The 72,089-nt window shown below is 42.5% G+C and overlaps 1 protein-coding gene across 1 annotated transcript; it reads left to right on the top strand.

The window, feature by feature from the left end:
* The first annotated feature begins 34,471 nt into the window (after positions 1-34,471).
* On the top strand, positions 34,472-58,786 carry LOC115131503 (ras/Rap GTPase-activating protein SynGAP-like). Its single transcript, XM_065020447.1, has 18 exons — positions 34,472-34,560; positions 35,904-36,025; positions 36,264-36,417; positions 36,605-36,703; positions 36,837-37,076; positions 37,189-37,524; positions 37,660-37,804; positions 37,938-38,082; positions 38,242-38,478; positions 40,690-40,891; positions 43,825-44,015; positions 44,326-44,530; positions 44,740-45,357; positions 49,964-50,494; positions 51,025-51,192; positions 55,483-55,694; positions 55,925-56,018; positions 58,475-58,786. The coding sequence occupies exons 1-18, from the start codon at positions 34,516-34,518 to the stop codon at positions 58,781-58,783; spliced, it is 4,053 nt and encodes a 1,350-aa protein (XP_064876519.1). The 5' UTR covers positions 34,472-34,515; the 3' UTR covers positions 58,784-58,786.
* The last annotated feature ends 13,303 nt before the right edge of the window (positions 58,787-72,089 follow it).

Below are 72,089 nucleotides of genomic sequence, written 5' to 3'. Positions count from 1 at the left end.
AAAGTGGCTGTTCCACTGGATGTCATAAGGTGAAAGCACCCATTTGTAAGTCGCTCTGGATAAGAGCGTCTGCTAAATGACTTAAATGTAAATGTAAATGTAGCTGACTCTATAACCACTCCTATCTGTCATATCTTTAATCTGAGAATAGAGGAAAGTCTTTGCCCTCAGGACTGGAGGGAAGCCAAAGAAAATTCCACTTCCTGAGAGTGGTAAAGCGGCCTTTACTGGTTCTAACAGTAGGCTTGCTGCCAACTCTTAGCAAACTGCTGGAAAAAATTGTGTTTGACCAAATACAATGCTATTACTCTGTGAACAAATTAACAACAGACTTTCAGCATGCTTATAGAGAAGGGCACTCAACATGTACTGCACTGACACAAATGACTGATGATTGGTTGAAAGAAATTGATAATAAGAAGATAAGAAGTGTTTGATATTATTGGCCATAACCTGTTGTTGAAGAATCATATGTGTTATGGCTTTTCAACCTGAGTTGAAAAGCCTCTGAATCCACAATATGGCTGTAACGGTATTCCTGTGGTGAAGTAGAGGTGGACCAAAACGCAGCGTGGTTATATTGATTCATGTTTAATAAAAAAAGATAAACACGAACACTACAAAACAATAAACGTGGAAAACCAAAAACAGCCCTACCTGGTGCAAAACACAGAGACAGGAACAATCACCCACAAACACACAGTGAAACCCAGGCTACCTAAGTATGATTCTCAATCAGAGACAACTAATTACACCTGCCTCTGATTGAGAACCATACTAGGCCGAAACATAGAAATACCCCAAAACATGGAAAAACAAACAGACTGCCCACCCAACTCACGCCCTGACCATACTAAAATAAATACAAAACAAAGGAAATAAAGGTCAGAACGTGACAATGGCAATCTATCTAATGGAACTCAAAGGGTTTTCTTTAATGGAAGCTTCTCTAATGTCAAACATGTAAAGCGTGGTCTACAGCAGGGCAGCTCTCTAGGCCCTCTACTCTTTTCTATTTTTACCAATGACCTGCCACTGGCATTAAACAAAGCATGTGTGTCCATGTATGCTGATGATTCAAACATATACGCATCAGCAACCACAGCTAATGAAGTCACTGAAACTCTTAACAAATAGTTGTAGTCTGTTTTGGAATGGGTGGCCAGTAATAAACTGGTGCTGAACATCTCTAAAACTAAGAGCATTGTATTTGGTACAAATCATTCCTTAAGTTCTAGACTTCAGCTGAATCTGGTAATGAATGGTCTGGCTGTTGAACAAGTTGAGGAGACTAAATTACTTGGCGTTACTTTAGACTGTAAACTATCATGGTCAAAACTTATAGATACAATGGTTGTAAAGATGGGGAGAGGTCTGACCGTAATAAAGAGATGCTCTGCTTTTTTGACACTACACTCCAAAAAGCAAGTTCTGAGGCTAGTTTTCTCTAATCTTGATTATTGTCCAGTCGTGTGGTCCAGTGCTGCAAGGAAAGACCTAGTTAAGCTGCAGCTGGCCCGAAAGAGAGCGGCACGTTTTGCTCTTAATTATAATCAGAGCGCTGATATAAATACTATGCATTCCAGTCTCTCTTGGCTAAGAATTGAGGAAAGACTGACTGCATAACTTCTTCTTTTTATAAGAAACATTAATGTGTTGAAAATACCAAATTGTTTACATAGTCAACAAACACACAGCTCGGGCACACACACTTATCCCTCCAGACATGCCACCAGGGGTCTTTTCACAGTCCCCAAATCCAGAACAAGTTCAAGAAAGCGTACAGAATTATATGGAGCCCTAATTGCATGGAACTTCCTTCCATCTCATATTGCTAAAATAAACAGCAAACCTCGTTAAAAAAAAACAGATAATGCAACACCTCACGGCACAACGCCTCTCCCCAATTTTACCTAGATAGTTTGTGTTTATGCATTGATATGTAAGCTACGTGTGCATTTAAAAAAAATGTATGTAGTTCTGTCTTTGAGCTGTTCTTGTCTATTGATGTTCTGTAATATGTAATTCTGTATTATGTTTCATGTTTTGTGTGGATCCCAGGAAGAGTAGCTGCTGCTTTTGCATCAGCTAATGGGGATCCTAATAAAATACCAAGGACCAAACTGTTCAGATGTATTTTTTTACACCAAGATCGCTCACTCTCTCCATTTTCCTCTATATTTTCCTCCTCTTCAAGTAAAAATCTCATTTTGTGCTGCCTGCAGATAAAAGGGAAATAATCAATGGCATACAGTATGGTTGTCATGGAAACTGGGAATACTGATTTATCCCCCCATGGCTGGCTTGGTTGGATCCAGGAACCATGATTGGCTAGTACAGTCTCATCTTTAATAAACTGCTGTAGAACACGGAACAGGTGGTCAGAATACAAATGGTGTAGTTATTTGTTCATTCAAAGATGCATGGAATAAGAATCCTTCAGTTTAGTGAGTATTTTGTTTAACAAAACGCCATCTGCATCAGTGGTTGAATGAAGAGCTGTACATTTAGACTTACTCTACCCATTGTTGATAGAAATGTAAGGCACGGAGTTTGCTTTCAATTCATTCACCATTCCAACTCCATACTTCATCGTATCAGCCTTTAGGAAAATTTTATCTCTGAAAATGCTTAGCATTTATATTCTCATGGTGTGGCACCATGTGGGGTGAAGTGCTGCTGCTACAGAGCTACTAGGTTCAGAGAGGTAACATTTGTGTGGCAGTGGTTTTCAATCCTGGTCCTTGAGACCCTCCAGCAACTGATCAAGCCTTTGATTGGTTAAATCAGGTTTGTTATTATTGGTCTTCAACAAATGGCTGCAAATCCAGTTGATCTCCAGGCCTGGGGTTGAACAACACACGTCTGTGGGTAATAAATAAAGTACACATTCTGCAGCTGGAGGAGTGTCTTCTGAACAGATAGAGATTTCCTATGTATTCAGATATGATTTATCAACACGGTTAGTTGGTGTCCTAAGCCAATGCCTCAATGCAAATGTCTAACTGTCAGTCTTCTTTAAGAGGACGTAATACATATAAATGACTGAGGAGTAAAAAAATAAAATGAAGGTCAACTGACGGTATGCCATAGCTGCCAAACGATCACCGTATAGGCATATGTGGGTTCCCAGGGTCCCAGAATGCTCCCAATGTTCCCAGATGTTGGGCACATGCACATCATTTGAAACACACTTGAATGCTTTAGTCTTGGGAGAGCTGTTTTACTCTGCTAAAAATGAATGTGTAGTTGGTAGGCTGTTGTCTGGTTCGTTTGTGACCATTTAGGCTACCACCGTTTACCGTGCATCCTGTAAGCCTATAGCGCATTTGCGCCCATGCTTCCCACACACTTCCCCCTCTCTCGTAACCTCTTCTTGTTGTGCTTCGTGTGTGTGCGCGCGGTCCCGGTCGTCGTTGCAAGCGATAGAGGGAGAGAGAGCGCGCGCGCCAAAGAGAGAATAAACGAGAAAAAACGATTTCACCAATCACCTGCGCCTCTTTTTGACAATTTGCATCTCCATCTTCTCGTTGCAAGTGACAGAGCTAGATGAAGCGCGAGAAAACAGATTGGCGACAATGTACACAACATAACCTATGCGGACACCATCGATCAATCCATCTCCTCCAAGATACAAAGAAAGTATGATGCAGCACCATAGAGAAATAGATTTGACGGAAGAACGGAGGGAGCATCAAAGCTGCAACTCCTTTGAATGAACCAGATCATTTGGAATGTGATGCACTTACATTTCGGTTTATTGGACTTCAGTGAGGGGGTGACAGACTACGGACGTGTCCTCAACCCTTCCCCGCTGCTATCAGCAAACAATGTGTAGCCTACGAATTGGAAAAGATTCCATGTTTTACGCATTTTCTGGATGTGGGGCATATACGCGCATTGGAAAGGTATAATACCTCTATAGGCTATATTTTCTTTATTGCTGGACTGACGTGGTGTGTAAACGCGCATAGCCTGAGCACGATGATGCATTCGTAGTCTAGTTGTTGGCATACACCCTAAATTTCTACACACGTTTCTGCTTGTATGATAACTCTGGCCTTGTCATATCGATGAAAGTAGGGGTGATCATCGTTCTGTGAATTTCAATCACATGTGTGATGGCATGCAATAATCTTCAGTGTCTTTCACAGAAATACTGGATGCATTTGACAAACAATTGACAGGTGAACCTACCTAATCATTGATCATTAGATTGATAATTAGGCTATCAGAGAGTACAACTAGGCCTATGTTTAAATAGAACGCCAGTTATGGTATTAAAGAGTAATAGGCTGCAAACATAATCACAACAAAAAGATGAAAAAAATCAGCCTCAGAAGAGATTCTGTAGGTTACCGAGGAAACTGCAAAGGGATCGCATTTCAGCTTTGGGGTTGTAAGACAGTCGGAAGAGAAGGAGCCGGGGGAAAAGACCAAGGAGAGGCCGTGGCCAAGGAGCATTCTGTGGGACTGCACGACAAGGAGCTACCGCTGCCAGCACTGGAAAGCGTGGCTTGGGGTTGGTGGAAGAAAGAATCGAATAATCGTGAGACGTCATAACAATCATTATAACAAAACACATCACGATATCGTTTGAATAATACCATATTTTTGATTGTGTTAAGAGGTGTGGCAAGCAGCCATTTCTAAATTAACATATTTTAACAAAGGCTATTTATAATATGTATGTTGTATAACTAATATTTATCATTTAAAGACTGTGTGCAGGTATATTTGAATAATCCAGTCTGTAACAATCGACTTGTATTCTCAGTTGCACTGACGATATAGCATTGTAATAATGGGACGTTTAGAAATACATTACTACAGACACAAGCTAAATCCATGTCACAAGCAACACAAACACACTTAAAACAGTATCCTGTTAATGTTATTCTCTAACATCTGCACACTGATACGAACTGCCAGAAAGATGATCAGCCTTATGACTCCTTGTCCTCAACAACATGTTGGCAAAAGACATATGCTTTCTTCACAGAGAGCTATCAGAATTGATTCAAAGTATATTATCATAAATGCAATTGCACACACATCTACAGAAAAGGTGAACATTTTCAAATGCATACTAATTTGGCTTAAAACGATGAGATGCACACACTCCTTTTCCTGTCCAATGTGATGTGAAGAGTACCACTTTGGTAGTGATAAAGGAGTAGGGATATCAGGCACCTTTTTAAGTGTCTCAAATGTGGTCACATAGATTGCTGTAAAGCACAAGCTAACTTAAAAAGGAGAGGACCCTATACCCTATTACTGGACACATCTCAGCCCACACCCTCAACCTGTGTTGTGGACCAACAAAACTTGGAACCTCTTTAATATAGTCAACCTTAGCCGGAAGCGACCTGGAAAACTAACCCCCCTGCCTAAGCAACTTGGAAACCAACCTTAACTCTGCTGACTCCAACTCACCCAGTTATCGAGCTGCAGTACTTGGAAATCAACGACTCGCAACCTGACGTTTGGGTAAGGCCTGTAAATCTATCAGCGTCTTTGATCATTTTGTCTTTGTAATCCTCTCCAATGTTGAACGTCAGAAGTGTCATGTCCATTCTAACTGAGACTGACTTGTAACTTTAAACTGTAACAACACTGAAGTTCCAATTGCTCGACAAGTGCCCTGTCCAGAAACAACACCTAGCTCCTACCCCTGTGGCCATGTTGATCTGAATTAAGTTAATAGGTATACATTATATGGTAGTAGCTCCTTCACCCTCTGGTATGCTAGATGGAGCTACTACCAAATGGTTTTACCTGTCCAATTCCTTCAGATCTACATGAAGTACCCAGGGATTGTTTCTGGACCGGGCCGTGAGCTGTTGTGAAATGGTGAGGATAGAGAACAGAAATCTGGATTAATACAAGCTAATAAGGGGCCAGTGATGGGGCTGGTCCCCTTGGAAATTTGGACGTGGAATGTATGTTACTGATTGCTCTAAAGATTTATTGTAACAATAGTTTTGGCCTTGGCCATGCATGCCATGTTGTACCGTTCAGAGGCTACCTGAACAGTCACATCACATTTAACATTACATTTAAGTCATTTAGCAAACGCTCTTATCCAGAGCGACTTACAAATTGGTGCATTCACCTTATGACATCCAGTGGAACAGTAGTGCATCTAAATCTTTTAAGGGGGGTGAGAGGGATTACTTTATCCTATCCTAGGTATTCCTTAAAGAGGTGGGGTTTCAGGTGTCTCCGGAAGGTGGTGATTGACTCCGCTGTCCTGGCGTCGTGAGGGAGTTTGTTCCACCATTGGGGGGCCAGAGCAGCGAACAGTTTTGACTGGGCTGAGCGGGAACTGTACTTCCTCAGTGGTAGGGAGGCGAGCAGGCCAGAGGTGGATGAATGCAGTGCCCTTGTTTGGGTGTAGGGCCTGATCAGAGCCTGGAGGTACTGAGGTGCCGTTCCCCTCACAGCTCCGTAGGCAAGCACCATGGTCTTGTAGCGGATGCGAGCTTCAACTGGAAGCCAGTGGAGAGAGCGGAGGAGCGGGGTGACGTGAGAGAACTTGGGAAGGTTGAACACCAGACGGGCTGCGGCGTTCTGGATGAGTTGTAGGGGTTTAATGGCACAGGCAGGGAGCCCAGCCAACAGCGAGTTGCAGTAATCCAGACGGGAGATGACAAGTGCCTGGATTAGGACCTGCGCCGCTTCCTGTGTGAGGCAGGGTCGTACTCTGCGGATGTTGTAGAGCATGAACCTACAGGAACGGGCCACCGCCTTGATGTTAGTTGAGAACGACAGGGTGTTGTCCAGGATCACGCCAAGGTTCTTAGCGCTCTGGGAGGAGGACACAATGGAGTTGTCAACCGTGATGGCGAGATCATGGAACGGGCAGTCCTTCCCCGGGAGGAAGAGCAGCTCCGTCTTGCCGAGGTTCAGCTTGAGGTGGTGATCCGTCATCCACACTGATATGTCTGCCAGACATGCAGAGATGCGATTCGCCACCTGGTCATCAGAAGGGGGAAAGGAGAAGATTAATTGTGTGTCGTCTGCATAGCAATGATAGGAGAGACCATGTGAGGTTATGACAGAGCCAAGTGACTTGATGTATAGCGAGAATAGGAGAGGGCCTAGAACAGAGCCCTGGGGGACACCAGTGGTGAGAGCACGTGGTGTGGAGACGGATTCTCGTCACGCCACCTGGTAGGAGCGACCTGTCAGGTAGGACGCAATCCAAGCGTGGGCCGCGCCGGAGATGCCCAACTCGGAGAGGGTGGAGAGGAGGATCTGATGGTTCACAGTATCGAAGGCAGCCGATAGGTCTAGAAGGATGAGAGCAGAGGAGAGAGAGTTAGCTTTAGCAGTGCGGAGCGCCTCCGTGATACAGAGAAGAGCAGTCTCAGTTGAATGACTAGTCTTGAAACCTGACTGATTTGGATCAAGAAAGTCATTCTGAGAGAGATAGCGGGAGAGCTGGCCAAGGACGGCACGTTCAAGAGTTTTGGAGAGAAAAGAAAGAAGGGATACTGGTCTGTAGTTGTTGACATCGGAGGGATCGAGTGTAGGTTTTTTCAGAAGGGGTGCAACTCTCGCTCTCTTGAAGACGGAAGGGACGTAGCCAGCGGCCAGGGATGAGTTGATGAGCGAGGTGAGGTAAGGGAGAAGGTCTCCGGAAATGGTCTGGAGAAGAGAGGAGGGGATAGGGTCAAGCGGGCAGGTTGTTGGGCGGCCGGCCGTCACAAGACGCGAGATTTCATCTGGAGAGAGAGGGGAGAAAGAGGTCAGAGCACAGGGTAGGGCAGTGTGAGCAGAACCAGCGGTGTCGTTAGACTTAGCAAACGAGGATCGGATGTCGTCGACCTTCTTTTCAAAATGGTTGAAGAAGTCATCTGCAGAGAGGGAGGAGGGGGGGAGGAGGATTCAGGAGGGAGGAGAAGGTGGCAAAGAGCTTCCTAGGGTTAGAGGCAGATGCTTGGAATTTAGAGTGGTAGAAAGTGGCTTTAGCAGCAGAGAGAGAAGAGGAAAATGTAGAGAGGAGGGAGTGAAAGGATGCCAGGTCCGCAGGGAGGCGAGTTTTCCTCCATTTCCGCTCGGCTGCCCGGAGCCCTGTTCTGTGAGCTCGCAATAAGTCGCCGAGCCACGGAGCGGGAGGGGAGGACCGAGCCGGCCTGGAGGATAGGGGACATAGAGAGTCAAAGGATGCAGAAAGGGAGGAGAGGAGGGTTGAGGAGTCAGAATCAGGAGATAGGTTGGAGAAGGTTTGAGCAGAGGGAAGAGATGATAGGATGGAAGAGGAGAGAGTAGCGGGGGAGAGAGAGCGAAGGTTGGGACGGCGCGATACCATCCGAGTAGGGGCATCACATCTTGAGTTGTTGTTGGAGGACCTGAGGCCCACAATGTTGTTATTACCAGTATCTCTTCCCGGTTAATGTATTGTAACCAATGATGTAGTGGAATCTTTTTATTCATTTGGTGAATAGCCTTATGCACTTATTATGCTAAATTAGCATTGTTAGTGTTAGCCTTTGTTTCTCAGCCACCTTTATATACCCACCTTTTTACCTCTACATCCCTGCTTGTAACGCTACACACATACAGTATACTTAGGTCCTTAGTTTGTTCCTATTAAAACGCTAGCCTTACCGTTTCCACATTTTTGGCCAGAATTAAATAATTACAGATGGTGGATTTTCCACAACTCGTTTTCAGAAGTGTTTGACTTGCACAACAGTGTGTCCTGATTGGAGGGAGTTGACACTTGATTTAGCAATAAGCAGTCCCATTCCGTCAGCCGGATGACTTTCCAGCCAGGTTTGCCATCCGCACTGAATAGGTCACAACATGGGACAGACAATTTCTAAGCTCACTAGGTCTGGGATGTGCTGCTGCTGTGCAAATCAAAGGCACTCCTGATAGCATAGTTGTGGAAAGTCCTCCATACTCAATGATAGCGTTCCAGCCTTTGTTCTGTACTCAGTCTACCTGGCAAATACATGAGTTCCACATCTTATTGGCTGCTAGTCAAAGAATTGCTTTGAACTTTTGGCATCAAGATGTCTATTGATGCCGTGTTTCCAAATGTAAAGCTCCTCTTATCTGACTCAGTTTACTCCCTCATATAGCATTGGCTTTGTACTGTACCTAACAGATTGGACACCGAAGTTAGTGTGTGCTGTGAAAACTTCAAATGGACAGTTGTCATGGTAACAATAGAAAAGCGAATGCATAGGGAACAACATTGAAGCAGATAGAAACCTACCGTAGATGCTGTGGCAAACTCCTGCAGTATCATTTTTGTTTTTCACACACATCAAATTGTTCATTAAACTCTAATCAAGAATGTTTGAGTGTAGTCAGCTACAGATGATGCTAATTAACCCCAGAGTCTAAGCCTCTGGCAATATCAACTAAGCTACTAACATTTGAACTTTTTTTAAGATGCTCATAAGATGGATCATTCAGCTATTTGATTTAGAATTGTAGGACTCCTGTAGATAAAAGAAATATAAAACAATGATTTGATGAAACATTGAATTTGGTATAACTGCTGTTATTTAAAAAAATATTTTACCTTTATTTAACTAGGCAAGTCAGTTAAGAACAAATTCTTATTTTCAATGACAGCCTAGGAACAGTGGGTTAACTGCCTGTTCAGGAACAGAACGACAGATTTGTACCTTGTCAGCTCGAGGGTTTGAACTTGCAACCTTCCCGTTACTAGTCCAACGCTCTAACCACTAGGCTACCCTGCCGCCCCCTGTTAGCCCGTATTAGCATTGAATAGCACATTCGTACAGGGAAAAAAATGTAGTCCAAAAATTAATCAACAGGAAGTACGATTTTAAGTGTCTGAAATGCATCTGAGAGATATGGGAAAGCATCAGAGATGGGGGAAAAAGGTTACATGTGCAACCCTGGTTCCAAAAAAAGCCTATTCAGCGCCATTCATTTTTACCGCACAGTCACAGATGAGCTGTGAAGCTTGTGAGCATTGTATAGCAAAACGGACGACATGTTCGTTCCAAATCCTGGGCTCAAACCATTCAGACTTTACAGACGTTTTTTTGTGAGAAGATTTGTGCAGAGTTGGCACCTCGACGGGACCGACTTTAGATAAGTCCTTTGAAGCTTGTGGGCGTCGTAGAGCAGAATGGACTACATGTTTCTATTTGTGAGTCTCGGCTTTTCAGAACAGGTTATAGTTATATAATAGTTTCATGCTCAAATCCTTCTGACTTTACAGAGATTTTCGTGAAAGATCTGTTTTGTGGATATCTTCTGGTCTTACAAACACCGATGTAGCTTCCTTCATCCATTGTTTCTTGCACAACAGCCAGAAAATCATATTTCCTGGTGTCACAAAACATCCGTGGGTAAATCTATCAAGCAAAATAAATGGGACCGCTGTCACAGAACAATAGCATGTTTTAGCCTTATATATACATATACTGGCCCAAAGCTGGTCAGCAAAAGCCGTAAATATTTTTGATGGCCATGCATTCCGATTACTTCTTAAAAATAAAGATTTAGTCTCGGTACACTTTACTTGAAACCCAGTGTCATAATATGTCATAACAGCTGACATAACGTGCCATAACCTGTCATAATATGGTCATAACACTGTCATGACCCATATATATTTACACCTGTTGTGACATATATTGCGTTTATTTATGGCTGGTTATGACACCTACTTAGGAGTGTCAAAACCCACATTTATTCAAATGAGTAATTTTCCCTGCCAAGAAATGGCTTTTCATTCGTAGGCTTGTTCCTTAAATCCTTTGTTGTTGTTGGGTCTATCATGTACATGCCCTTATGTCAGTCATCAGTCAAAAAGAGAATGTTTTGTCCTGCTCCTGAAATCTGCTCCTGCATTCAGCCCAGTCTTCAGCAACAGAGCATTGGGGTAGATAGGTGCATGTGTGACATGAATGTGTGCAATTTACAATGATAATTTGAGATGGTCAATTTCATAAAATGTTATATAACATAAACATACTATTGAAACGTAGGCTATGGGGTAATGGAATGTTTGGCCTTGTGCGGAAGGTTTTGAGAGTTTATGACATGGTTATGACTGTGTCATCAGGTGTAATGATGCTGGGTGTCAGGTAAAAGTGTTACCAATATCTCAAACTCATGCACAGAGAAACACATGCGAAAGGGCTATTGTGTACTTCCCAAACACCCACTCTCAATCTTCCTTGCTCTCCCCCTATCTCTCTTTTTATCTCTGTCCCTTTCTCGCTCTCTCTCTCTCTCGCTCTCTCTTTCTCTGTGTATCAGTTGGCTGGAAGCTGTTACCACCCACACACACTCCGGCCTGACATAAAATATACATTCAGAATATAAGCACACACACACGCGTGCACACACACACACAGACACAGATGTTCACAACGATGCAATCACACACAGACAAAGTTATTTCAGCGTTTGAATATTTTGTTGTGTGATATGTAATAATGCCACAGCAGAGTCATAAGGCATGTGTTTTCACTAGGATACCAGTTGTGTGTTTTATTACTGTTCTATGCCTCTGGTACAAGGCCCTGTGCAAAGGTATTTGATTTGTTCCTCACACATGAGTGTGAGAAATGCACTCTCATTTGCACATTTTGTGTCCGCATGTGTGTGTGTGTGTGTGTGGTATGTTGGTGCGAATTTACTGTTGTTTTGTCCTGGAAAATGAACATGTTTGTAACTCTCAAGTCTCTTGCTCCAAATGTATTAGTTGTGCCAATGTCTTGTGGTTCAAGTGGAATTTATTAGTGTTGTTACCATGGATACCAAACAATGAGCTGGGATCTAGAATAGAATATATATATATATATATATAGAGAGAGTTGAATATTGCAAAATGTTGAACCAAATGGACAAGTGCCAAATATACAGGATACAACCTATATTTTCTCTTTCTTTGATGTACATGTCAGGCCACGTTATAAGCCCATATTTGGGCTTATAATGTTACAATTAGGGTTGCAAAGGGTTGGAAACTTTCTGGTAAATTTCCAGAATTTTTCTGGATATTTTCCATGGGAAATTAAGTTTGGGAATTTTGCTTTTAACAGTGAACCTTTTTTGGTGGGATACACAAGGCAATTCTAGGTCTTGTGACATATTCTGGTTAAACTATCCCCAATTCAATGGAATTACAACCCTCTGCATGCACAGTGCATTCTTCCATCACATGTACATGTACATGTACAGCTGATTCTCAAGATCTTGCACACTAATGAGATGCTATTGAGCCCACACTACTAGACTGTCTGAGCCAAGGACTACATACTTTCTGGTAAGTTTTGATTACAATACTGGGTGGGGTGAATATATTTTATATGATATACATGATTTTCTTGTTAACTAGTAAATGATCTGTTTCACCTGTCTTTGTGCTTGTCTCCACCCCCCTCCAGGTGTCGCCCATTTTCCCCATTATCCCCTGTGTTTGTCTGTTGCCAGGTCATCTGGTTTGTCAAGCTTACCAGTGTTCGTCCTGTCAGCTCCTGTCTTTTTCCCTGCCTCTTTTTCTCGTCCTCCTGGTTTTTGACTCTTGCCTGTGTCACGTTCTGACCTTAGTTCTGTTATTATATTTTTGTTTTAGTATGGTCAGGGCGTGAGTTGGGTGGGCAGTCTATGTTTGTTTTTCTATGTTGGTTTTTGAGTTCGGCCTAGTATGGTTTTCAATCAGAGGCAGCTGTCAATTGTTGTCCCTGATTGAGAATCATACTTAGCCTGGTTTCACTTTTGAGTTGTGGGTGTTTATTTTCCATGTTAGTGTCTGTGCCACACCGGACTGTTTCGGTTTGATTTACTTCACGTTTATTGTTTTGTGCAGTGTTCGTTATTTCATTAAAAAAACATGAACACTTACGCTTCGTTTCGGTCCTCTGATCCTTCATACTACTCCTCTTCGTCAGGGTCAGGGACAGCCTGTCCCTGACCCTGAGACTGCCTGCTGTCCTGCACCTTTGCTCCACCTCTGGGTTACTGAACTCTGCCTGTCCCTGACCCTGAGCCTGCCTGCCGTCCTGCACCTTTTCTCGACCTCTGGGTTACTGAACTCTGCCTGTCCCTGACCCTGAGTCTGCCTGCTGTCCTGCACCTTTGCTCCACCTCTGGGTTACTAAACTCTGCCTGTCCCTGAGCCTGCCTGCCTTGACCTGTAATTTGCCTGCCCCTGGTGTTACAATAAACATTGTTACTTCGACACGGTCTGCATCTGAGTCTTACCTTATCCTAATAGTGCAAACTGGCCATGACTGACCCAGCAGACCCGGGCCAGCCGAGTGACGCCATGTCCTCCCAAGGAGCCCCATCGGGAGTCACAAGGAACTGCTTCGTGGCCTTAAAGAGGGGGTAAACGTTGGCTAACCGCCATGGCTGGGCATTGAACAGTTTGCTGGAGCAATTCCGCGGGTTTTCTGGGAGGCAGCCTACCAAGGTGGTAACAGTGCAGCTCTATAGCAGCGCCATCCCATCAGCCACTCCACCTTCTTGGGAGCCCCGTTTACCCCCTGGAACGCTTCAATGGAGAGTTGAGGACCTGTCGGGCGTTTCTTGCGCAGTGTGTTCTCATTTTCGAGCTTCAGCCCTCCTCCTTCCCCTCGTTGAAGTCCGGGAGGACTCTCACCTGTACTACTGCTGTATGGTAACAACAGCCGGCCGTATGCGTTAGTCTGGAGGGGTTCGTGGAAGGTTTTTTCACCAGCTTCTCCAGGAGAGAAGCTGCCTGGGAGCTAATCCAGTTTCGGTGGGACTCCTGCAGTGTGGCTGACTATGCGGTGGTTTTCGGCACATTTCCAGCGTAGAGTGCTTGGAACCAAGAAGCACTGTTCGATATGTTCCAGCACAGCGTCTTGGAGGAAGTCAAGGACGAACTTGATGCTCGGGAGTTACCTACGGATCTCGATTCCCTCATCGCTTTGACCATCCGTATCGATGGGTGACTACGGGATTTTTAATTTTTTTTTATTTCACCTTTATTTAACCAGGTAGGCAAGTTGAGAACAAGTTCTCATTTACAATTGCGACCTGACGAATGACAGAGGGAGAGGAAATTCAACTTTGCTCACAAGTCCAAGGATTCCACTGTGGCTTTGAGTCATCCCGGAAGTCCCCAATGATCCCGTTGCCAAGAGAACCCGAGGCCTCCCGACCTGCCCCGAGAGTCGCCGGAGTCGGCTGAGTCACCACTTCCCGAGCCTATGCAAATAGGTAAAGCTGGGCTATTGGTTAGAGAGCTGGACGGGCGCCCTATAGGCCAGGTCATTCATATTACCACTCCCATCAACCTACGGGTGTCAGGGAATCACAGCGAGACTATTCAATTCCTGCTCATCAAGTCTCTTCAGATTTCCGTGGTATTGGGATTCTACTGGCTCCATCAAGACAAACCCCTATATCGACTGGGCTACTGGTGCCATCGTGGGCTGGAGTAGGTCCTGCCACACTCATTGCCTGAAGTCAGTTCTGCCTGCCCTGGAACGTCTTCCTGGGGGCTTGGAAATTTCCCTGAACCTCTCCGCCATTCGCGCAGAGTACCAGGACCTCCGGGAGGAGTTCAGTAAGGCCCGGTGTCCAAGAAGGTCAAGTCTGAGGTGCTGGCACGCCGCTATAGTGCCGCGGCTACACCCCCGGAAGCCGAGATCTTTCCCCCCGCTCCCAGATCAGGTGTCGCCCATCTTCCCTATTATCCCCTGTGTACATATACCTGTGTGTTCTGTTTGTCTGTTGCCAGTTCGTCTTGTTTGTCAAGCTTACCAGCATTCATCCTGTCAGCTCTTGTCTTTTTCCCTGCTTCACTTTTACTCATCCTCCTGGTTTTTGACCCTTGCCTGTCCTGACCTTGTACCCGCCCGCCTGACCACTCTGTACCTTTGCTCCACCTCTGGATTACTGAAATGGGTTACTGAATTCGCCTGTCCCTGAGCCTGCCTGCCTTGTCCTGTCGTTTGCATGCCCCTGGTGTTACAATAAACATTGTTACTTCGACACGGTCTGCATCTGGGTCTTACCTTATCCTGATAAAGCCTGCTAACTGAGGAGTGTTAATTCACCTATTTCCATACATGTTTTATTTTAAACATTTATTTTACAAATGAGTTATTTAATCTAACTGCTTTACTATTTATTATTTGTTTGTTTTTTTTACTCATTTTTTTCTAATCTTTACAGGAAAATGTAATGGCACTCTGATGTGTGGAGACATTTCACTGCAGCTAATGTAGAAGGAAAAGCTGCGTACATTTGCAAATACAATGGAGGAACGTAGTCAGAGAAATGTTGATGAATGTCTTGCTCGAGCTGTGTATGCAACTGGTTTACCTCTGATGCTCACAGGCAATGTGTATTGGAAGAGATTTCTGAATGTTCTTCGCCCAGCATACACCCCTCCAATTAGACATGCTTATCTACTAATTTGCTGGATGCAGAGTTCAACAGAGTTCAAGTGAAGGTCAAGCAAATCATAGAGAAAGCAGACTGTATTGCAATCATCTCTGATGGGTGGTCGAATGGTCGTTGGCAAGGAATAATTAACTACATCATCTCCAACACTCAACCAGTATTCTACAAGAGCACAGACAGAAGGGACAACAAACACACCGGTCTCTACATTGTAGATGAGCTGAAGGTAGTCATCAATGACCTTGGACCACAGAAGGTATTTGCGCTGGTGACAGACAATGCTGCTAACATGAAGGCTGCTTCGTCTAAAGTGGAGGAGTCCTACCCTCACATCACACCCATTGGCTGTGCTGCTCATGCATTGAATCTGCTCCTCAATGACATCACTGCACGGAAAATAATGGATACACTCTACAATAGAGCCAAGGAAATGGTTAGGTATGTGAAGGGTCATCAAGTTATAGCAGCAATCTACCTCACCAAGCAAAGTGAGAAGAATAAGAGCCCCACATTGAAGCTGCCCAGCAACACCTGTTTGGGTGGTTTTGTCATCATGTTTGACAATCTCCTGGAGGGGAAGGAGTCTCTCCAAGAAATGGCCATATCACAGTCTGCAGATATGGACAGCCCCATCAAGAGGATCTTCCTGGATGATGTATTTTGGGAGAGAGTGGTAAGCAGCCTGAAACTCCTGAAACCTGTAGCAGTAGCCATTGCACGGATTGAGAGAAACAATGCCATCCTATCTGATGTTCAGACTCTGCTTGCAGATGTAGGAGAAGAAATCCGTACTGCCCTGCCCACTTCACTGTTGCTCCAAGCAGAGGACACTGCAGTTCTGAAGTACATCAAAAAGCGTGAAGACTTCTGCCTGAAGCCCATACACGCCACAGCGTACATGTTGGACCCCAAGTATGCTGGCAAGAGCGTCCTGTCTGGTGCAGAGATCAACAAGGCCTACCATGTCTCGTCACCTTGGCCTGAATGAGGGCAAGGTTCTTGGCAGTCTGGCGAAGTACACTTCCTAGCAAGGGCTTTGGGATGGAGATGCAATATGGCAGTCGTGCCAACATATCTCATCGGCCACCTGGTGGAAGGGACTTTGTTGATCTGAGGCTCATTCTCCTATTGCCTCCATCCAAATCTCACCATCATCAGCCGCCTCAGAGCGCAACTGGTCCTTGTTTGAGAGCACACACACCAAAGCACGCAACAGGCTGAGCAATACAAGGGTTGAAAAATTGGTGGCCATCCGGGCAAATTTGAGTCTTTTTGAGCCTGACAATTTTTTCATCCTCAACAAGGTTGGAACGTGACATATTGATGTCTGACTGATGGTTAATGCTCAGTCTTTCTGAACAGGGGCTAATGACTGTTCAGACAAAATTACACAATAGAGGCCTGGAAATACAATGACATTGCTAAAGTAGACAAGTAATTAGTACAAAACAACATTGGCATCATTATGATGTCAACAAGTTTACTTTAGAGAGATGCAATGTTGCCATGAGCAAGCAAAGTTTGTCAGAAATACCTAGCAAAAATGTTGGCGCTCTCCCCTCAGTTTTAGCTAGCTAGCAAAAATTATAATGCATCTAAAGTCAATCTGGCGACATCACAATGATGCAAAAGCTTCTCCTACTAATTATTTGCCCCCTTCTGTCACAGTCATGCACTTTCCATCAAATCTTCATTAGCTATTGAGACAGCATTGAGTAGAATGCTCATCTGGGCATCAGTCCTAAAATGAACAATTAAAACAATTTTGTGACGAAACGTGCCTACCGTTAATAGATGCAGTAAAGAGGTCAACGGAACGCGACCAAAACAATGGAAATGCCTTGGAAGCACTTGGGGGAAAGATGCCATGGGGGATAGATCCTGAGTCTTCTCATTGCCCCCCAGCAAAATTAACCTACATTTAGGCTAGTGTTTATATGTGTATTTCACGCTATGTTAGAGTATAATGCTTGTATGGATGTGAATCCCAATACATGTTCATGTCAACTGCATTACAGTTAAAAACTACTTTGACTACCACCACCAATTTCTCCATGCTAATTATGAAGCCAGCTTATACAAACAGGAGTTAGCATTTAGCAGTCACTTCTTCAAACCTGAAAACAACTTCTAAATGTTACGCAGTGAAAACAGCCAAATATATCCAAATCAGACGTTTAGCAACCACATTGTGGGCCAGTTACAATACATAGATCATGACAGATTTGATGAAGATCCACTTTGTTAGATCAAATTTGTTGAATGTGTGGCATTTTGGCGTCCTTCTTCTATGGTCTACATTCTACATTGAACTCTTTGTGGAGTTGTAATGACATGAGCTGCACATTTGAACACAAACATTTACATTCATAACGTTACCGTAACGTTGTTGTAAATGTGTATAAGGCCTCAGAAACTCAGGCCTGTATTTAATCAAAGTAATCTCTGGTTAACAAACAAAATGTCATTATTGAAGTGTAAGAGATCTATTTCAAGTAATGCAGTTTTATATTTGGCTTTGTTTCCCTCCATAAACATTATTTAGGTGGGCATAGAAACATCTAAAATAATATCCTCAGTTAGATTAGTCTAGCAGGCAGTACAATCCATTTTATAAAGGTGTTTAGATAATTACTAGGAGTGTTGCTCATTAAACAATGCATTAAAAGGAAGAGTTAACTCTCAATGGAAAATACATTGAAATTCCGTAGCCTGCAGGCAAACAAACTCTAATGAAAGGTCTAATGAAAACTGAGTGACGGGCTGACAGCACATAATGTTCCTAATCAGTGGCAATTTTATCATCTAAATCTTGGTGGGACAAACAAACAAAAACATTTTTTGATGCATGCCAGCAAAGCCACTACACAACACAACACTAAAAAATACATTAGTTGCACTTTAACGGTGACAAATGGTTCCCACAAACTGTTAGGGACTAGATAAAGCTGTCCCAACAGCAGACCTTTCTTTTCAGCCCCATGGAGTGAATCCTTACCACTGCTACACCTGGCTATGAGTGGAGCCTTGTCTGTAGCGAAATAGTTCATTCAGGCTCATTTACTGCCTTTTAAAAATGCATAGCTGATATGGCTGACTTGCTTAACCAAATGTGGTTTCTACTGACAATTGAGATGTACAACCTATGGCATTAGGGGGATGACGTTTATGAGACATTAATGAGCAACATTAATTAGCAAGCTAGGACGGACATAGTCATTATAACTATTTGTTCAGCGCTTCTGAAATGTACAGCGACAGAATTCAGATAATGGGCCATTCTTGCAGTATTCTCCCTGTACACCAAGATAGAACCGTAGGATGAATAAAGGGGGCATATAAGCAGACAAGGAAAGTTCTTACAATATTCAATTATTATATTTCTGTAAAACAGACTATAGACTACATGTGCACCACCAAGTCAGAACAGTAGACTAGGTTATGAAGGGGAAAGGGACCAAATTATTAGGGTGAGGCACATGGGCTACTAACAGCTTACTACACAACATACACTTAGTATTACTTTCTTAGTATACGTTACATCATTTATGCAGCAGTATACAAGACATTTTTGGACTCACCTTGTTGTGCTGTGCTCACTTGAACAGGAAGGTGGTGCGGCGGTCTTTGTGGGAAAATCTTGTCATCAAACTTTGTAATCAAAGTCTGGCATTCTCTGGATTTATGGTGCTTTCAAGACAACTGGGAACTCTGGAAAAAAACAAGGTTGAATCATGACGTCAGTGATCTTCGTGGACTACAAGAGAAGGCGGGCCAAACAGGCCACAATTAACATCGACGGGGCTGTAGTGGAGCGGGTCGAGAGTTTCAAGTCCCTTGATGTCCACATCACCAACAAACTGTCATAGTCCAAACACACCAAGACAGTTGTGAAGAGGGCACGACAAAACCTTTTTCCCCTCAGGAGACTGAAAAGATTTGGCATGGGTCCCCAGATCCTCAAAAAGTTATACAGCTGCACCATCGAGAGCACCGCCTGGTATGCTCGGCATCTGACCGTAAGGCGCTACAGAGGGTAGTGCGTACGACCCAGTACATCACTGGGGCCAAGCTTCCTGCCATCCAGGACCTATATAATAGGTGGTGTCAGAGGAAAGTCCATAAAATTGTCAGAGACTCCAGTCACCCAAATTATAGACTGTTTTCCCTGCTACAGCACAGCAACTGGTACCGGAGCTCCAAGTCTAGGACCAAAAGGCTCCTTAACAGCTTCTACCCCCAAGCCATAAGACTGCTGAACAATTCATCAAATGGCCACCGGACTATTTACATTGACACCCCCCCCCCCCTCCATTTGTTTTGTACACTGCTGCTAGTTGCTGTTTATTATCTATGCATAGTCACTTCACCCCGACCTACATGTATAAATTACCTCAACTAACCTGCACCCCTGCACATTGACTCGGTACCGGTACCCCCTGTATATAAACTCGTTATTGTTATTTTATTGTGTTACTCTTTATTATTTTTTACTTTAGTTTATTTGGTAAATATTTTCTTAACTCTTCTTGAACTGCACTGTTGGTTAAGGGTTTGTAAGTGAGCATTTCACGGTAAGGTCTACACTTATTGTATTCGACGCATGTGACAAATACAATTTCATTTGATTTGATTTCAGGTCGGAGCTCTAGAAAGAGGCCTGAGTTCCCAACTTCCAAGTTGGTTGACCGTTCAAAACTTATTTTCACTGTCGGAGCTCGTTTTGTCCCTGAGTTCCCAGTTGTCTTGATCTCATTGAAGTCTGAGATTTCCCAGTTCCGAGTTTCCAGTTGAATTGAACGCGGCAGAAGTCATGTTGGATTGACAGCATTGTTAATGTATTCAAACTTTTCTGGCCCGTAGTGTTTATCCTTTTAATATTGGAAAATAATCCCTTAAACCCAGACTTGGACCACACCCCCACCACACTGAATAGCAGGCTAGTAATTGCTTTGCAATGCTTTCAGTTAGCCACTGATTCCTTCCAAACCATTCATTGCCGAATTTGCGATTTCCTAATGGTTGTGCAATGTCCAATGGTCGATGTCCACCGATTCGCTTTATGTATAATTTCTCTTCATATGACAAGGATTGCAAAGGATTTGCCAGTAGATTGTCGACTTGATTCACGATGATACCTGCTTGTCTAGCTTGCTAACTTAAGATTTTGTCTAGCTTCCTAGCTAAGATCAGTCCAATCAAAGCTACGGTAGATATAACGTGATTTTTCATCATTTTATCTGTGGCCAATGAGCCTTCTTGGATGGGCACTTCTAATGTAACTCTATGGCAGCACCCAAGGGGCTTGAATTTTCTAGATCTCCCTGTAGATTTTTTTGCGGTGACGTAGTGTCCCCATGAGGGACAGAACACTGACCCAATCATAGCGCAACTAGAGAACATCACCAAACCTCCGTATTTTCCGCTGGCTGCCCCACCATTACAGAAAGCACTGTGCTAGGCTGAAACACCTGCATTTTGGAGATGCCTTACTCAACTAAGCAAAAAAGAGACCATATTTGTATGCACCTTTTATTGCTAAAATAATATTTTTTTTTGCTAAACATGTATGTCAGCCCAAAACAGGTTGGGCTCTGCCCCACCTGCCCTGAATGATGGGTTGCCACTGTTCCTAATGTACTAAAACAGACAGGACAGAACGTGGTCACTTTCTGAGAATTAGTGTAAGATATACAGTATTTTGTCCATTGAATCACAGATTTTTGGTATGCAGTTTTCATGTTTTTTGGACCTGGGTTTCAAGTGGTCTTAAACTGTACAGTAAAACAGAGCTTCCTACTCAATCAATTGTGTTTGTTTTTGGCCAAATTCTAAAATCTCTGGTTCTCCATCCCCTGCAATATTAGCAGGTACGTTTGGGTAGTTAAGGCTGTTCAGTGAGCTCACTTGGGCGTGCATAACTTGTTCCTGTGAGCAGGTCTTCTATAATCAACTTTTAAGATCTTGGTACTAAAAGTAAGCACTTAAAGCCTGAAATAACTTTCTGGCTGGTTGCATTGGATAGCACTTTTGTCCTTGTTTTGGAAATGTGATATTTTTGTCCAAGATATGCTACTCAGGGCAATGAGCTGTTATGAAGCATTTACGAGAGCCAGGTGACACTAAGTTCTAAAATAATTGCTCTGAAATGACTCATATTCTCCCAATATAAATCCTTATGTGAATTGGCTTTATGTGACTCAGTCTCTACATTCCTGCAATATTTTGGCCTGTTTGAGTCATTAGGACACATATGTTATGAAATCAAGGGTATTCTATCCAGGCCATTTCTGACACTAGGTAATGGAGTTTACAATCTTCACTGTAGAAATATGTTCACCTAAAGCCGGGTGTACACTACAAGACGTTCATAATCCTAACATCGCTGAGCCTCTCACATTAAACAACCATCTTACAGGTAGTGTTGTCTTGCTAACGTAGTGTTGCTCACAATAAATGAGGTGGCACAGACTGGGGTCACACACTACAAGATTCTTGACTTGGTCGTTAGGATTCTCGATACCACGCTGCCTCACAAAAACATGTGATTGTGATTAGATTTAACTTAGCTACAATGAATTGTGGCTCAATGCAGCCTCATGAACGTTTTCAGTCAGACCTTCACGCTTGCCATTCAAAGTTTAAATATCTAGCCAACATTTAGAATTTAATCAAATGTATTGTGAACTTCAGAGCTATAATGATTTGACACTTTGGCTTTGTTTAATGGCAATTACAAATGCATACCTTGTAGTCATCACTCCTGCTCGAGAGTCTACAAATTCTGGATGATGCGAAACAACCTCATCATCTCACTGACCTTCTTTTCCGGCGAGCTCTGACCAACCAGAGTCTCTGACCAGCTCACATTAAACAGGTTTCGGTGACGGCCGCTGCCCTGAGTAGACAACGACATGGGGATTTTGTCTCCAATCTCAAAAATGTGTTTGTAACAGCTAACCGTTTAGTGTAGAAAATATATTTTCCACCGTTCCAGCTGTGTTAGATTGAGATTGAGGATTAACATTTTTAGATACACATGTATGGAGAACAAGGTGGATCTTTGGTGATGCTGATATCATCTAATGTTGTCCAAATATAATCTGGAAATAATGGTCTATGGCTCTATGGTACTTAGGATTTTGTCTGCTTTGAGTCACACTGTGGCAGGGACGTTCAAGGTAGTTCTAAATGGGGTCTGTGTAGTTTGATACATTCAAACAAGACTGCTTTGGCACACGACCTTGGATTGCATTAAAGTATACCTCTCGTCTTTTTTCATACATAGTTTTGCAACGCAGCCACAAAAACCTGCAAGCCAATGAGAATGTTGTAGTGCTGACAATTGCAAGTGACACTTTTCTTCTTTCCACGTTTAATCATGTTCTAGGATGATGTGGTGATTTTTTTCTTCTCCCTCATAGAATGTGCTCATGAATGCCTTTTATATTATCAACTCATATTGAAGGACACATAAATCCATATAATAGTTTATAATCTGAGGCACTTGTTTCACAACACCTGATTGCCCTCGGCAATATTAATTATGCATGTTGAATGTGTATGAACTTTAGTGGTCTAATAATTGGTGACGTAATGAATTAATTAATTTGCCTATTTCAAATTAATAATGTTGTATAAGGGCATCAGTAATAGTTTTTTTTTAAAGAGAACAATTAACTTCAAACTCAGATTAGTAGTTTAGCATCCGTTCATCAAGTCTGATACACTACATTACCAAAAGTATGTGGACACCTGCAAGTCGAACATCTCATTACCAAATCATGGGCATTAATATGGAGTTGGTCCATTCTTTGCTGCTATAACAGCCTCCACTAATCTGGGAAGGCTTTCCACTAGATGTTGGAACCTTGCTGTGGGGACTTGCTTCCATTCAGCCACAAGAGCATTAGTAAAGTCGGGCACTGATGTTGGACGATTAGGTCTGGCTCGCAGTCGGTATTCCAATTATTCCCAAAGGTATTCAAATGGGTTGAAGTCAGGGCTCTGTGCAGGCCAGTCAAGTTCTTCCACAAAGATCTCGACAAACCATTTCTGTATGGACCTTGCTTTGTACATGAGGGAATTGTCATGCTGAAACAGGAAAGGGCCTTCCCGTTGCCGCAAGTTAGAAGCACAGAGTTGTCTAGAATGTCATTGTATGCTGTAGCTTTAACATTCCCCTTCACTGGAACTAAGGGGCCTAGCCCGAACCATGAAAAACAGCCCCAGACCATTATTCCTCCTCCACCAAACTTTACAGTTGGCACTATGCATTGGGGCAGGTAGCGTTCTCCTGGACTCCGCCAAACCCAGATTCGTCCGTCAGACTGCCAGATGGTGAAGCTTGATTCATCACTCCAGAGAACATGTTTCCACTGCTCAAGAGTCCAATGGTGGCGAGCTTTACATCACTCCAGCCCAAGCTTGGCATAGCACATGGTGATATTTGGCTCGTGTGCGGCTGCTCGGCCATGGAAACCCATTTCATGAAGCTCCCGACAAAAAGTTATTGTGCTGACGTTGCTTCCAGAGGCACTCATTAGTGAGTGTTGCAACCGAGGACAGATGACTTTTACATGCTATATGCTTCAGCGCTTGGCTGTCCCATTCTGTGAGCTTTTGTGGCCTACCACTTCGCGGCTGAGCCTTTGTTGCTCCTAGACATTCCCTCTTCACAATAACAGCACTTACAGTTGACCGGGGCAGCTCTAGCAGGGCAGAAATGTAATGAACTGACTTGTTGGAAAGGTTGCATCCTATGACAGTGCCACGTTGAAAGTGGCTGAGCTCCTAAGTAAGACCAGTCTTCTGCCAATGCTTTTCTATGGAGATTGCAGGGCTGTGTGCTCAAATGTATACACCTGTCAGCAACGGGTGTGGCTGAAATAGCTGAATCCACTAATTTGAAGGAGTGTCCACATACTTTTGCGTATATAATGTATTATACTTATTTGTTTCGTTTTTGGGGGGTTGATCAGCTTTACTATTGCATATAGATTGTGGCTTCCCTCAATGTAATTGTTTGCATAATTTCCAATCCTCCATATATTTTTGGGGGTAAAAATATTTAAAATATATATAGAGTGCATTTGGAAAGTATTCAGACCCCTTCCCTTTTTCCAAATGTTGTTACATTACAGCCTTATTCTAAAATGTATTTAAAAAAAATCCTCATCAATCGACACAGAATACCAAATTATGAAAAGCGAAAACAGTTTTTTATACATTTTTGCTAATTTATTACAAAATAAAAACAGTGATAACTTATTTACATAAGTATTCCTACTCTTTGCTATTAGACTCTAAATTTAGCTCAGTTGCATCCTGTTTCCATTGATCATCCTTGAGTTGTTTCTACAACTTGAATGGAGTCCACCTGTGATATATTCAATTGATTGGACATGATTTGGAAAGGCACACACATGTCTATATTAGATGATAGTGCATGTCTGAGCAAAAATCAAGCCATGAGGTCGAAGGAATTGTCCGTAGAGCTCCGAGACAGGATTGTGTTGAGGCACAGATCTGGGGAAAGTAACAAAAAAGGTCCCCAAAAATAAAGTGGCCTTCATCATTCTTAAATGGAAGAGGTTTAGAGGGGACAAAATGGCGCCATAGAGAGAACACTGTGTTTCAGCGAGCTCCCGTGGCATTCGTAAATTTATATTTTTACATTAATCTCCTAGCTTGAAAAAGTGGTAGAATTGGCTAAATAAGTTATCCTACAATGAGTCTTGACGGCTATTTCTCAAAATCTCCGACAACATGCCCAACAGAACTACTAAGAACTCTAATAAAACCACCATCCCTGTAGATGTGCAGGAGGAGCTAGCTAAAGTTAGCCGAAGCACAATTCAAAATATGACTGACTGATGACGGATAACATTACTAAAGTGATCGATGTTAAGATAATAACGGTCTTGGAAGCTATAGCAGTCCATTCAGCTGAACTACAGAGGGTTGTCAAACATGTTGATGAGGCGGAAGGAAGAATTGCTACAGTGGAAACTTCAACTACATCTATGGACACTAAGATAAAAGCACTTGAGAAACAGGTGCGCGAAATGGCGGAGCACATTGACGACTTGGATAATCGAGGATGCAGATCCAATATTCGTGTTGTGAGACTCCCGGAATATTTTGAAGGGACACGTTCAGTAAAAATGTTGAGGAATGGATCCCTGGCTCCCTACAAATGGACACTAAGGCTGGTCGTGTGAAGCTGGACAGAGCCCATCTCTCTCAAGCACCGATACCCGGTCCCAACCAGCGCCCACGGCCAGTGGTTATAAAGTTCCACAACTTCACCGACAAGCAGCGCGTCATGGATGCGGCTAGAAACATCGGCTCTGACGGTAGTCAACGTAAAGGTCCAAAGGTCTCATTCTTCAATGATTATTCCACAGCGGTTGTATGAAGACGCAAAGCGTTTGATGAGGGGAAGGCTCGACTCAGGAGAATGAAGATGGACTACGCACTGTTGTACCCGGCCACATTGAAGATTATGGTCAACGGATCGCCTAAAAAACTCTACACACCTGAAGAGGCAACTGCGTTTATTGACTCTCTCGGGTAAATTACTTTAAGCTGCACCTCCGCAGCATTGGATAACTTTTTTATTTTTATTTGAATCTGATCATGAAACAGTGATGTGAGTTCTCACATGCTCCGGCTCAGTAATATTCGTATCTTTATTATTTTTCTTGCTAAAGTTACTGCTGCTATAGCTTAGGCTGAGATATGTGTGAATCTATATTGGTGCCCAGGCTTGGTTTTAGGTGGAATCTTCTTCTATTGATTTTCATTTCCATATATATATATATAAAGGATGAGGCTATTGAGTGGCAATGCGGACTTAAGAGTCTACATTGGAAAGTTGAAATCCCCTGCATGTTAACTAGTGGGAAAACCCCCTTTTGGATCTTTACATGTTTAGTATAGTTCGAGTTCAGGGTTCATATCGTTTGGTTATGCCCGGTGAGATAGAGGAGAGTTCAACACATGGAAAAAGGTACCACCCCACTTTTACAGTAGGATTCAGTCTGGATATTGAATGGTCAAAGTGCAATGGCAGGTACCAGACTGCAGGTATGTACATGGAACATTGGAGGGAGCCATAACCCCATTAAAAGGAAGAAGGTACTGTCTTTTTTAAAAATAAAATATTGATATTGCCCTGTTGCAAGAAACTCATTTGGATGATAAGGAGCACCTGACATTACAATAAGGGGGGTTTGGTCAAGTGTTTTTCTCATCATTTACATCCAGAAGTAGAGGTGTGTCAATTCTTGTGAAAAAGAACTTAACACTTAAGGTCTTGAATTGTGTGAAAGAAAAAATTGGTCGCTTTGTTATAATTAATGGTACTTTACAAGGGCAGAACATTTCCATAATGAATATTTACTCCTCCCCCCCTGATTTCCTCACTAAGGTATTTCTAGACTTTTCAGAATTAAACTCAGACACTGCAGTGGTTGGAGGAGATTTTAATTGTTTGTTGAACCCCCTTATTGATAAGTTTCCCAGCGGTATAGCTTCACTCTCTCCTCAAGCTAAGTCACTTAAAGCTATTTGTGATGATCTGGGGTATGCTGATGTTTGGAGAACTTTTCATCCCTCCAACAGAGAGTTAACTTTTTTCTCTGCACCTCATGGATGTCAGACTAGAATAGATTACTGTTTTATGCACAGGACGTCTTTGCAGTCTGTTTGATCCGCTAGGATAGGAAGCATAGTCATATCTGATCATGCAGAGGTGATCCTGGACATAATACTCAACGGGGCATTCAATCGTTCATTGGAGGTTGAACACAACCATTCTTAAAGACCATACATTCACATCATATTTTATTACAGAGTTGAAAGCATTTTTCTCTATTAACTCTCAATCAATAGATAACCCCTTGCTCCTTTGGGAAACCTGTAAAGCATACGCCAGGGGTCTGATTACGTCATACACAGCCACTAAGAGACCTGTAAAACGTACGCCAAGGGTCTGATTATGTCATACACAGCCACTAAGAGACCTGTAAAGCGTACGCCAGGGGTCTGATTATGTCATACACAGCCACTAAGAGACCTGTAAAGCGTACGCCAAGGGTCTGATTATGTCATACACAGCCACTAAGAGACCTGTAAAGCGTACGCCAAGGGTCTGATTATGTCATACACAGCCACTAAGAGACCTGTAAAGCGTACGCCAAGGGTCTGATTATGTCATACACAGCCACTAAGAGACCTGTAAAGCGTACGCCAGGGGTCTGATTACGTCATACACAGCCACTAAGAGACCTGTAACGCATATGCCAGGTGTGTGATTATGTCATACACATCCACGAAGAGACGGAAAAAGCGTGAAAAGCAAAAAACGTTAGAGGGTGAATTAGGAACTAGAGAGAAGGACTACATTAAAACTCCCACTCCTGCCCTGTTAAAGGAAATATCAGTCCTTAGATCAATGTTAGACTCTCTCCTAACACAGGGCGCTGAAAAGAAAATTAGATTTGTCAGGCAAAAGCTATATGAACATGGCCAGGAAAGTACTTGGCATACCTAGCTAAAAAGAGAGCTGACTCTCAGTCAATTGCTACTATTACTGATTCTGATGGCAATCATTTATATGAAAATAAATTGATAAATGACTCATTTAAGAAATGTTATGCAAACCTTTATACCTCAGAACTGCCAAATGATGCACCCAAATTAATGGAGAACTTATTTTCTAAGATTGAGCTCCCTACTATCTCCGAAGAACAGAGGTATCTCCTTAATGCCCCTATTACAGAGGAAGAAATCATGTTCACAATTAAGAATCTGCAAAATGGTAAGGCCCCAGGACCAGACGGGTTTTGTAGTGAGTTCTATAAAGAGTTCCATGGCCTGATCCTTGAGCCATTGCGTGATATGTTTAACTACTCATTTTCAAATGACCAGCTCCCTCAAACACTGAGAGAAGCCAACATATCACTTATTCTCAAAAATGGGAAATGTCCAGAGTCTTGTTCCTCGTACAGACCAATTTCCCTTCTGAATGTGGATAGAAAATTGCTTTCTAAAATTCGAGCCACAAGATTAGAGGACTCACTGCCACTAATTGTGAAAGGAGACCAAACTGGCTTCATTAAGGGCCGTAAGTCATGCAACAATGTCAGGCGGCTTCTTAATGTAATTCAAGCCTACCAACAAAATGCTATGGATGGTCTTGTGCTCTCCCTAGATGCTGAGAAAGCATTTGATCGTGTGGAGTGGTCTTACCTATTCTTTGCTCTAAATAAATTTGGTCTGGGGGACAACTTTATAAAATGGGTGAAAGTTTTATATGATGATCCTCAGGCTGCTGTCCTTACTAATGGGCCAAGGTCAAATAGCTTCTCTTTATACAGAGGTACCAGACAGGGCTGTCCTTTGTCCCCTCTCCTATTTGCACTCGTTATGGAACAACTAGCCGAGGCCATCAGGGTAACGCCTGCTATACAGGGGCTGCTCATTGGTGATGTTCACCATAAAATAAGCTTGTATGCTGATGATGTCCTGATATTCATCTCTAGTCCCGAGACTTCAATTACATCTCTTATTAATATTATTGAATTATTCTGCGAATTCTCAGGCTACAAGATTAACTTAACTAAATCAGAGGCTATGCCACTTGGTAACCTTCACTCTGTACCTAATACTTCTCCCCCCTTCCCTTTTAAATAGTCTCCCTCAGGTTTTATGTATCTGGGTATATTTGTAACTCCTAAATTCCAGCAAATGTACAAAGCCAATTTTGTTCCCTTGTTTGATACAATAAGACAGGATCTGGAGCGCTGGAACTCTCTCCCGATTTCTTGGTTGGGTAGCATATCCCTCTTAAAAATGAAAATTTTACCTAGACTACTTTACCCAATCCAAATGATCCCAGTATTACTCTCCAATAAGGTAATAAAGGATGTAAATGGATGGCTAAGTTCCTATATATGGAGTAAACGCAAGCCAAAACTTAAGATGGCAATATTGCAGCTGCCAAGTTCTATGGGCGGCTTGGATCTGCCCAATATCAGGTTCTATCAGTGGTGTGCCCACCTATGTTATATTTCTGACTGGATCACAAACGATGACTCCTCTATTTGGTTAGACATTGAGACTTCTCTGTCAAAATACCCCTTACAGGATCTTTTATTTTTCAGAAGTTTCAAGTCTGTAGAAGATCACTGCAATAATCCTATTACACTTAACACACTCAAAGAATGGAGGTCAGTTCAACGCTTCCTGGGAAGGTCCAAGCTAACCTCTGCTCTTACCCCAATTCTTAACAACCCAGATTTGAGTCCAGGATTGCTGGATGCTGGCTTTAACTTTTGGCTTAATAAGGGGATACGCAGACTAAATTACTTATTTGCTGATAAGATTTTATTGTCATTTGAGCAGATGGTCGAGAAATACCGACTCCCAAAGCAGGACTTTTTCCACTTCCTACAAGTAAGACATTATATTCTGAAGAGCACCACCTTAATTGGTAACACTGATATGTCTGTCATTGAAATAATGTTTTTTCCCCACAAAGGAAAATGTCTGTAAGTCTGTTTTATGATGCTTTAAGGTCCTTTTCTGCTGTCAACACACAGAGGGTGAAACAAGTGTGGGAGAAAGAATTGTCTCTTACTATTTACGAAGAGATGTGGGAGGACATTTGGTGATATTAAAAAAATGTCTATATGTAATCGTACTAGAGCAATCCAATTAAGAATAATACACAGATTGCATATATCCCCAAATCGCAGACATGCTTTTAGCCCCTCTTCCTCTTCTCCTCAGTGTCTTAAATGTAAAACTGATACAGGCACCCTAACACATTGTTTATGGTCATGTACCAAAATACAAAGATACTGGTCTGGTGTTCTGCAAGAAATTGAAAAGATCCTAGGGGTTGATCTAGAATTGGACCCAGTTTCTTTATTGTTAGGTCTCCCTAGTAGGCATGTTACTTCTGTGGGTAAGAGGAGGCTTTACAACATCCTTACCTTCGCAGCGAGGAAAAACATCATTTTACAGTGGATGAGTGATAAGGTTCCTTCTATTAAAGACTGGCATAAGATACTATTTGAATGGGTGCCTCTGGAATATCTGACATGTACATTGCATTCCAAAACAGATCAGTTCTACAAAGTATGGGAACCTTATCTAAATGACTTAGAACCTGTTTTTTGTTGTTGCTTTGTCTCTGTTGTTGTATCTCTTAATATAGGTGAAAATTGTGAAATTCCAATAAAAAATACTGTTACAAAAACGAAAATGGAAGAAGTTTGGAACCACCAAGACTCTTCCTATTTATGTCTGCCCGGCCAAACTGAGCTATCGAGGGAGAAGGGCTGCAGTCAGAGTGACCAAGAACCCGATGGTCACTCTGACAGAGCTCCAGAGTTCCTTTTTGGAGATGGTTGTTTTCCTGGAAGGTTTTCCCATCTCTGCAGCACTCCACCAGTCAGTCTACCTTTATGGTAGATTGGCCAGACGGAAGCCATTCCACATTAAAATGCACATGACAGCTTTCTTGGTGTTTGCCATTGGTGTTTGCCAAAAGGCACCTAAAGGACTCAGACCATGAGAAGCGTCACATCTGGAGGAAACCTGGCACCATCCCTACGGTGAAGCATGGTGGTGGCAGCATGCTGTGGGGATGTTTTTCAGCGGCAGGGACCAGTGGACTATTCAGAATCAAGGCAAAGATGAACAGAGCAAAGTACAGAGAGATCCTTGATGAAAACCTGCTCCCAGAGCACTCAGGACCTCAGACTGGGGTGAAGGTTCAACTTCCAACAGGACAACAACCCTAAGCACACAGCCAAGACAATGCAGGAGTGGCTTCGGGACAAGTCTCTGAATGTCCTTGAGTGGCCCAGCCAGAGCCCGGACTTGAACCCGATCAAACATCTCTGGAGAGACCTGAAAATAGCTGCAGCGACGGTCCCCATCCTACCTGACAGAGCTTGGGAGGATCTGTAGAGAAGAATGGGAGAAACTCCCCAAATACCCAATAAGACTTGTTAAAGGTGCTTCAACAAAGTGCTGAGTAAAGGGTCTGCATACTAAATGTGATATTTAAGTTATTTTTTTAAATGAGACATTAGCAAAAATGTCTTTAAAAAACGTTTTGCTTTGTCATAATGGGGTATTGTGTGTAGATTGATGAGGGAAAAACGATGTAATACATTTTAGAATAAGGCTGTAACGTAACAAAATATGAAAAATGTCAAAGGGTCTGAATACTTTCCCAATGCACCGTACATAGAGTTCTATCTGTCAAGTAATTTTTAAACCAGATGCATGCAGCATGGTCTAGGCTAATTGATGAAAGTCTCGGAATTAGCAGAGAGTGATCAACAGTATCGAAAGCCTTTGACAGGTCAATGAAGAGGACAGCCTTTTATCCATACAGTTAAGCACATCATTTACAACTATGCAGCGGAGATAGTGCTTTGATGTTGATCTGACCTGCTATTAAACCTGACTGATGTACATTTAGAATACATTTCAAAGATAAGAAAGATCTTCGACGAGAATGAATCAAGGATTCGAATATTTTAGCTATGCAAGAAAGTTCATTATTTAGGTCACAAGGGTGACAAGGGTCACCAACTTTGTGAAGTGGGAGTACATGGGCCACCTTCCAAACCTTTTGGATAGTACCAGATATAATTGTCTGGTAAACAATATGGGTTAATAATTTCGCAGCCAGGGGGACAGAGACCTGCATCAAAATTGATCAAGTTTATCAGCTGTAGTGGATTTTCCCCCTCAATCTAAAGCAAGGCATGTAGCACATCACAAATAGTTAATTGTTGAAATGAAAACAAAGATTAACTAGAAGTTGACAGGTTAACCGTCGAGTCAGCTAGAGGCTGGCAGAGGGAAGAGCAGTTGATTTACTGACCAGGGTCAACTACACCACCTTTTCTCTCAAATAAAAAGCCTGCCGAGATAGAATGACAATTAAAATAATCACTTATCCCATTCTTCTCGGTTATGATGCCAAAGTCAGACAGAACTTGCTTAGGCAGGGAAGAAGAGGAATTTATACGCTTCAGTGCATTTGCTGTTCTCCAACATTTTGAAGGATCACCAGCAGAGTCAGAGTTGGAGCTTAAAAAGTAGCTTGATTTAGCTTTCTTAATCGAGATAATACATCTATTAAATGTCTGAAAGATTGCCAGTCTACTACACAGTCAGTTTTCCATGCTTTGGCCCAAGCCTGATATCTCATCTGAATGAGCTCTGATCACTCAGAAGAAATCTGATCTATCTTTGTTTAAAAGGTGCGTGTTTGTCTGCCAGAGGAATAAATATCGAGGAGACATTTTCTAGAGCCAACTTAGGGTCAGGTATACAGGAGACAGTGGCTACATCGGAGTAGAACATGTCATCTTGAGCAGAAAACAGGATTTTGCTCATTCGTATCTCTAATGCATACTATGGGACAGTAATCACTGAGATCATATGAGAATACTCCACTAGACAAGTATTTATGGGGGTTATTAGTAAGAATTAAATCAAATAATGTTTTTCACATTTAACTGTGTGGGTTTTGAGATCAATTAAGTCAGATTAAAATCAATGCATCCATCTTAAATTGATCTGAGGCCGGGGATAGCCAATCCAGATTCAAATTCCAGCAGAGACAATTATATTTTTGTGATAATCTACCTCTACCTCATATTGCACAATGTTTCCAATACAGCATAGGCTTTTTTTAGATGAAAATTACAGTTTACAGTAAGGGATGGCTTTTAGGGTCTGTTATTATTACTTAATTGATTGATATGTATCAACTCACATTAAAATGCGTTGCCCTTCTTAGAGAAATGACTAGCAGGGGAAATTTGTTAGGCAGCAGGATGAAAAGAAAAAGAAGAGAAAAGAGAGGGTACAGAGGAGAGGGGAGGATGACAGAGAGAAAAAGACGAGAGGAGAGGGGAGTACACCACTGGAATTATGTAAAAGAGTGCGTGGGAGAGAAGAACAGATGAGAAGGAGAGTGAGTATTTATAGTGCCTTAAGTATTCAGAAGGTTACCATTGCTCTACTGGGAAACTGAGGAAAATGTCAGATATTGACTGTCCGATATTAAGGGGGAAATAAAGGGGGTGTGGGTGTAACCATAGGAATTGATTTGGTAGAAAATAGCCTGTTTGTTTACAGTCTGGTAACCATCTTGTTGGGGTGGTTTGAGATATTTAATTTACCAATGCTTTAAACAACAAAGTCGATGACCTTATGTTATAGGTTGTATATAAGTAGAGTAGAGGGAGTGCTATTCATATATAATTGATCATATGATTATATAGGTATCCCCCCAGTTGGCTAGCCAACTGAAGCTCCCTCAGTCGCTTGGCTCGATGGAGAGGGGGGCACAAAAGTGTTGACGCAGGGGATAATTCTCATCTGCCCATACACCAAGGAGTACTTTCATATAGTCTGCCCTCCAGTTGGTGGTTATTTTCCATTTTCACGTAATTTTGCTGGTGGCCTACTTTCGTATCTGCTTCTGAATGTAGACATATATGATGTGGACATATGGCTAGCATTTCTTCATTGTGTAGCTGTCTGTACTTGTGATTTCTTCATTGTTTATCTTGACCGCACCCCTTCAAACCGTTGACACGACTAGGGAATGAAGGAGAGGGCCAGGCCATAGGCGTGATGTGTGCGAAATAAGCACAGAAAATGTTCAGATAGTACATAGAACAAACATGCCTCTCTGACATTTAGAATTAGTAGCAACATCAGCTCAATTCTTGACTGTTAAATCTGCAACATTCCACAACATTTGCCTGCTGAACATGGCCCAGACAAAATATGCACCCAACTGATGAGCAAAACAAACAGGCACTACCATGCACTGGCTCACCTGGAGATATAGAATGGTAGTGAAAATCATGCTACAGTATTTTCAACTTCTCAGAACAAAAGTTTTGTTTGTGTTTGTATTTTTTTTGTTTAGACTATTCTTGCAATTTTTCCCATGGTCAGAGTAGATATTAAGTTACAGTTTCAGACTGGACTTAAGGTTCTTGGGTTCCTTCTCTCTCTCTCACAGAGCACACTCGAGCTCGCAGGAAGAGCATTGCCACTGCGAGACAGCCAAGCATGGAAACCCCTCCCACTGCCCCCCCACAACCCTTCAGACAACAAGTAAGTACTGGAACATGCTACATTACCTGTCATTTCCACTTAATCCAGGCCTTACAGTAAAGTTCTACCCACCCATATTAGCTTCACTCCCTGCTCTCTAGCATTATTCTCCCTCATCTCCCTGTTCTCTTTTGTACAGAGTAGAATCAATCATAGTAATAGGTAGTAGGCTAACAGTCAGTGGTGGAACAAGTACCCAATTGTCATACCCACTGTTCCTAGGCCATCATTGAAAATAAGAATTTGTTCTTAACTGACTTGCCTAGTTAAATAAAATAAAATAAATAAATACTTGAGTTAAAGTAAAGATACCTTAATGGAAAATGACTCAAGTAAAAGTAAAAGTCACCCAGTAAAATACTACTTGAGTAAAAGTCTGAAAGTATTTGGTTTGAAGTATTCTTATGTATCAAAAGTCAATCTAATTGCTAAAATATACTTAAGTGTCAAAAGTAAAAGTAAATTCCTTATATTAAGCAATCCAAATGGCAGCATTTTTTTATATATATTTTTTTACTGAGAACCAGGGACACACTCCAACACTCAGACATAATTTACAAACAAAGCATTTGTGTTCCGTGAGTCTGCCAGATCAGAGGCAGTAAGGATGACCAGGGATGGTCTCTTGACAATTTCCAGTCCTGCTGAGCATTCAAAATGTAAGAAGTACTTTTGGGTTTCAGAGAAAATGTATGGAGTAAAAAGTTGATTCTTTTTTTTAGGAATGTGGTGAAGTAAAAGTTGTCAACAATATAAGTAGTAAAGTAAAGTACAGATACCAAGAAAAACTAATTAAGTAGTACTTGAAAGTATTTTTACTTAATTAAGTACTTTACACCTTTGCTAATAGTAATGGTACTAATTTACAGATTCCAAATTAAAAGTACACCAGTTCAACCTTAGAACAGTACTCCTACCAATTGAGTTTTCGAGTCTTCAAAAAGGCTTACACCATCCATCTTAGTGACTGAATCAGCATAGCCCACTGAAACAACATTATTGAATGGACATTGTTGCTTTATCTGTAGCCCAATAGCCTCCTCCAGTGGCCATCAGTACCATAACTTTATTCCATGTGTAATTCTGTGTTGTTGTATGCGTCGAATTGCTATGCTTTATCTTGGCCAGGTCGCAGTTGCAAATGAGAACTTGTTCTCAACTAGCCTACGTGGTTAAATAAAGGTGAAATAAAAAAAATAATAACCATCATCACCACCAACATTAACATGGACACGTGCTAGCACTGATTTTGCAGATAGCATCTATTTTGAAAAAGGGTTTAATGACCCCATTATTTATGGAATGGACATCCCCACCTGTGTCTCGTCTGCTGTCCCTAATAGAGCTTCCTCAGTCGAAAGTTGAAGGGCTCCATCAAGAGGGCAAAGAGCCAGCCCAAACTGGATCGAACCAGCAGCTTCCGCCACATGATTCTACCCCGTTTCCGTAGTGCTGATCAGGAGAGGTAGCTAACACTTTCCCAAAAGTTTGCATGTGTGACGTACACTTGTGGTCCTTATTCTATACTCTGTAATGTTTTATTGTATACTCCTTTTCTTTTCAGTTTTTTTTTTTGCCTGGTGTTTTCCAATATGTACAATATATTGTAACAGTGGTTACTTCTTGTGGCAAATGATATTTAGGAGTGCTTGTTTCAAAGCACTGTTACCCTAAACACACCTTCTCTCTCTATCTCTCTTTAGGACCCGTCTAATGCAGAGCTTCAAGGAGTCCCACTCTCACGAGTCCCTGCTCTCCCCTAGCAGTGCAGCGGAGGCTCTGGACCTCACGCTGGATGAAGATGCTGTCATCAAACCTGTCCACTCCAGCATATTGGGCCAGGAGTACTGCTTTGAGGTGTGTGCACTGCTGCCAGAAGGATAGAGGATAGTATCTCTCCTGATATTACATCTGAAACAGTTATTACAGCTGTGTCTTCCCAGTTGATGGGTCAAGGTCATAACAATTGATCAACTGTCACACACTAACAAGCAACAAACAATATAATTGATGAATTCACTTCTATGGGTCTGTTTGACTGCAGGTGACCACCAATTCAGGGACGAAATGCTTCGCCTGCCGCTCGGCCGCTGAGAGAGACAAATGGATTGAGAACCTACAGAGAGCTATCAAGCCAAACAAGGTAAACAAATAGAGAGGACCCTGCTTGCAGTCCACACTCAAAATGCCTTTTTGGCATAAAAATTGTAAGATCATCTCCATTAGTTTCAGCAGTCTTCACCTCTCTCGCTCTGTCTCCAATGCTGCCATTTTAGGACAACAGTCGAAGGGTGGACAATGTGCTTAAGCTGTGGATCATTGAGGCCAGGGACCTTCCGCCTAAGAAGCGGTACTATTGTGAGCTGTGTCTGGATGACATGCTGTACGCTCGCACCACTAGCAAGCCGCGTACGGACACAGTCTTCTGGGGCGAGCACTTTGAGTTCAACAACTTGCCTGCCATTCGCAGCCTACGCCTGCACCTTTACAAGGAGACAGACAAAAAGAGACGCAAGGTGTGTGCGTTTCTCTCTATGGTGGTTGTATTTCTCTTTGTCTATCTTTGTGTTTGCAGAGTTACTCAAATATTCCTTTCTATTCTATTCTCCATTCTGTTCTCTAACCTAGGAGAAGAGCACGTACCTCGGCCTGGTCACTATCCCCATATCGAGCATCACAGGCAGGCAGTTTGTGGAGCAGTGGTACCCGGTGATCCAGCCCAGTGCTTTGGCTAAGGGTGGCGGTGTAGGCGGTGGCAAGGTCATCAATGCCTCAATCCGCCTCAAGTCCCGTTACCAGACCATGAGTATCCTGCCAATGGAGCTGTACAAGGAGTTCGCTGAGTACATCACCAATAACTACCGTACGCTGTGTGCCGTGCTGGAGCCTCTGCTCAGTGTCAAAAGCAAAGAGGAGGTGGCGTTCGCGCTGGTGCACATTCTCCAGAGCACAGGCAAGGCCAAGGTAGGAAGGAAGGCACTACAGCAGGTGTGGCCAAGCACTCCTGTTGGAGAGAAACCCCTTTCTAAATGTTTTGTAAATGTGTCTGCTGTCAAATGTGTTTGTGTTGTTTGTTTGAGGAGCATGTTCTTTTTTCAGGACTTCCTTTCAGACATGGCGATGTGCGAGGTGGATAGATTCATGGACAGAGAGCATCTGATCTTTCGAGAGAACACCCTTGCTACTAAAGCCATAGAGGAGTACCTCAAATTGATAGGGCACCGGTACCTCAAGGATGCCATAGGTAAAGATTATTTCATTGTATACCAATACCTGTGGAAAATTACCTGAAATGATCAAATCCAGAAATGGTTTCAAATATTATTTGAAATCGATCAAATACTTATTATATTAACGAACCGTTGTTTCGTTGACAGGGGAATTCATTCGAGCATTATACGAGTCAGAGGAGAATTGTGAAGTGGATCCCATGCGCACTCCACCGTCTGTCCTCGCCGACCACCAAGCCAACCTCCGCATGTGCTGCGAGCTGGCACTCTGCAAGATTGTCAACTCTCATTGGTCAGAACTTCTTTCACATGAACTATGTCATTGTACAAATGTGTCAGTGACATAGCATCCTTTCAAGTGTGGTGGGGTGTTTGTCCCCCCCCCCGAAAAAACATTTGCAATGGAAAATAAAGTACAATTCTGTCCTTCTGTCCTACCCTTTCATTCTAGTGTGTTTCCACGGGAGCTGAAGGATGTCTTTGCCTCTTGGAGGGTCAGGTGTGCCGAACGGGGAAGGGAGGACATCGCAGACCGCCTCATCAGCTCCTCCCTCTTTCTACGCTTCCTGTGTCCCGCCATCATGTCGCCCTCTCTCTTTAACCTCACCCAGGAGTACCCCGGAGAGCGGACATCCCGCACTCTTACCCTCATCGCCAAGGTGGTGCAGAACCTGGCCAGCTTCTCCAAGTCAGTCACTACCTTCCCTCCCATGCAGCCTTCCCTTTATTTGATCATTGTGTTTCTTTTAGCCTTCCCTCACATTCAGCCGTTAACATTTACCAGTAACTTTATTTTTTTTTGCCTTTCCTCCTATGTACAATTTACTCCCACATAGCCTTTCCTTTCTTTTAACATAACCTTTATTTTAGCCTTCACTCACATTTAGCCACCCCTCACCCCGTACAAAATAATCTGCCTTTCCCGAATTTATTCAGTATGTCCACTACCAATCAAGCCTTGATAAGTCATTATCTATGTCCTCGACCAGTTACTCTTCCAGGAAGCAATACATTCATTTCCACAACATTACAATGGGGTCATACATGCTTATGCCTTGCTTAAATCTTACTATGCATTATAACTGCATCATAATACATTATATCAGTCAGCATGAAGTAAAGTATTACCAAATATTGTTTTCCTTTGGGGATGGGGAATGAAGAATTCATCCAACATGATTGTCCACAAAAGTGACAGAAACAGGTTTTAATCGCACAAATGTTCAGAGGGTGGAGAAGTCTGTCTGCACAGAAATGATTTGTTTTTGTGATGTTCTTGTCACATTGTAGACAAGGTTAAAGTATGAATAAAACAATTCTCCCCCTCACCATCACCTGTGTTTTGTACTGTATACTTCCATCTCCTCACCTGCTCTTTCATTCTTTGCATTTTCACACTGTCTCTCTACCCTCTCTTGTTATCCCTCCATACCCCCTTATCTCTATTTCTCTGTACTCGATACTATATACAGTGCCTTCGGAAAGTATTCAGACCCCTTGACTTTTTCCATATTTTGTTACGTTACAGCCATATTCTAAAATATATTTTAAAAAGGCAGCAAATCTACACACAATACCCCATAATGACAAAGCGAAAAAGAAAAGAAAAAATTGCAAATGTATTGAAAGTAAAAAACAGACATACCTTATTTACATAAGTATTCAGACCCTTAGCTATGAGACACATAATTGAGGTCAGGTGCATCCTGTTTCCGTTGATCATCCTTGAGATGTTTCTACAACCTGTGGTATATTAAATTGATTGGACATGATTTGGAAAGCCACACACCTGTCAGTTAACAGTGCATGTCAGAGCAAAAACCAAGCCATGAGGTCGAAGGAATTGTCCATAGAGCTCAGAGACAGGATTGTGTCGAGGTACAGGTCTGGGGAAGGAACCAAAACATTTCTGCAGCATTGAAGATCTCCAAGGACACACATCATTCTTAAATGGAAAACACAAAGACTCTTCCTATAGCTAGTCGCCCGGCCAAACTGCAATTCAGGGAAGAAGGGCCTTGTCAGGCAGGTGACCAAGAACCTGATGGTCACTCTGATAGAGCTCTTCAGTTACTCTGTGGAGATGGGAGAACCTTCCAGAAAGACAACCATCTCTGCAGGCCTTTATGGTAGAGTGGCTAGACGGAAGCCACTCCTCAGCCCACATGGAGTTTGCCAAAAGCCCCCTAAAGACTCTCAGACAATAAGAAACAAGATTCTCTGGTCTGATGAAACCAAGATTGAACCCTTTGGCCTGTATGCCAAGTGTCACGTCTGGTGACGCGTCTGCTGTCACGGGAAGCATGGTGGTCGCAGCATCATGTTGTGGGGATGTTTTTCAGAGGTAGGGGACTAGTGGACTACTCAGAATCGAGGCAAAGATGAACGGAGCAAAGTACAGAGACATCCTTGATGAAAACCTGCTCCAGAACGAACACTCAGGACCTCAGACTGGGCCTTCCAACAGGACAGCAACCCTAAGCATGCAGCCAAGACAACACAGGAGTCTTGAGGCTGTAATCGATGCCAAAGGTGCTCCAACAAAGTACTGTGTAAGGGTCTGAATACTTATGTAAATGTGATTTTTCCAGGGGGGTTTTCTTCATAAATTAGCAAACATTTCTAAAAACCCATTTTTGCTTTGTCATTATGGGGTATTGTGTGTAGAGTGATGAAGAAAAAAAACGATTTAATCCATTTTAGAATAAGGCTGTAGCCTAACGAAATGTGGAAAAAATAAAGGGGTCTGAATACTTTCCGAAGGCACTGTATCTTGTCCCTTTCTCCCTCAATCTTTCACTGTCTGTGGGGACTTCTTTCTCTCTGTCCCCGTGTCTCTCTTCCTTCCCCCTACTCTCTCTATATGCTCCCTCCACACTGCTGTCTTTTCTCCCCTCAGGTTTAGTGGCAAAGAGGATCACATGTGTTTCATGAATGAGTTTTTGGAGATGGAGTGGGGCTCCATGCAGCAATTCCTGTACGAGATCTCCAACATGGACACGGGGAGCAACGCCGGGGGCTTCGAGGGCTACATCGACCTGGGCAGGGAGCTGTCAGTGCTCCACAGCTTGCTGTGGGAAGTCATGGCCCAACTGAGCAAGGTAATGTGGAATGTAACCTCGTCCCCAGGCTATTGTGCACAGTGCATATAAGCCTGGGACATCAACGCTTCAAAGTTGATTCAAAGTTGCCCTTAATGAGATTGACCTTAATAAGTATAGTATTTGTCATCATTTAATTTGAGTGAATCACACGACTGTGAAGCGTGGTTCAAAATGGAGGCAGGACCCGGGCAAGAACTTGCGGTGCGCACAAGACATGTAGGGTTAGGGGGAAGGTGTTGTGGTAGATGATTGGCTGGTTGATTAAGTTGAGGCCTACATTTCTCCCGTTCTTTCTGTATAATTAGATAACGAAGGCCAAGTTTAACACATTGGTCCACCAGACTCTTCGTGCATTTGGGTGTAAGTGTCTGGGAACGAGATTATTTGGAATGTGACCGTCTAGGTTCAAACCCTGGTCTTTTGCACACCCGCTAATCTGAAGCCTGGTCATAGTTTTCAGGTCTCAGGCAAGGTTAGTCATCACTAGGGATGCAACGGTAGTGGTGCGTTTTAAGGTATCTTTATATTTAAGAAAAAAATACAATGAACTCTTTATTTTGCCTATAGACAAAAATAAAACTTTCCATCCAGGCCTGGTTTCTGTCTCTACTGTATGAAATCAAGAGGAGAAACGCGTTAAAATGAAAAGTGCTTCTTAACTTTGACAACCTGTAGCTCTTCTTCTCCCAATCCAGTACATAGTGAACCGAGAGAGCTAGATAGGGTGTCTGTGTCAATTCGTTTTCAATTTCTCTCTGTGATGTTTCATAGAGTTTGGGAATTACTTTGCTGCTGAAATGTGTGCCGGAGGGGACATTGTAACACGGTTCAATTTTTTTCACGAGGTGACGAAATCCTGAGTCAGTAACCACCTAATAGGGCTCAAATCTTTGGCTATGAATACTCCCACTGCTTTCGTTATTTCTTTGTTTTTATGAATTTGTCGCAAATTTTTGTTGGAAGGCAGCAGCGAGAGATTGTGTTTTCGCTAACGAGTGGACTCTCCTTGCTCCAGCTCCACCTGCAAGGGATACGGCTGGGTGATGGCGACATAAATGACACATCACGTTAGATGTGTTTCCACTCGAGTAGCCGACAGTGGCAAAGCGATGCTTGCAGACTACTTTGTTTATGGTCGTCTTACCCTCTTCATCGTATTGAACGCTGAATCTAAAATGTTCACACACAGCGGATTTGAAAGAAGTCGGTGCCTCTTCAAATGTGCTTCTCTGTCAAGCTGGCGCTCGCCAATATTTGTTTTCAGTTTCCCCTATCTTGATGAGGCCCCTTTAGGCAGGTTTCCTACTGAGATGTCATTGAACATCGTCCTTTAGTTGTTTAAGGGGGAAGGGGCTGTGGTCGCTACATTTTGAGGCATTGCAGTGGAGTAAAGTTTGTTAGCCCTCAGGAGACCCCTAACAGCCACAACCTGCGCGTCTGGTTCTGTGGATCTGAATGTACAACGTGGGTGTAGTCTGCAGTGCAATAAATACATTTAGGAAATTATAGGAAAATGACAGGCATACCGTAATTCCGCGGTTCACATGTGCGTATTAAACCGTAGGGGGCATACCGAATGGTTCGATAACCTACTGTGTGTGTACCGTTGCATCTCTAGTCATCACCCATGTCATTACACAAAGAAAATACTGTCGCTCCATCACTTTTCAAAAAACGCACAAGAACCAAAGAGCAAAAGGAAAATTAGGACAAAGGAAGTTGATTTGAAAATACTTATTTATTTTTTAAAACAACATGTTTTGGCATATACTGTACCCTTCCTTGGGATATTGCATCCTAAATGCATTGGTTTTGGTAATAACAAAACGTTTTTTAGGACAAATTTCTTTGTCCTCCAAGAGTTGCTGAATATTTTCCCTTCTCCAGCTGATCAAGGTAACAGCAATGCTACACCTGCCCCCCAAAAATGTCACAGCTTGAGCCACGACTGATTACACTCCTGCTGTTGTCAATGCTGCCCACTACACTGGCAGCATGAGGAGGAGCATGGCAGCAGCAAGGCATAAGGCAGGCCTTTTAACATAAAAAAAACAACATGTTTAGCTATTTTCTGCTGTTTTTGCATCTTTGAAGTATAAAAATAATAATCAAGTGTCTGTAATACAGATATAAAACGCCTTTCTTCTGCTGATATACCTCCTGCTACTGGTTTCCCTCCGCCACCCCTTTTACGCCTCTTCTCTCACCACCTCTTGGCTGAAATCCATTTGTATTTTCACTCTCTCCACTACTGCTGTTCACTTGGCTGAATTCCATTTATATTTTGGCTCCCTCCTCTCTGTTCACTTTTAAATGGTAGAATCCATTTTAGAGAGAGAATGCAAATGATGTGGAGCACTGGTAAATATAATTTAAGTGAAACTGAAAGGGGTGTGAATGAGGGGAAGGGGAAATCACTTTTAATTGTCTGAGAACACAAAACAGGTGATATCAATATGGTTGACATCTGATTTTGCCTGCTCAGTTCCTTCACCTCAGTGTCGATGAATGAGAGGAAAAGAAGCTGCTCCAGACTATTGAGATGTAGCCAGTCTCTCCGTGACCCCTGTATCCCAATTCTCTGTTCTTTCTCCAGAGATGTGCATTTATGAACTCCTCCCCACTCATTTATCAGCATTGAAATTGGTAGAGGCATGGGCTAGATCAGGTTTATGGAGGGCTGGTAGTTAATTGCACCTACCTGGTGTCCCAAGTCTGAATCAGTCCCCAATTAGAAGGAAAGAATGAAAACCAGGTGTTTTGGCCCTCCAAGACCGGAAATGAACAGCCAGATAGAGGTTACACCACATTTCTTATAACAGTATTTTCCTTTTAAATCCACGAATGGAAGTGAATGAGTGCACACTTTGTGAGAAAGGACACAATTGGGGATAAACTGTCCAATCTTTTCATTGTACTTTGTCTCCCAGGATGCTATTCTGAAGCTTGGCCCCTTGCCACGTCTGCTGAATGACATCAGTGTAGCCTTGAGGAACCCCCAGCTCCACCGGCAGGCCAGCCACCAGCCAGACAGACAGCAGGACAGGCTCATCACACGGCCCTCCTTCAATCGCATGGTATCATCCGATTTCCAGAGCCTCATGATGCGGGATCTCAACAGGTAACTGCTCCGAGCTTATAGGCACAATCTGTGTAAGATTTCTTGAGGATCAATGGCCATTTCAATTGATACGCATTGATTATTGAAGAATGTAAGTTATGAATGCTTCGTTCATTTATTACTGTTTCACACTTATCATAATCCAACAGCTATGATTGTACAATTTCATTGTTGTCATTTGAGTCTTTGTAAAAAAACATTGTTGATGCAAAGAGGAGTGAGGTGTGAGTCTAAAATATACACTATAGCTTTCAAATACAGCCCCTGACAATGGTAATAATGATAGATAATGGTGAATATCCTCCCCCAGCTCAATAGACATCTCCCGTCTCCCCTCCCCAACCTCGGCATTATCTGGGGGTGGGGTCCTCTCGTCTCATGTCAGCATGGGAAGCTTTGCGGAACGAGACCCCCGCGGTTCAAAGGACGTTTTCTACGTGACCCGTCCCCCCTTGGCTCGGTCCAGCCCTGCGTACTGCACCAGCAGTTCTGACATCACTGAGCCAGACCCAAAGGTAAACTCCGATGCATTGATTTTTTGCCACTAGAAGCCATCAATGAATTGACTACCAACAACGTTGAGTTGGACACATACAGTATATTACAACTCCTAATATACCTCACAATTTAGTTATGAATTATCCCAATCACTAAATAGTGAACATTTTTGGGTCATAAGGGATAATAGATTATTCCAGTTGACAGGTTATGTTCTCTCTCTTAGGTCCTCAGTGTGAACAAAAGCGTGTCCATGATGGACCTGCAGGACTCACGCATGAACAGCATCTCTAACCTCCATTCTGTCGGTGATATGCTCAACTCCTCCCAGGCCTCCATAGCAGGCCTGGGTCACAGTTTCGGGAACCTGGGAGGCCCGCTTCGCATGGGAGGCCACATGTCCTCCGGTGGCTCGGGGGGCTCTGGTTTGAGGCTGAGCCAGATGGGGGGACCCCTCCACCAAATGGGGGGTCCCACCGACTCTCTCTCCCAGCAGCAGCAGCATGCGGCGGCCGCCATGCACTTTCCCCTCTCCTTCCAGAACCCCCTCTTCCATCTGGCTGCCGACGGCCCTCGGGGTCAGCCTCACAGTCGTCCTCAAGCCCAGCCGCCTCCCCCTCCGCTCTTGCTGGCCCCAGAGCTTGACAATTCCCACCACCAACAGGGCTACGTGCGGGCGTTCGGCCACAGCGGCTTCTCGCGCAGCGAGGATCTGTCGGCCCTGCGGCCACAGAGCAGTATGGTGCAGCCCAGTATTGTCCACTCGCACAGCTACAGTGACGACTACACGCGGCAGAACCAGAACGCTGAATACGCCCGGCGCCAGCTTTCACTGCAAGTGCAGGTCTGTATTCCAGGAAAATATCTGTCATTTAATTTCAAAATAACTTCATTCGTTCCTGTAGCAGCATTTCAGATGACACTGTCAGTGCACGATAACAAGAATACAACTGCTCATACTAAACATACGCCACACAATGCATGTAACACCTTATGCAGACATTACATTTGGCAAAAGGTCTGTTGCATTGATAAACTCCATCATGGATTTACATTGATATTTAATTGAATTTCTAAATAAATGTACAATAATGAATTCACCCAGCAGTCACTTTTTAGAGACATTGATAGTGAAATGTATCTGCCTATTGTTTGTAGTGATGCACCGATATGACATTTTCTGTCCGATACCGGTATCCGATATTTTCCTTGCCCAAAAAACCCTGATACCGATACCCAATATTTAAAAATTTTGCGGCCTTTTAAGCATTCTAGTACAGGTAAATTATTAACACACACATGGAAGCAGCGGTCTAAGGCACTGCATCTCAGTGCAAGAGGCGTCACTACAGTCCCTGGTTCGAATCCAGGCTGCATCACATCCGGCCGTGATTGGGAGTCCCATAGGGCGGCGCACAATTGGCCCAGCATCATCCAGGCCGTCGTTGTAAATAATAATTTGCCCTTAACTGGCTTGCCTAGTTAACTAAAGGTTAAATAAAAAATACAAAATGTAATTACTGAAACAGATTGTCATTTTGCTATGTTTTTGGGGAAATCCATTGTTTGCATCCATGAGCTAGCTAGCTTTTTTTGTGACCAGCACTGTAGATGCGCGAGACAACTTTACCACATCCAGCCGTGATTGGGAGTCCCATAGGGCGGCGCACAATTGGCCCAGCGTCATCCAGGCCGTCGTTGTAAATAAGAATTTGCTCTTAACTGGCTTGCCTAGTTAACTAAAGGTTAAATAAAAAATACAAAATGTAATTACTGAAACAGATTGTCATTTTGCTATGTTTTTGGGGAAGTCCATTGTTTGCATCCATGAGCTAGCTAGCTTTTTTTGTGACCAGCACTGTAGATGCGCGAGACAACTTTACCAGCATCATAGCATACGTATCGATGAATCGTTGTGACATATGAAATACAAGTGATAATTATGTAAAAAATGTATGAACGTGCAGTCATATTCAGGTCCTGATTGGTCAGGAGCTTATCTGACACGTCAAATAGAGTTATTTGACATGCAAAGACCCAAACGGCGTTCCATAGAAATCCTGGTTGAGAATGAAACGACTGAACAAATGAACAATGAAACAACATAGCAAGTAAGTGAAAGAAATAGGTTTTAATTATGTTTTACTGGTAATGGGAACATATGTAAATGCCAACAAAATAACTTTTTGGTCAGTGTGGTGTGTGTGTAACCTTTATTTAACTAGGCAAGTCAGTTAAGAACAAATTATTTGTCATAAACGTGTGTATAGATGGCAGGGAAGTCAGGCACAGGAGAATTGAACTTGGTAAAATGGAGTAGTTTAATAACTTAAAAACATAGCTCCAAAACCATGACAATAATCAAAACAAAGTGGGTACGAGGACCCGTCGCGCACCAATACAAACACGATAAATGAACAACAAACAATCTCTGACGAGGACATGAGGGGAAACAGAGTGTTAAATACACAACAGGTAATGAATGGGATTGGAACCAAGTGTGTAGGAAGACAAGACAAAACCAATGGAAAATGAAAAATGGATCAATGATGGGTAGAAGACCGGTGACGTCGACCACCAGCACCACCCAAACAAGGAGAGGCATCGACTTTGGCAGAAGTCGTGACATTCTTATTTACAATGACGGCCTACCAAAAGGCAAAAGACCGCCTGCGGGGACGGGGGCTGGGTTTAAAAATAAATAGCATATAAATATAGGACAAAGCACACATCACAACAAGAGAGACAACACTACATGAAGAGAGACCTGAGACAACAACATAGCAAGGCAGCAACACAACATGACAACAACACGGTAGCAAAACAACATGGTGGCAGCACAAAACATGGGACAAACATTATTGGGCACAGAGAACAGCACAAAGGGCAAGAAGGTAGAGACAACAATGCATCAAGCAAAGCAGCCACAACTGTCAGTAAGAATGTCCATGACTGAGTGTTTGAATTAATAGATTGAGATAAAACTGTCCAGTTTGAGTGTTTGTTGCGGCTCGTTCCAGTCGCTAGCTGCAGCCAACTGAAAAGACAAGCGACCCAGGGATGTGTGTGCTTTGGGGACATTTAACAGAATGTGACTGGCAGAACGGGTGTTGTATGTGGAGGAGGGTTTTATAAGAAGGTTTTATAAATAAGCATCAACCAGTGGAATTGAGTATAGAGTATAGAGTGCAATGATATGTCCTATAAGGAATATTGGTGGCAAATCTGATGGCCGAATGGTAAAGAACATCTAGCCGCTTGAGAGCACCCTTACATGCTGATCTATACATTATGTCTCCGTAATCTAGCATGGGTAGGATGGTCATCTGAATCAGGGTTAGTTTGGCAGCTGGGGTGAAAGAGGAGCGATTGCGATAGAGGAAACCAAGTCTAGATTTAACTTTAGCCTGCAGCTTTGATATGTGCTGAGAGAAGGACAGTCTACTGTCTAGCCATACTCCCAAGTACTTGTATAAGGTGACTACCTCAAGCTCTAAACCCTCAGAGGTAGTATTCACACCTGTGGGGAGAGGGGCATTCTTAGCAAACCACATTATCTTTGTTTTGGAGGTGTTCAGAACAAGGTTAAGGGCAGAGAAAGCTTGTTGGGCACTAAGAAAGCTTTGTTGTGGAGCATTTAACACAACATCCGGGGAGGGGCCAGCTGAGTATAAGACTGTATCATCGGCATATAAATGGATGAGAGAGCTTCCTACTGCCTGAGCTATGTTGTTGATGTAAATTGAGAAGAGTGTGGGGCCCAGGTTGAGCCTTGGGGTACTCCCTTGGTGACAGGTAGTTGCTGAGACAGCAGATTTTCTGACTTTATACACTTGAGAGAGGTAGTTAGCAAACCAGGCCAAAGACCCCTTCAGAGACACCAATACTCCTTAGCCGGCCCACAAAAATGGAATGGTCTACCGTATCAAAAGCTTTGGCCAAGTCAGTACAAATAGCAGCACAACATTGCTTAGAATCAGAATTGGAGTTAGACCCACAGAGAGAGAACTGCTCCTTAAAGTAAACTAACTTTGGCCTTCCGGATAGCCTGAGTGCACTTATTTCTCATTTGCCTGAACAAGAGCCAGTCAGCCTGAGTATGCATGTGTCGAGCATTTTGCCAAATGCAATTCTTGAGGTGGAGTAACTCTGCAAGATCACGGTCGAACCAGGAGCTGAACCTGTTTTTAATTCTCATTTTCTATATGCGGGCGTGTTTGTTAACAATAGCAGTGAAAATATCAAAAAAAGGTCCAGGTGTCTTCGACAGAGGAGATCAAGCTGATTCTATACCATTTCACAGAGGCCATGTCATGAAGTAAGGCTTGCTCATTAACGTTTTTCAGGAATCGTCTATGACAAAGCCGGACAGGTCGTTTCACTGAGCAGCCATTACGAACACAGGCTGTTAAACAGTGATCACTAAGGTCATTACAGAAAACACCAGACTGATACCTATCAGGATTATTATATTATAATATCAAGTAGAGTATCCTTTCCTGGGTGTTTGTAGTCATACCTTGTGGGATTGGTAATATAGCTAGGCGTCATCATCTAAAATACCCCTAATTTATATGGCAGTTCTTATTTGATTAATGGTGGTCGAACCCATCTATGTGAAGCTAGCCACAATAAGAATTAACCACAATAGTGGACTTTGCAGTTATCCTTCAAAATAAAAGTATGGCATAATTATACTATTTGTATTAATTTGCATCACTGTCAATTACATTTTATTTTGAAGGCAAACCGCAAAATCCACTATTGTGCCTAATCCTTATTGTGGCTAGCTTCACAACACATAGTCCGGTCCATTTGAGCCTCACTAGCCAGATGAAGCTAGCTGGCTGCTTATAACGTTGGCTTTGGGCAACAGGGTTAAGTATCTGGCTAGCTATTTATTTTCATGAACTGAAGTTCAATTTCGATAGACAAACAACAAGTGGCAGCCTAGCTAATACTTACTCACAAGGATTCCCAAATCATTGCTGAGAATAATGAAAATGACTGCAGTTTCTACTGGTCATTGTTTTCAGGCTGGTTGTATTGGTGTTAGCTAGGTGCCAAGCTAAAGCTAGCTACCCCAGAAGTTGCAGTCGAACAAATTATGCTTTATTACCAACACGGTTTCGTAAACACATCATTTGTGAACATGACGTAATCGATTCCGTTATGTTCACCGATTTATCGTGCATCCCTAATTGTTTGTATGAGAAGATGCTTGAAAAACAAGTTAGACAGGCATGAGCGAAAGAGGGATTGTCCAATTAAATTGACTTCACAACCATTCCTCATCTCATTCCTAGTTTCTCCTCTTATACCCTCTCCCTCACTCTCCCTCTCCTATAGTATTTGATCTCAAATACTTTATCTTCTTTTTCTAAATATTTCCTGCCCTCCCTCCCTCTGTCTCCCTCTCTTCCTTTTCCCGCCCACCCTCTCTCTCTCAGGAGAATCTCCAGCAGCAAATTCTTATGGGCATGACCCCTCAGACGGCAACAGGCATGGGCACCCCCACCTCCTTGGCCACTCCCCCTTCCACCGTGCACCCTGTCCGTCATGGCTCCGTAGCACCGCCTCCCCCGCAGCGCCTCAAATCCCAGCTGTCCATCAGCCCCGGGGCCACGTCCACCCCTCCCAAAGCCCGCCCCCAGAGCAGGAACCTCCTTCTCCAGTCGCCCGAGTCCAGCTTTGGTGGCAGGCAGCCCTCGCCACAGCAACAACAGCAGCAGCAGTTGTCCGTCAAACAGTCTGACAGCCCAGCCCCTGGTCTCCCGCGCCAGTCGAGCTCTGCCAGGGACGGCCAGGGGGCGCCACAAGGGGGCAACGGAGAGACCACAGACACCCCGACTAAGAGCTCCAAGCAGCCTCAGACCACAGACACCCCGACTAAGAGCACCAAGCAACCTCAGCAGCAGTCCCAGCAGCAGCAACAGCAGCCTCCACAGCAGCACCTGCTCAAGCCCACAGTCAATAAACAGGTATATTGCTGGAACATCATGGGCTCTGTGTTGGGACACCTAGGACTTGAGACTGTGTTAGTCCAGCTCTGGAAGCTAAAATTAGTCTAGAGGTCTCAGCCAAGGTTACACGTCACAAACCACCTTGGCTACATTTATTAATCACACTTCTGTGATATTTGGTCCCAGTTCTATACATGTTGCACATTATGTAAAATTATGTAATGTAACATGAAATACACCCTGATTATGTAATGAAGGCTATCGTTGGAACATTATTGTATATTGTCAAAATCTAAGGACTTGCCCAAAGGAAAGTCCAAAGAGATACATCTTGAAGATGGACAGCATCCTAAAAAGCACAGAAAAGTGTTGCTGTTTTATCTAGTAATTTAATCCATCCGCCGTCAACTCTTAACAGGTTAGAACACATCACAAGCTTTCCTAAATACTTTCTGAGATAGGAGAACCTTTTAGTCTTAATAATTTTGATAGCATGATCATGCAATTACTGAGCCTCTTCCTGTATCATCTTGCCTCTTTGCTTTCAGGTTTCTCCGTCCCCCTCCACCCTGACACCCAACGAGCGCACTGTGGCCTGGGTGTCCAACATGCCACACCTCTCTGCCGACATCGAAATATTGCGTAGCTCATCAAACCTTGAGGACCTCAAGCTGAAGGAGTACTCCAAGAGCATGGACGAGTCTCGCATGGATAGGGTGAGCCCATTTTGGGGGGATGAGAGCCTCTCTAGTAAATTAAATAAGGTTCCTAGATTATAAGGGAATGTCTTTATCTGATTTTCATTTGGTTGTAGGGTAACATTTAACCCCCAGCATGATGTTCCAAGAATTTTATGACAAGGTCAAAGGAACATTTTCACTCCATGTCATAATTTGATGTTGTTGATCCAGGCTCTGATCAGGCTCTACACCCAAACAAGGGCACTGCGTTCATCCATCTCTGGCCTGCTCGCCTCCCTACCACTGAGGAAGTACAGTTCCCGCTCAGCCCAGTCAAAACTGCTCGCTGCTCTGGCCCCCCAATGGTGGAACAAACTCCCTCACGACGCCAGGACAGCGGAGTCAATCACCACCTTCCGGAGACACCTGAAACCCCACCTCTTTAAGGAATACCTAGGATAGGATAAAGTAATCCTTCTCACCCCCCCCCCCCCCCCCTTAAAAGATTTAGATGCACTATTGTAAGTGGCTGCTCCACTGGATGTCATAAGGTGAATGCACCAATTTGTAAGTCGCTCTGGATAAGAGCGTCTGCTAAATGACTTAAATGTAAATGTAAATGTAATGATGTTCCAGGTTTGGGACCTGAAAATATTGCTAGACTGTTCCTTGAATTAAATGTTCCTTGAAGAAAGGAATGCAGGTAGCCTAGCGGAGGCCAATAAGAGTGTTGGGCCAGTAAACCGAAAGGACGCTGGTTTGAATCTGCAAGGTGGAAAGAGCTGCTGTTCTGCCCTTGAACAAGGCAGTTAACCCCCACCAACTGTGGGGGGCTGTCTTAATTGACGCTGTTGGCGCAGTTGTTGGGGGTTAACTGCCTTGCTCTCTGATTCAGAGGGGTTGGGTTAAATGTGGAAGACACATTTCAGTTGAATGCATTCAGTTGTGCAACTGACTAGGCATCCCCTTTAATTAATGTAATTCCTCACCTAACAGATGGTTCATACTTTTAACACTGTGTAAAAGTGGGGACTACGGTGCTACAGTTGGGGAATAAAGTGTATTGTAGGAGCTCTGAAACATTGGGGTCAGTCCTAATGCTGTACCCGGCTCCACGAGGGGGCTAAAGGGGGCTTAGCCCCCTCAGTTCAAACGTGTGCCCCCTCAGCGTTAGTTTTATGTCCCTATATAAAAATAGCAAAAAAAAGTTCAAATGAGTGAGTGACAGGTTGGCTAAAAAAAGTATTGTTTTCTACGCTGCGCTGTCAGCACAATGGACAGAGTGCACCACGGTGTGTGTAGGGGGGCTATGGAAAGCAACTAGGGCGCTTCTCATCTCTGTGGTAGGCTACGTGAATAACATAATACGCCTCTGCCTGTAATATTCTATTTTGATTTATAAGTGCGGGGTCAAGTTTACCAGTTAGGCCATGGTGAGGATGCCGTGTCGGAGGCCAAACTATCTCCTTCTTGCTCTTCTGCTGTACCTATGGAAGGCGCTCTGCACGAGTGTCTGCCCTATGTTGGGGTGTGTGAGGTTTTCATCCTGACACTGACTGACACTGAATTGATTATGACCGAACTGTCTCAGGAGCCTGGAGAGGAGAGAGTGTGCTCTGACGCTTTCCCCGGGCTTGGAGAGAAAATGACTGCTCCACAAAATGTTCCTCGGTATTTCACTGAAGATTTTTCACTGCTGGGGTGTCTGGAGATAACCCCAGTGTCCACTGTGCATCGTTCGGGAGAGAATGCTCCCTTACCTACTTCAACAAAGGCCAATGTGGGGAAGTTTGTGCCCCCGCATCACCAAAAGGTTAGAGGACAGTATTTAGGGCCTGGGCAAAGTGTTCATCTGCCTCTGAGCAACTGCTATAATGTTCCTTTATTTCCTCCGCCAATCTACATTCACCAAATGGACATACCATGTTGGTAAATATGGAAAAGAAAAGTAACCACTGCTACATCCTGACAATATTTATGAGGTTACTGACTTTTTCCACATGATGTTACGTTACAGCTTTATTTTAAATATATATATATATATTTCTTATTCCCTCATAAATCTACACACTATCCCATAATGATGAAGCAAAAACAGTTCTCTCCAGAGATGTTCGATCTGGTTCAAGTCTGGGCTCTGGCTAGCCCACTCATGGACATTCAGAGACTTGTCCCATAGCTACTCCTGCGTTGTCTTGATTGTGTGCTTGTCCATGACAATTACAACAATACTGAATGAACACTTTTTTAAACTTAATATAATACATCAATAATATCAATTTAGCCTCAAGTAAATACTGAAACATGTTCAATTTGGTTTAAATAATGCAAAAACAAAGTGTTGGAGAAGAAAGTAAAAGTGCAATATGTGCTATGTAAGAAAGCTAACGTTTCAGTTCCATGCTCAGAACATGAGAACATATGAAAGCTGGTGGTTCCTTTTAACATGTGTCTTCGATATTCCCAGGTAAGAAGTTTTAGGTTGTAGATATTATAGGAATTATAGGACTATTTTCCTCTATACCATTTGTATTTCATTAACCTTTGACTATTGGATGGTCTTATAGTCACTTTAGTATTGAAACACAAGCACTTCTTACCTCTTAATCGCCTCGCATTCATGTCAAATAAATTTGTCAGTTAATTTGTACTAAGCAAACTGCTAAATTGTTCAGTTTACATCTTGCCTACATCTTGTCTTGGCTACTGTATCTGAAATTAGATGTTAGGCCTATCAGGGGCTATATGCTACCTGCCTTTATCTAAGCAAAACATGGCAAAATTGAATCATGAACCCAAATTCTAGTTTCTAGCCTATGCCTATTGAAATGACAAGTCAGTATCGCAAATGGGCCATTTGTCGTCTTAACATTTGGCACGTAATAATAGCACAATTGCCAGAGAATAGTCTAATATACATTTTTATGTTCGTCCAAGTTTTTCTTGTTTACAGATTTAGAGATCCTCTGTCCAACTTTCATCACTCAAACTTACCTGTCGGATTTATCTATAGTTATGCACATGTGCAAAAGGGATTGTTTACAACTATAAACCTGGTTCGAGCCCTGAATGCTGATTGGCTAAAAGACTATGCAAATCAGACCATACACCATGGGTACGTTGGTAACCAGTTTATAATAGCAATACGGCATCCCCAGGGTTTGTGATATATGGCCAATATACCAGGGCTAACGGCTGTATCCGGGCACTCTGTGTTGCGTCATGCTTAAGAACAGCCCTTAGTCGTGGTATATTGGCAGTACACCATACTCCTTTTGCAAACGATCTGGTGAGATGAATAAGGGGAAATTATATTTTCTCTTCCCACATTTTCAAATTGCTTTATTGCGTCATGTCATAGCTTGCAATAATTATTATTTTGAGGAACCCCGAATTTTGCTTCTAACGTTGTTACAAGTTAAATATTCCTTCTTAATTGGCTCGATAACGTTAAGGAAAAGGGGCTATTGTATAAATATGGCAACTCCTCTCTTGCTGTGATTTTAAAATTTGGGCTAGTTTTCAAGCCTTTCAGGCAGGTTTTGCGTGGTCATTGGGCTATAATTTTTTGTTTGACCTGACAACCCTGTAGTTAGTTCACTTTTGGGTAACTCAAGGGGAGGCTGTATCTGAGCCTGGTAGACCCTACCTGTGCTTTATTGGTTAAGACTGGTTTTGCCTAAAGAGAGGCTTTTTCTTTTGAAAACGGACATTTTGAAGTCAGAACATTATGTACAAAACATTAAGAACACCTCTTTCCATGACATAGACTGAAAAGGTGAATCCAGGTGAAAGCTATGATTCTATATTGAAATCCACTTCAATTAGTGTAGACGAAGGGGAGGAGACAGGTTAAATAAGGATGTTTAACTTAGTATTAGGAAGGTGTTCTTCATGTTTTGTTCACTCAGTGTATTTGTAAATACCACTGTCATCTTTGAAACACCAGTGCTATGTAAATAAATCCAACACTCATTTGCACCTTTACCTGCCTGCCTCCTGCTGAGTCTTTGTCCTTAAGACTGCTAGAAGTCCCATATTTTACGCTGATACAGTGCAGTGGAAATGGGCGACAGATTGCGCGCAAACCTGTCACTTAAAAAGCACTCAATGATCTCGGAATCTCTGCATTTGAACTTAGTGTTTATTGTGATATAGCGTGATATAAGCAGAATTCAATACAATTCCAATGCAAGACCCCAAAATGTTTGCCCCCTCGTCGATTACAACTTCCCCCTTAGTCACGTTATACTTGCGCCAGGGTCTGCCTAATAGATGCTAGAATTCCAGAGCATTGATCTCCCTCCCCTGCCGTCTGTCTGCCAGGTAAAGGAATACGAGGAGGAGATCCATTCTCTGAAGGAGCGCCTGATAATGTCCCATCGGAAGCTGGAGGAGTATGAGCGCAGGATGCTTTCACAGGAGCAGCAGACCAGCAAGATCCTATCGCAGTACCAGAACCGGCTGGACGACAGCGAGCGCATGCTGAGGCAGCAGCAGCTGGAGAAGGACAGCCAAATCAAAGGCATTATCAACAGGTGAGCTCGACCAAAACAAGACAAGACAGAAGGTTAACGCCTGCTTGCTCACTTGCCTAGATATCATTTACGTTGAATGCATTTACTTTTGTGGGAATTTCAATTCCCCCGAACATCATATCTGTTTCCATAAACAGAAAGGCTAATGATGGGAGGCCAAATGGCAGAAAGAAACTGAATCGTGGTTCTGTAGCTTTTTCTAAAATATACATGTTCTCCTTCTTTTACAGGCTGATGGCTGTGGAGGATGAGTTGAGAGTGAGTGCCATTCCTGAAATGAAGCCCAGAATGTTCAGAGAGCAGATCTGTCAGATCTGTTTGTCCGTTGGTCTGTATGGCTGAGAGTGTATTCTAGTCTCTATGAGTCTATGGTGTGTACGTTGACATGGTTTAATATGGATTCACTAGTCTGTCATATGTGCCATTTTTACATTAGTAGTGGTACCATGTGGCTAGTGGAATGCATTTGGAAACCTGCAACGTGCTTACCCAGATATAACGGGCTTACCCAGATATGACGGGCTTACCCAGATATGACGGGCTTACCCAGATATGACGGGCTTACCCAGATATGACGGGCTCACCCAGATATGACATACCTGTGGCAAAGAAACGGTGACATAGTTAACCCCATAAAGGGCCTTGATAACTCATGGACCCAGCCAAGTTTCTCAACACCAGCTTCCCCTTTGAGAAAACAATGCGAAACAAGTAAAACGCTGTTCTCTTTACATTGATGAATTTGTTTACTTGACAACATACTATATTGCACCATGTCTATTCCGTCCTACAATATGTAAGCTGTTGAATGCCTGTCTGGGCACAATGTCTCTCTACATTATAGAATTTTTACCACCAATGACAAAAGACCGTTTCAACCACTGCATATTGAGGCATTTCTTTCTCAAATCTGGTGTAAATGGCATCTATGATGGAGTGGACTGGCAGTATAAGGTTGAATGGTGTGGTAAGTATAGGGGTGTTGCTATGCATTGCAGCATATTCGAGTTCTAGAACATGGAGTTTTATCAACTGGACAACCTTTGATTGGCTGAAGTTGATCCAATCCCTGACCAGTTTGTTTTGCCAAATGCCCCTTATTTGTAGACACAACCAGTTTCAATGAAAGCATGGCCAGACTGAACCAGTGTAGTGAAATAATATTGAAACAGAGAGATATTCAGTTTGGATTCCAGGCTAGCTTTCCCTTGATCCAGCTACATGGTATTTATTGCACACTATATAGTGTGTATGGCCAGGGAAAGTAGAGCCCTGGCATCTATATGTTTATTTGTAAAGGTTTGCAACACTCCATTACTGAAATATACCCCCTACATTTCTGAAAACGAAATGCCTTAAGTAGCTTACCATGGTACAACTGTATTAACTTGTATTTAATCATTTGAAATGTTTTCATCTTTCAAAAGCGAGAGGCTCAATGTGTGAATCAGAAAGAAGCTGCGGTTTGCACTGATAGTGTCAGACCAACACTTACAGTGAACAGGGTTGGGGGGGAAAGTAGGGTTGGGTTCTTTACTGTCTGAATGGTTGCAAAGAGGGCTTTTTTCTTGTTAGAGGGTTGTGGGTTATGTTTCCATGTAGCATGATTTCTCATACCGTTGTACCTGTGATTTAGTTTGTTGTTTTATTCTAACTGTGTTGCCATATTGTGTTTATGTTCATCAGTTCTTTTGAGGTGGTGGGGTGAACACATGAACAACCCTATTTGGTACTAATTAGCATCTTTTTTTCTGAGACTGTATTGATACATCTTTGCGGGAAATTATGAATTGAACATACATGTCTTTTTTAAGTCTTACAGAGTGCATGACTGATGGTAGTTTTCTGTGCATCCCTGTGTTGAGGATGAGTTTGGGGCATCTGCCAGATGCCAGATGCCTGAAACAGTGGTTTTGATTGGTCATGAGCATGAGTTTTTGCTGATCCCAAACAGAGGTTAATTATGACACTTTCATTGTATTATTTGAGAAAGGATAGGAGCAGAAGCAGGGAGAGTAAAGGGAGTACAAATGTGAAGCGCTCATGATTGAACCGAGATCCCCGCCGTGGGGGAACGTATATGGATTCAAACGTGAGAGCATTACCCACTCAACCAGACTCCGGGACCACGTGACACTTTTCGTAACTTGGCTATTTCTAGCTTTACTTGTTCAGTGTGTATGAGGCCACAGTCCGCAGTGAGTTAAGGCAGCCAACACTGTTAGGGTGCCACTGATATGAAGCCCATTGACAACTACATTTTCTCAAATTGAAATGACAATCGCTGACTCTTATCAATCCCATTACATGAGGGGAAAGGTCGCTACTGCCACCATAGGCTAAAGTCCCTCTGTATTGCTTCAGACAAATGGTTGGACTACACCTGGGTTGTGTTCATTAGGGCATACATCAGAAAATGTTTTGCAACGGAAAATGAAAAATAGCTTTTCTTATTGGATAAGTCCAGGTATATCAGTCCGTCTTCTTCCATTGGGTACCTAATGAACAGGACCCTGTTTCTCAACCCTAAACCCCCCCACCCCCCCTGTCTCTGTCCTGTGCTTTCTTGTGGGGTCTTTCTTTTATTTAATCTCTGTTGGAACTTCACATTCCTTTACTTTATAACATATTTCTTCTCTCCCTTTCTGCAAAACTCCCCCCCCCAACCCCCTCTTCTATCCCCTCCTGTGTGACGTTCTCTCCCCACGCGTTCTCTTCTGACTCCCTCCCACCCACCATTCCGCCTTTTCTCCTCCCTCCCTCTGTCTTGCTATCGATAGGAAGAGGACTCTTCCTCTCTGGGTTCAGCAGACCCCCATGGTCTCCCCGGAGGGGGGGGAGGGACGGCCACCGCCACTGCCAGGCCCGGGGTCTCCTTTTCGGGCGTCTCCTGTGCCAGCACCCCTTGGAACGGAGCCCTCCCTCCCGTCCCACCTCCCCGCCTACACGTCAGCCACAACGGGGAGCTCCGTGGCAACCGAGCCTACCCCTCGACTACTACCATGGCTACGCCAGCCAGGAGCACGGCATCTTGGACCTCGGCAACAGCAACATCAGATCCAAGCTTAACCGGGAGGAGAGCAGTCTAATAACGAAATGTGATTACTAAAACGAGTCAAGTTGAGAGAAGAGTTTTCACACCCAGAACATCCTCTTGGCTATATGTTTATCCTTTTGGCCTTTTTTCAAAATAATCATTAATTTACTTGATAGGGACAGATTCAGTGACAACATTGACACATCAATTTACCAGATAGCAGATGCATTGCACCGTCTTGCTTTAGCTTGCGCTAATTTCCAGCATCAGTCACTAGATGGGCTTTGAAATAATAAGAATTGTTTCTCAATTAAGAAACCGTGTTGAATAAAGGGATAATAATAAAGTGACATATTCGTTTTAAAGACTAAAGGAGCCATCCTCCGATGTTTAACAGGTGATCCAATAATGGCGGTTATGTCGTTTTTAATCAAATGGGCTTATATCAGTTTTTAAGGTTTGCTAATTTACTAATTGATAATCGCGGTTAATGACACGTGGATTGGAAAAGCTTATTTGTACCTCTTTATTTGCCTCTTTTTTTTAAATCCAACTAGGACTTCCGTGTGTGTGTGTGTGTGTGTGTGTGTGTGTGTGTGTGGTTGCTAAATGTTCAACTCTGTATTTTGAAATGTACTTTGACCAACAAATTGCGGCCTATAATAACTCAAAGATTCTTATTATTATTTCATCCATTCCCCTTTCACCATTTTCATCTTTCCCTCCCTTCCTGCAGCCAATCCAACCGTTTTACGGAGGACACCCTGGAACCTGACTGGCAGATCAAATGCGGGCGGAGCTGATATGGGTCCAGGCTTAATCCTATTGGCTGAAACATAGAAGAGGTCTGCAATACACGCCTACTCCAGATCTTGATTCCCCCACAACAAGCTGAGCTTTAGGAAAATTCAAAGGGCGGAGGGTTCTTTACATGCTAACACACCTTCTCCAGTCCCTCATGCATTTGCTCTTTCTCTTTCTCTCTGCAATACCACTCTAAGTCTTGACCCTGGTGACAATCAGTCCAGTATTAGCGGTGCTGTTTACAGTATCTACATGTTGCAGTGACCCATTCACGAGTGATGAAACATTGCAATATCGAACCTGTTGTTTCAATTTTAATAGGTATGACAAAGCACAATACTGAGAAAGAGAAAGAGAGACTTTGGGGGATCCAAAGACCCCCCCCCACCTCAAATATTCACTTCACTTAATTAATTCCCCTGTGACACACCTGCTACACTGAACGCGTAACCCAGTGGGTAGAATTTTTGATTACAGAGCTAGTGCCTGCGTGCCTGTCGTGGAAACATGCTGCTTACGCCCAGGTTTTATTGAAAACAATGGGAGCATCTCATACCCGGTAAAAGTCATGCGTCCAGTGTAGCAGGCCTGTTATCCTGTCAACCACCATGGCTCCAATGTTTTAAATGTTCTTAGTATTAAACTGATACCCTCATTCCAAATGGTGAATGAAATTAAAGCATAATGCACAATACTGCCCCTGTTCTCAGACTATATACAGTACCAGTCAAAAGTTTGGACACACCTACTTATTCTAGGGTTTTTCTTTATTTGTACTATTTTCTACAATGTAGAATAATAGTGAAGACATCACAACTATGAAATAACACATGGAATCATGTAGTAACCATAAGTGTCAAACAAATCAAAATATATTTTATATTTGAGATTCTTCAAAGTAGCCAGCCTTTGCCTTGGTGATAGCTTTGCACACTCTTGGCGTTCTCTTAACCAGCTTCATGAAGAATGCTTTTCCAACAGTCTTGATGGAGTTCCCACATATGTTGAGCACTTGTTGGCTGCTTTTCCTTCACTCTGCAGTCCAACTCATGCCAAACTATTTCAATTGGGTTGAGGTCATTCTCCTTCTTGGTCAAATAGCCCTTACAGAGCCTGGAGGTGTGTTGGGTCATTTTCTTCTTAAAAAACAAATGATAGTGCCACTTAAGTGCAAACCAGATGGGACGGTGTATTGCTGCAAAATGCTGTGGTAGCCATGCTAGTTAAGTGTGCCTTGAATTCTAAATAAATTACAGACAAGTGTCACCAGCAAAGCACCATCACACCATCATACGTCCTCCTTCATGCTTCACGGTGGGAACCAGATAGGCGGAGATCATCCGTTCACCTACTCTGCATCTCACAAAGACACGACGGTTGGAACTAAAAATCTCTAATTTGTACAAAGCACAGATTTCCACCGGTCTAATGTCCATTGCTCGTGTTTCTTGGCCCAAGTAAGTATCTTATTCTTTTGGTGTCCTTTAATAGTGGTTTCTTTGCAGCAATAACACCATGAAGGCCTGATTCACGCAGTCTCCTCTGAACAGTTGATGTTGAGATGTGTCTCAGTGAAGCATTTATTTGGGCTGAAATTTTTGAGGCTGGTAATTCTTGTGAACTTATCCTCTGTAGCAGTGGTGATTCTAGGTCTTAATTTCCTGTGGCGGTCCTCATGAGAGCCAATTTCATCATAGCGCTTGATGGTTTTTGCGACTGCACTTGAAGAAACTTTCAAAGTTCTTGAAATGTTCCGCATTGACTTTACGTCTTAAAGTAATGATGGACTGCCGTTTCTCTTTGCTTATTTGTGCTGTTTTTGCCATAATATGGACTTTTACCAAATAGATCTATCTTCTGTATACCACCTCTACCTTGTCACAACACAACTGGTTGGCTCAAACGCATTAAGAATGAAAGAAATTCCACAAATTAACTTTTAACACGGCACACCTGCTAATTGAAATGCATTCCAGGTGACTACCTCATGAAGCTGGTTAAGAGAATGCCAAGAGTGTGCAAAGCTGTCATTAAAGAAGGCTACTTTAAAGATTCTCATGTATAAAATATATTTTGATTTGTTTAACACTTTTTTTGTTTACTACATGATTCCATGTGTTATTTCACAGTTTTGATGTCTTCACTATTATTCTGCAATGTAGAAAATAGTACAAATAAAGAAAAACCCTTGAATGAGTAGGTGTCCAAAATTTTGACTGGTACTGTATACCTCTGTAATGCCATGAACATATTTCTCTACGGCCTAATTGTTTCCTCCTTTTTCCTTATTCTATTCTTCTCTATCTCTATACAAGAGGAAATAGTAAATATGCACAGCCCTATGTTTCACAACAGAAGGACAACAGGTCTCGATTTCTATGTCATCTGGATACAATTACAACCTAGGGAGCTGGGATATATGGACATTGTTTTACTTTTCCTACGTAAGTGTTTTAATGACATGAATTACTCACCTGGACATGTGTGGTGTTTATTTCTTTGAAATTATATCCCAGTTAGATTTCTTTACATTGTGGACAATTCCTCTGGACCACTTTACTTTTGTACGTATGGGTTCTCCTCTTCGAGATGGAAAGAGGAGGTTTTCACCTGCTTTGCCTCCATCAAAGTCTGGGACACACTGCCCTCTTGTGGCCATAGTATCAATCTGCACTAGGTAGGGGAGGAAGGATGTTTCCTCAAATGGTGCTCAGCTACAGAGCTGATGTCTGGCTGGGGATCGGGAATGATACAATTGCCATGAGCGACCTGTCCCAGTTGAATTGACTCCACTCTCTCACCTTGGACTCGTGCAGATGCCTGGACTCTAACCTTCAGGTCGTACTCACCTCCCCTTATCACCACAGAGGGGTGTGGCAGAACAATCGTCAGATGGTATTACTTAATGTCTCAGTTATTAAATGGGTGTATCCGTTCTTTGTGTGTGTGTGTGTGTGTGTGTGTGTATATATATATATATATACACACACTACCGTTCAAAAGTTTGGGGTCACTCAAATGTCCTTGTTTTTGAAAGAAAAGCAAATTTTTTGTCCATTAAAATAACATAAAATTGATCAGAAATACAGTGTAGAGATTGAAGAGTGACGAAGCGACTGGCATGCTGGCCTTCTAGGTAGAGTTCCTCTGTCCAGTGTCTGTGTTCTTTTGCCCATCAAATATTTTAGTTTTATTGGCCAGTCTGAGATATGGCTTTTTCTTTGCAACTCTGCCTAGAAGGCCAGCATCCCGGAGTCGTCTCTTCACTGTTGATGTTGAGACTGGTGTTTTGTGGGTACTATTTAATGAAGCTGCCAGTTGAGGACTTGTGAGGCGTCTGTTTCTCTAACTAGACACTCTAATGTGCTTGTCCTCTTGCTCAGTTGTGCACCGGGGCCTCCCACTCTTTCTATTCTGGTTAGGGCCAGTTTGCACTGTTCTGTGAAGGGAGTAGTACACAGCGTTGTATGAGATCTTCAGTTTCTTGGCAATTTCTTCGCATGGAATAGACTTAATTTCTCAGAACAAGAATAGTCTGACTAGTTTCAGAAGAAAGTTCTTTGTTTCTGGCCATTTTGAGCCTGTAATCGAACCCACAAATGCAGTTGTTCCAGATACTCAACTAGTCTAAAGAAGGCCAATTTTTATTGCTTCTTTAATCAGACCAACAGTTTTCAGCTGTGCTAACATAATTACAAAAGGGTTTTCTAATGATCAATTAGCCTTTTAAAATGATAAACTTGGATTTTTAACACAACGTGCCAATGGAACACAGGAGTGGTGGTTGCTGATAATGGGCCTCTCCTATGTAGATATTCCATTAAAAATCTACCGTTTCCAGCTACAAGAGTCATTTACAACATTAACAATGTCTACACTGTATTTCTGCTCAATTTGATGTTATTTTAATGGACAAAACACGTGATTTTCTTTTAAAAAACAAGGACATTTCTAAGTGACCCCAAACTTTTGAACGGTAGTGTATATACTGAGTTGAATGTGTATATACAAGAAAAGGGTTCCATGTATGACGAGAGGGGGTACACAAGCATGGGTACACACTGGAGCACATCCCATGTCCATGTCTTCTCATTTGAGCTGTGTATTGTCCTTTCTTGGTTCCCCCCACTTGAGGAAAAACAAATCTACATTTTTTCTTCCCCCATGCATGTTTACATCACCCTGTTCTGCACAAAAAAAAACACAAAAAGAATTCAATCCTCACACACGAAAGAACACCCTTTCACACAGACACACATGCCGGAATCTAACTAAATGAATGTTTTATCTTTCCCTTCTAGTCTAACTGTATGGCACTTTGAAATACTTTTATGTGTTGGTAATTTCTGTATATAAATTGGGATAGTAGATATTACAGAATCTTGCTTGAAACGTTTTTTTTCTTCCAATTATTCTTTTCTCATGCTGTAGTTCTATTAAGGTGAATATATATTTACATTCAGAATTTTGTTGGTTTTATGAGTAGACCTTATGGTAAGTTGATTTTGTAGTACGTTTTTGAGATAGTTAGGGATTTAGGTAGACTGCACTTAAGATTATGCTTTTCATAGATACAGGTGCAATATATTGAGATGTTCTACTGTGCCTCTGTTCGGATATCAGATTTTTTTTAAACAATGCCACAACCCCTTTGGGGTCATTTCTCTTTTCACCTACAAAAGCCTCAGATCAACATCTTCTCACGTCTATAACCAAGTGGTCAACATACAAGTGAATAGCATGGAAATGTTTGCTGTAGCCACGAGGAATGAATTGCCATATATTGATTTAGCCAATATAGAAATGTTTTCAAGTTTCAAATGTAAATCATTCTCAGCTGCTGTGCTACAACATCTCATGTGTATGACTCCTAGACACAAGTAGATTGTCACACCAATCAACTGAGCCCTTAACCTATCATATTGAAACTACCTATATTAATTACAATGACTGACATATGATATAATGCCTTTTCTCATAGCCATTCCTGTAATCGATTTCTGTGTTTTGCCTTCCCTTTGATGCTATCCTTATGATGGGGACTTTCCCCTTTTTACTTCCCTTAAAGTTAGCCAAGCCCCTTGACAAGCCATAACCCCTCGACACCCCCTCCTATTGTCAAACTTTTAATGGACATTAGGGAACGTCACAGGCATTTGTATGCAGACATTAATATGTGTGCATACTGTAGATCAGGGGTGTAAAACTCATTCCATGGAGTGCCTAGTGTCTGCTGGTTTTTGGTTTCTCCTTTCAATTAAGACCTAGGTAACCAGGTGAGGAGAGTTCCTTACTAATCATTGACCTTAATTCATCAATCATGTACAAGGGAGGAGCGAAAACCAGCAGACACTCAACGCTCCGTGGAATGAGTTTGACACGTGCTGTAGATCAATGAAAAACATATTTATCAACATTTTATGAAGATATGATTGTTAATAGTCCCATGATAGTAATGATTATTGTAATTATTTTGATGATTCTTGTAATTATTATTACTATTACAATGATTTTATTGATATTTACTTAATTATTCAACAACAGTTGATTTTATGTGAATAAGGGTGAAGTTTATATTTCTGGAGATTTAAATAAGTGAACAAATTAATAAATAGATTTATCTCTATCCTCCCACATGCTTTGTGTGTTCTGTCAATTACAGTGCAGTATCTAACCTACCTCCAGAGTGTTGTGATTTTGTTTAATGGAAGTCCGCCCTCCCCAAAGGGACTACTATAGATGGGATGAATTGATCAAAGTTAACAAGGGGAATGCTATGTTCGCTGAAGGAGGGTTAGAGGGGTCCACAGGCATGCTCATATTAACATTTACAACAGTACATTTAGATCATAACCAGAGCATGGATTGCAGTTTCTCCCTGTCCGTAGACTGCTTTCAAGGTAAGGAAACACCATAGAGATAAATATAGGACTAGATGGATATTTAAGCAACAAGGCCTGAGGGGGTTTGGTATATGGCCAATATACCACAGCTAAGGGCTGTTGTTAGGCACAGCGCAACGCGCCTGGACACGAGCCTTTGCCGTGGTATATTGGCCACATACCACAAACCCCCGAGGTGCCTTATTGCTATTATAAACTGGTACCCACGTAATTAGAGTAGTAACAATACATGTTTTGTCATGGTATATGGTCTGATATACCACTGCTGTCAGCCAGCCAGTCAGCATTCAGTACTCACATCACCCAGTTTATAAACCTGTTTTAGCACGGACATTGCCACAAAGGGATTCCACCATTTTAACTTACTCAACTGGGTGGGGATTCCTATTGATCAGCCAATTATCAGAGCATTGTCTTCAAATTGGGTTGCCTATGGTTTCTAAATGGCTTTAAGCTATATTACCGCCATCTGGTGGCCACAAAATATGCATGATAAAAATTTGGTTCAGGACTCCAGCACTGAAGGTGGCCGTAAAATTACCAATATTAGCTTATATGTTTTTTTCAAACACAAAATAAAGAAAATTACTTTAAAATGAAGATAGCCTCAAAGGCGCTGCCCCTGCTGTCAGAGATGCCATAATGGCAGAGATACAAAGATGAGTCCTCTATCTAGCTCTATGCGAAACACACATATGCATATAGAATTAGTATAAACTATCCCTTTAAAATTTGTCTGGAAGAGAATCCTGGGTAGCTCTCCAAGAGGGTTCATCGTCCCGATCGATGTTTCCCAAATGCTGGGTGTTTGAGAATGTGAATTTTGTGCCTACAAAAATGTACATTGGGAAGAAGTGAAATGATACATGTATGGGGAATAATTATTGCTAACACAAGCACACTAACTACCTTTAACCACTGACTTACATCAACTATTGTGAAATACCAAATACATTAAGCAGATAAAATCTCCTGAAGACAAAATGGCATAGCTTAAATACACCTTACGCAAATTCCATGTCTATTTATTGTCTCCAGAGCCAGTTCTAGCTTGGTAGGCTATGTCAGAGTGAACAAAGGAAATGTGAGTTGGTCCATATTGGAGGCAAAAGAAATGCTGACCGGAGCCTGCATTTGGGCCTATTTTATTGAGAGATGTAAAATACACCACAAAAATGTTTTGTTGTTTTGAAGGCTAATTCCCTGTAATTCTGCATAGTATAACATGACTCATGACATCTTTTGGGTAGGCTATTTCATCATAATATGTATAGGGTAAATACATTTGGTAAACAATTTTACCAAATATATAATATAGCTCATTACATTATAAAAACCATCAACAATTTACAGAAGGTGAATACTGTAGCTTGGTTGATGGTGACAGTCACACATTGTGTTAGATTTGAGTCCTTGACTTTAGAGGGTCGTTGCTCAGCCATTGAATGTCATAGAATTTAACCAAAGATATCTCCATGTACAGTGCCTTCGGGAAGTATTCAGACCTTTTAACTTTTTCCACATTTTGTTAGGTTAGTGCCTTATTCTAAAATGAATTAAATGAATAAAAAAGCATCAGCAATCTACACACAATAGCCTATAATGACAAGGCGAAAACAGGAATAGATAATTTTTTTGCAAATTTATTCATCATAAAAAATAGAAATACCTTATTTACAGAAGTATTCAGACCCTTTGCTATGAGACTCGAAATTGAGCTCAGGTACATCCTCTTTCCATTGATCATCCTTGAGATGTGTCTATAACTTGATAGGAGTCCGCCTGTGGTAAATTCTATTGATTGGACATGATTTGGAAAGGCACACACCTGTCTATGTAAGGTCCCACAGTTGACAGTGCATGTAAGAGCAAAAACCAAGCCATGAGGTTGAAGGAATTGTCCATAGAGCTGCAAGACAGGATTGTGTCGAGGCACAGATCTGGGGAAGGATACCAACACATTTCTGCAGCATTGAAGGTCCCCAAGAACACTGTGGCCTCCATCATTCAGTGGAAGAAGTTTGGAGCCACCAAGACTTCCTAGAGCTGGCCGCCCGGCCAAAGTGGGCAATCAGGGGAGAAAGGCATTGGTCAGGGTGGTGAACAAGGACTTGATGGTCACTCTGACAGAGCTCTAGAGTTCCCCTGTGTAGATGGGAGAACCTTCCAGACGGACAACCATCTCTGCAGCACTCCACCAGTCAGGCCTTTATGGTAGTGGCCAGACAGAAGCCACTCCTCAGTAAAAGGCATATGACAGCCCGCTTGGAGTTTTCCAAAAGATAACTAAAGACTCTCAGACCATGAGAAACAAGATTCTCTGGTCTGATGAAACCAAGATTGAACTCTTTGGCCTGAATGCCAAGCGTCATGTTTGGAGAAAACCTGGCAACATCCCTATAGTGAAGCATGGTGGTGGCAGCATCAAGCTGTGGTAGTGTTTTTAGCATCGGGGACTGGGAGACTAGTCAGGTTCGAGGTAAAGATGAACGGAGCAAAGTACAGAGAGATCCTTGATGAAAACCTGCTCCAGAGCGCTCAGGACCTCAGACTGTGGTGAAGGTTCACCTTCCAACAGGACAATGACCCTAAGCACACAGCCAAGACCATGCATCTCTTTAGAGACCTGAAAATAGCTGTGCAGCAACGCTCCCCATCCAACCTGACAGAGCTTGAGAGGATTTGTTGAGAAGAATGGGAAATACAAGTGTGCCAAGCTTGTAGCGTCATACCAAAGAAGACTCAAGGCTGTAGTTGCTGCCTAAGGTGCTTCAACAAAGTACTGAGTAAAGGGTCTGAATACTTATGTAAATGTGATATCTGTTTTAAATTTTTAATAAATTAGCAACATTTTCTAAAAAACTGTTTTTGCTTTGTCATTATTTGGCATTGTGTGTAGATTGATGGGGGGGAGGGACAATTTAATACATTTTAGAATAAGGCTGTATGTAAAAAGGAAACCGTCAAGTGGCCTGAATACTTCCTGAAGGCACTGTACGTCAGAGCAAAGTGCCTTTCCTGTGTCTTTCACATGCAAATTTTTCCTCTGATTTTTCCTCTTCCTCTTTTCCCTGTGCCTTTTTATGGTATTGTACAACAGCTGATGAAGCTAACACTGTAAAAGTGTGAAACAATGTGATACATATTATTTTCTGAAATTTGCTGGTTGAACATTCAATCTACACAGAACCCTCTCATCAGCAGGTTTTGTATGGGTGGAGTTTTGGCTTGCCAGGTGACATCGCCAGGTGGTATTTGTTGACAGACCAACAACAGAATTCCAAACCTGTCTGCCAATAACAGCTAGTTTTCAGGTTATATATCCCTCTCATTAGGCCCTTCCGCTCTGGTGGATTGATCCAAACTGGTTAATGCACTGCTGTGGTGCCCTTCCCTTCCCCACTCAAAGACAATCCTAGCAAAAGTCTTGTCATATAAATAGTTTTTTGCTTTTGTTTCTTTCCGTTTTAATAGGAAACTATTACATTAAGGTACCTAATCATTACTCAGAAATGATTTGATATTGAGATATGCTAAAGCAACCAACTCTAGATTAAACAGTCAGCTAACGCTTCCAGTAAACATCAGCAGAACTTAATCACTTCCTGTTGAACATGGAACGAGGGAGAGCTTGGTTTGTTGTTTTAAAAGTGTATTAGAAAGTTTCTTGACTTTTTAGTTTGGATCCCGCGACACAGTTGGCATCAGTTGCTGGGACTGCTACTCTCAGTGATCCTGCCGACCGAGGCCGGGTCTGGGGAGCTATTTGGTGTAGCAGCTAGCCTAGCTTCTAGCTAGCTGCCTGTCAAGCTAGCGTGGTTTCTTGATGGCCTGTACACAGCCTGTGATGTGATTAGCCATTGTGGCCGGATCTCTGCTGTTTGTTTTCAATCCTCCCTTTGATCTGCCCTGTCTGGAACTGCAAGGAGTAACAGCGTAACCGACATTGCTAGCTACCATGACAAAGACCAAAGCTGGCGGGAGTATTGTTGGGGACAGTGATGTCACCCTATCACAGGTGAAGGATCTTATAAAATAACAAAAAGAGTTCTACAAGCAGTTGTTACAACAATAAATGATCTTCAAGTGTTTTGTCCAAAAACTGGTGGATTCAACTAATAAAATAATGGACGACCTGACCAGAGAGGTCCAGGACCTGAAGAACAGCTTGCAGTTTTCCCAGGGTCAGCTTGATGAGTTGAAACAGGAGAACGGAAAGATGACAGCAATCTGTAAGTCATTGAAAGAGGACATCAGTTCTGTGTGTGAATGATAACATCTCGAGGGACAATCAAGGTGGAATAACATGGATGTGGATGGAATTGCAGAATCTCCACATGAGACCTAGTCTGAGGACAAAGTGAGGGAAATGATCACTGAGAAATTTAAGATGGACCACAGGAAGATAGAAGTGGAGTGTACCCACAGGACTGGAAAGCCACCACCGGCCTAGGTGACAGGCCCAGGCCGATAGTGGTCAGGTTCCTGAGGTTCAAGGACAAAGTAACTGTTCTGGAAAGAGCCAAGAACTTGAGAGGAACATATATCTTCTTCAACATAGACTATCCTGAAGCTGTGCGCCAGAAGAGGAAATAACTTATCACTTCCATGAAAGCTGCCAGAGAGTGTGGGGACATTGCTTACATCTGCTATGACAGGCTCATTGTCCATCCCAGAAGGGATGAGAGAGCCAAGCCAATGGGTTCATAGCTTCAACCCTGCAGCACACACACACACCAATTGATGAGTGGACTGCTGAATGAATGTGTCTCTTTTCTCTTGTTTTGTTTACTCTTTTCCATATTATGTCTATCTCTGATAAGCTAATCAGGAAAGGGCTGAATATAGCCCAGATTAATATATTGTATGTAACCTTAAAAATAAGGATAATGAAATCAATAACTTGCTAATATCGATGACATTAAAATATTAGCCATTTCTGAGACTCACTTAGAAAATTAATTTGATGATACAGCAGTAGCAATACAAGGATATAACATCTATGGAGACAGGAATGCTTATGGGGGAGGTGATGCTGTATATATTCAGAGCCATATCCCTGTAATGCTTAGAGAAGATCTTATGTCAAGTGTTATTGAAGTGTTGTGGTTGCAGGTTCACTTGGCACATCTAAAACCTTTTATTTTGAGGTGTTGCTATAGGCCACCAAATGCTAACAGTCAGTATCTAAATAATATGTGTGAAATGCTTGATAGTGTATGCGATGTAAACAGAGAGGTCTACTTTCTTGGGGACCTAACTGGTTTTCATCAAGCTGTCCGCTCAAGAGGAAGCTTCTCACTGTAACCAGTGCCTGTAATCTGGTCCAGGTTTATTAATCAGCCTACCAGGGTGTATTCAAACACACACATTTTTAATAATACTGTAGAACTGTGTTCTAAAGCTGTATCCGTACCCATTGGATGCAGTGATCACAATATAGTGGCTATATCCGGAAAGCCAAAGTTCCAAAAGCTGGGCCTAAAATAATTTATAAGAGATCAACAAACGATTTTGCTGGGACTCTTATGTGGATGTTTGTTGGGCTGATGTGATTAATGAGGAACATCCAGACCCTGCACTTGATGAATTTATGAAATTGCTCCTTCCAATTAATTATAAACATGCACCTGTTAATTAAGAAACTGACTGTTAGAACTGTTAAGGCTCCATGGATTGATGAGGAATTTAAAAACGGTATAGTTGAAAGAGATGGGGCAAAAGGAGTGGCCAATAAGTCTGGCTACACATCTGACTGGCTGACTTACTGCAAATTAAGATTTATGTGACTAAACGTAACAAAAAGAAGAAGAAACTGTATTATGAAGCTAAGATCAATGATATAAAGAATGGTGGGAACAAACTTTGGAGTTCTTTAAATGAAATTATGGGCAGAAAGACAAATTCAACTCCATCTCTCATCAAATCCGATGGAATATTCATCACAAAACAATTTGATGTTGCCAATTATTTTAATGATTACTTCATTGGCAAAGTGGGCACACTTACAGTAGGCAAGACATGCCAACAACGAACAGTGAACCATAATATTCATGCATAAAAAAACAAATAATGAAAGAAAAGCATTGCAAGTTTACATTTTGTAAAGTTAGTGTGGGAGAGGTGGAACAGTTGTTGCTATTGATCAATACTGACAAACCTCCTGGCATTGACAACTTAGATGGAAAGCTACTGAGGATGGTAGCTGACTCTGTAGCCACTCCTATCTGTCATATCTTTAATCTGAGCCTAGAGGAAAGTCTTTCTCCTCAGGCCTGGTGGGAACACAAAGTAATTCCACTACCCAAGAGTGGTAAAGCGGCCTTTACTGGTTTTAACAGCAGACCTATCAGCTTGCTGCCAGATCTTAGCAAACTGTTGGAAAAAATGGCGTTTGACCAAATACAATGCTATTTCTTTGTAAACAAATGAACAACAGACTTTCAGCATGCTTATAGAGAAGGGCACTCAACATGTACTGCACTGACACGAATGACTGATCATTGGTTGAAATAAATTTATAATAAGAAGATTGTGGGAGCTGTACTGCTAGATTTCAATGCAGCCTTTGATATTATTGACCATAACCTGTTGTTGAAAAATCGTATGTGTTATGGCTTTTCAACCTCTGCCATATCGTGGATTCAGAGC

The sequence above is a fragment of the Oncorhynchus nerka genome, linkage group LG7, assembly GCF_034236695.1.
Source record: "Oncorhynchus nerka isolate Pitt River linkage group LG7, Oner_Uvic_2.0, whole genome shotgun sequence".
Taxonomy (NCBI): domain Eukaryota; kingdom Metazoa; phylum Chordata; class Actinopteri; order Salmoniformes; family Salmonidae; genus Oncorhynchus; species Oncorhynchus nerka.
Note: the sequence above shows the minus strand (reverse complement) of the source record. Positions and strands in the feature narration are given on the sequence as shown.

What these genes read in the sequence shown, in the direction of transcription:
- LOC115131503 (XM_065020447.1), top strand. Translation starts at nt 34,516, where the DNA reads ATGGAAACCCCTCCCACTGCCCCCCCACAACCCTTCAGACAACAA. An exon ending in ATCAAAGGCATTATCAACAG is followed by an intron (nt 55,695 to 55,924) that starts GTGAGCTCGACC and finishes CTTCTTTTACAG; the next exon opens with GCTGATGGCTGTGGAGGATG. An exon ending in TCTGTCAGATCTGTTTGTCC is followed by an intron (nt 56,019 to 58,474) that starts GTTGGTCTGTAT and finishes TGCTATCGATAG; the next exon opens with GAAGAGGACTCTTCCTCTCT.